Below are 63,782 nucleotides of genomic sequence, written 5' to 3' on the forward strand. Positions count from 1 at the left end.
ACGCGTCTATGTATGTTTTCCTTACATGGTAATATATGCAGCGCGTATTTCAAAAAAAAAACAAATCCAATGCATCAACAGTTCAACGTTCGTGGCTCTGACATCTCGAAAACACTCGGGCTTGTCTGCGTGGTCGGCACTTTCATCAGTCCACCATCATGCACCGTGCGTGTCGTGACGGATTGGTGGTGACGACCTCACCAGTCACCACCAAGACCCAGCAGGACGACACGGACAGGACAGCACTGACGAGCCGCCGGCAACGTTGCCGCACGCACAACAAGTAGCCCACGCACGTCCTGCCGCTGCTCCGCCGGTGGACGGCTTGCTGCCCTCCCGGCCGGGCGCCGCGCGCCACGGATGGCACGGCACGGCCCCGAGCGAGCGACGACGGCGCAAGAGCTTCTAGCTTTTCTGACGCTGCCTGCAGGTTATTAGCTACTGCATGATTGCAGGCACGCACGCACACGGTTCTCCCCTGCCGGCGCGCGGCTGCTGAGCGATTTTCAGGGGAGACGTGGACGAGGCGGCTCTGAGCAGACACGCACACGCAAAGACCCCCCCCCCCCCCCCGCCCCATCATGCACCCGCACTGTCGTCCTCGACTCCCACCAGTGCGGTCGCGGCGTGCTCCGGCCCATAATTGAGCCAACATGCTGATCGAACCGCCAGTTCCGTGGAGCGACGACGGCTGTTCTCGCCAAGCCAAGTGGCCGCCGCGCGCGGCAAGGGAGGCACAGCAGCGCGACACGGCTGCCTGGAACACCCGGCCGCCGGCCGCCGGCTCCCGTGCCACCTGTGCCGGGCGACAAGCCCGGCCGGCCGGAGCCACACGCCAGCAGGAGCAGCAGCATACAAGTTCCCAGCTCCTCCCGCGGCTTGCCCACAAGTGTCCGTGTCGCGTCGCTCTCCACCACCGGTTCGTTCTCACTCGAGCCCGGAAATACATCTGCTGGATCTCCCCCAACAAAAAACTTTGGACTCGTGGTGGTGCTCTTTGAGCCGTCTGAACGTACGGACGCATGGTCGATGCGTGCGTGCCTCTCTCTTTCTCGGCGCGCGCTTGGCCAACACCTTTCGGTTGTCGCCGCCCATCTCCGGGCGAAACCAACATGTGCGCATACCAGTCCGCCATCTACTGCTGGGGAAGCTGATCGAGGACGCGCCCGGTCGTCACATCACCGGCGTCGCCGTCATCGCGCGTCCACAAACGGCCTGCGCCTCGCAACTTGCCCGGCGATCCATGCCGGCCGAGCCTCATCGGTCATCAGTTTTCCCACTCCCCAGCGTCGCCGGCGGCCATCGCCATCGGGGATCTGTCTGCCGGCCCGACCGAGCGCCGTCTCGACGCCCCCTGCCTGGCCTGCTACCTCCCTCCCTCGCCCGCGCAGGCAATTTGGCCCGACAGCGCTACGACCGCGTGGTGCTAGTAGCTGCTCGCCGCTCTAGCTCGTTGCATGCCAACAAGGGCGCCCTTTCAGCCCGGAAAAGGGGACGGACCATGCCCAGAACGAAAACCGCACAGCCGAGCCGGGACCGAGAGCTCGCGCCGGACAAGTGTTCGGAGGCGTCGCCGTTCCCGTGATGTCGGCCGGGCAGCCTCAAATTCGATCCGATCCCAGGTTGCTTGATATTTTTCGGATCGGTCATAGGCTCCTAGCCTCACATGAATGGGCTGCCCCATCGCGCGGTCACTAGCACATTGACTGTCACGAGAACTGGATGACCTCTCGATTGATGCGCGTGGTGCTGACCTGACCACCACGGTAGCAGTGGTGCCCCAAGCTACACGTCCAGGAGCTCAGAAGCCGAGATTCTGCCTGCGCCACAGCGCCAGACAGAAGCCGTTCAACACCTCCACCGAACACCCAGGTGGCCAGGTCATACTACAACGGACAGGATCAACATTCAACCACCCAAAGCGGACAGATCACAGCCAGACACGTAACATTTTACAAGTGGAACTCAAAATGTCCTTTCATTCTCACAAAATTTTCTGAGAATTTACAAGTACAACCACATGCATCCACTGTCCAGTACAACACCACCGTGTTTTCCCCGCGATCCCGCCCTAGGAATGTACATCTAACCCTCCCTGTCCTCCCTCCGCCACCAGAACGCAAATCGACCTGGAAATAAACAGATAATGCATGGGTGGATGGATGAAAACCTCTGCCGTCGTCTTCTCTCTCCTTTAATCTTGCACCCTAGCTGTTCCTGGTTGGCGAATCCAGGCTCCCCTGCCCATTCTCCGCTCGCCGCTTGTCACGCCAGTTCTCGCCCCACATCTTCGCCTCGGCCACCATGCGCTCGCGGTCGCCCCACATCTTCGCCTCCGCTACCATGCGCTCACGGTCACCCCACATCTTGGCCTCTGCCACCATGCGCTCCCGGTCAAAGTCCTTGTTCAGTATACCTGGGAGGTCCCGGGGTGAGTCCTCCCTGTCCTTGCCCGGCGACTTGTGGCCGGAGCTGCTGGTCTCGTCGTTCCTGGAAACCACCCTGCCGTTCTCCCCAGGCTTGCTTCGCTGGTCGCCACCAGGCTTCCTTGAAGCAAGGGCCGCATTGGAATCATATGACTGAGATGCCAAGTAGGACAGAGCAGTCACAACATCTGCAATCAGTGGGCGGGAAGCAGCCTCCGACTGAATGCACATGGATGCTACCGCGAGGGCTTGGTAAAGCCCGCGCATGGGATATCGCCCTTCCAGCCTAGGGTCAGCCATTTTAGGGAGTTTTCTTCTGTCATTGAAAAGAGGCCGTGCCTGCCAATTGACAAGGAACAATGTGAGTGCAAGCAGTTTATCCTTCTGGTCCACAACAACCAATCTGTTCTAACTAATCATGCAAGTCAATATAAGAATGGAGCTTAGTAAATGACAAATTCAATTACTCAGTTCACAATGTCATTGTCATGAATCCCTTACAGTATATGCTAGCACTTTCAGTTCCTCTACCCTGCCAGTGACCAATCAACAGTTGTACCCTAAGTCAAAATCATTTTTTCAACATAGTTTGATGTAGAACCATTACCATTTGCTTGTAAATTACCTATGGACTGCGTTCCTGTTGGATGTAGAGGATGCTAGGTCTAAAGCCTGATTACTCGTGGAATCTATTTAAAATCATATTTGACTGACAATTCAACGTTTCTAGCAACACACGCTTCACCAGCATCCAGACAGCAGTTAGTATATGATATGCGAACAGATACCATGATGCGAAAGATATGAGAAAATAGGTACATGTGGTACATTTACAAATAAACAGTGCTGTGCTTACCCATGAGACAAGATTTTGTTCTCCATGTGGTCTAGTGCTGTCGATAGCCCTACGACCAGTAATCAACTCAAGCAGGACAACTCCAAAGCTATACACATCAGACTTCACTGTCAGTTGTCCTGTCATAGCATACTCCGGTGCACAATAACCATATGTACCCATCACACGTGTTGAGACATGAGATTTATCACCAACAGGACCCAACTTAGCAAGGCCAAAGTCAGAGAGCTTTGGGTGGAAACCTTCATCCAATAGAATGTTTGATGACTTAAAATCCCTATAAATAACTGGAGGATTAGCTTTGTCATGTAGGTACTCCAGTCCTTTGGCAGCACCTGCTGCAATTTTCATCCTGGTGTTCCAGTCCAAGGCCTCCTTATCAAGAGGTAGATCTACATCAAGTAAACCATTCAGGTGAAATGAGAAAGTCCTGAATTAAGCGAAGTGGACACACTGTTTGTAGGAATATCTTAAATATGTATTCCCTTAAAAGAAGGCTAAAGGCATTATAGTAGAACTACCACATGCACAAGAACAACCGTACAGACATGTATTGCTCATAAAGAACCACTGGTTCGAATTCCAAATTCTAACAGATCAGTTAATGGAGCTACGGAGAATTAGTTCAAAAGAATGTAAAACTATTGCATAGTCACACATTAAACTTTGAAAAGGATCAAATGGTATAATTTCTGAGCATAATAAAATCTAAAAGGTAACAAGGCCTTAAGAATATGCGTGAACAGTAGAAACTGAGCAGTGTGGTGTACCCCCACCACCTTGGTTTGTGTCCTCTTCAACTCAAATCTGAGTGTCTATTTATTTATTTATTCTTATTTACAATCCCAACTCAGCTCCTCCAGGTTGATATAGTTTTTTTAAGCATGTGTAAACATGTTCACTGATCACAAATAAGGGATCCAAATCGGATCATTTTAAAAATTAAATATGCCCTGTAACTTTAAGGTCAACTTTGATGGAATGCACACAAACATAATGCAATACTGTTTCAATCTCATGGCATAAAACAATAGAAAAGAACTCTAACATAGGTATCATAAGTTCATAACCAATCTCCTGACTATACAACATGAAGGTCTGAAAAAAACTATACCACATGAACAGTTGAACGTGTTTGTGTTTGATGACAGAAGCCAAAGATAAAATGTGCTGTGGTACAAACATGGTGCATTGTTAACATCGTATGCTGCTCTACATCACCTATGCGCCATGAATAACTTTCAAAAGCAAAATAGTAGTGTTATTAGCAGTACGTGAAGAGCTAAGGAATAAGCTAAACTACAATAACCATTTGCCAGTAATAAAGATGGATGCATACAAATAAAGAGCTGAAGACAGGAGAACAAAGACAGGACTGCAGAATGACAATTGTAGACAAGCAAGCATGTGACAGACAGGCAGACAGACACTAGTCACTAGGCCACGCATGCAGCTACACACAGAGAGCATTGATTGAAATATTGACAGGTGGCGGTCATATGAGATCAGTTTCAATACAGGAAAGAACAGCATTTATACCGTGTAAATGATCTTCCAATGATCCGAATGGCATATACTCATAAACAAGAAGGCGCTGATCGCCATCAGCACAATAGCCAATCAAATTAACCAGGTTTTGATGATGCAATAAACTGAGCATGAGGACTTCTACTAGAAATTCTCTGTTTCCTTGAAGCCCATCCCTATTAAGCTGCTTTATAGCAACAACCTGCAGCAAAAAACCACACTTAAATCATCTGTGTGTGTTTTTAAAATCTCACCTAGTCACCTCATTGCTCTATTTGCATATACTAACTGTACATCATCTTTTTAAAGTAAACTAGGAAAAGATAAAAACAGGTCTGCAGTCTAAGAAAGTAAGCCCCATTGAACAGCTACTATTTCTGTATTTCATAACATTCACTATTTTCAACATCTGGACTGAAACAAACAGTGCCAATTCTTCAAGTCTACTGTCAAAAGACAAGAATTAAGAAAATCAGCTCTCTAGTCTACTGAACACTGAACAGCTTCGGATTCACAACATGGACCTATTTCAATGTCTGGTTAAATGAACAGTACCAATTGTTCTAGTCTACCGTCAAAAGGTAAGAATTAATAAGCAAATCAGCTCGCCACCGAACAGCTACTATTTCACACAAGGACTGTATATGGAATCCGTGGATTAAACAAACAGTACCAATTCTACAACAGTGTGATTTGCTACTAGTTCGATTCTTTCACAGCAGATAGCAAGAAAAGAGCAAGCTCGCATTCGGTGAAATCAAAGTTACCTGGCCTGTGCTCTCGAGACGGCCTTTGTAAACGCGCCCAAACCCTCCTTCTCCCAGGAAGCACTCGGGCCTGAAGTTCCTGGTGGCTGTGGCAAGCTCGCGGAAGGTGAAAGTTTGCGCAGAGATAACATTGCCATTGGCATCCTTTGGCACCGAAGCCTCTCTCGCGAGCGCATTACTCTTGACCCTCGCTTTCTCAGCCGCTGCACAACACAGACCAGCACAAGGGGTAGAAATAGTAAGCTAATCAGCAATCTGACTCAGACAAAGAGAATTACTATTTAAAACTAGTATATGCTGATCACATCAGTCCATGACCTTTACATCTGTGTGCAAGATCCAAAGGCCGTGAATGAACCTAACTACTAGCAACTACCAATCTATCCAACAACTAAAAAGATGGTTCTTGCCCACTTCTACACCTTTTCAATCGAGAATTTCGCAACTACTGCCGCTAATCGAACACGCAAAGATGGCCATAAGCTACACGAGGCGGGTACTAAACCAGATCACGAAGGTGCATAGCATAGTAGCTGGTGAACCACCACGCGGGGAAATCAACCACCGCGCCCCCGATCCGATCCCACCCACCAACCACCGCGCGCCCGGGATCCAGTCCGCCCGCCCGCCCGCCCACCTAGCCCACGGAACACGTAGCGCGGCGAAGAGCGCGTCACGCACCTGCGGAGAGCTTCTCGACGCGCGGGGCCGCCATGGGCGCCTGCTGCAGGTCCGGATACCCCCTGTCCCCGTGCCGGCCGGCGCCGGAGCCGGCGCCGTACGCTGCGGCGGCCGAGGACGCGCCGCCGTACCCTCCGGCGCCGCCGAGCTTGGGGTTGAGCTGCTCATCGGCGGGCGAGTCGAAGCAGGAGAAGCAGCCCATCGCCGCGGGCCAGGAGAAGCACCACCGGGAGGCCGCGTCGATCAAAGGCGCAACATTTCCTTCCGCCTCCGCCCTGCTCTGCTCCGCCGCCGAGTGGGGGGCTCTGATTGAGCCGGGAGGTGGATGGGATCGGATCTTCCCGGCGAGGGGATCGAGGGAGGGAGGGAGGGAGGTGGGGGGAAAGCGAGGCGAAGGAGAGGAGGGGAAGGAAAGGTACGTTTTTTATTGGGTTTTTGGAGGGGACGCGGAGGGAGGGAGCGAGCAGCAAGGAGAGTCTGCAGTGGTGGTGGTGGTGGACTCGGCTGGCTCCCTTCCTTCTCGAGTCTATCGCGGCGCGGCAGGGGCAGCCGCCCAGCTAATACGCGGTTTTGCCCATGTTCACACCCACCCATTGCTCCGGCTACGAGGTTGGTAGTCCACCTACGCTACTGTGGTGCGGCCCGGGTCTTGCCTAAGCAAACCAAGCGTGGGGGTCGGTTTGTTGAACCGTATTTAGTTTTTGGAAGCTTAAAAATGGATAGTTTTATGCTTAGTTATTTTTTAGAAAAAAACATTGGCAGGTTTGTAGAAAAATTTAGAGATTCATGTCACTAATACTACATCTATTCCAAATTGTAGTTTGTTTGACTTTTTTACTCTAAGTTTGACCAATCGTTTTATTAAAAAAAATGTGCAAATATTATCAAATTTAAGTCATTCTTGAAGTTTTTTATTGATAAAACAACCCACAACAAAAGAAGTAATATTTTGCATAAATTTTTGATTAAGACGAGTGGTCAAAATTGAGATAAAAAGTCGAACGACCTATAATTTGAAACGGATGGAGTAGTTGATTTGATTGAAGTTTTTTTCATTGCTTTTATTTTTTTCTAATGTTGGTGATCATAAATCGGTTTTATCCCATAAGCACTTCACAGCTAAGGATTTTACAACCTTACTTTTAACTTCTTTGTTAAGTTTACATCCCAAACGACAGCGTCACATAATAATGTGTGCTCATGGATACGACTGTATCATCTATGTCACTCGAGTGCCTATAACCGTGGTGATCACGGTGGACTTTATCACCACCAGCACAGGCTGCTGCTGCCACCCATCGAGCCATTTTCAGCCACGTGAGGCTGACTCCAGCAGGCCATGCAAAGCCCCATGCAAATGCAAAATGCCTCGCGAATCTTCACTGTAGCGCCTTGGTCCGGTCTCCAACAGGTCATCCATTCGGTAGAGGCATCTTGCATGCGAGGAGAGAGAGAGAGTGGAAAATGGCGAGCCCCGACGGGAGAGCCATCACGTTGGCAAACAACAGTCATTCTCGTCGTGCGAAGGTGGTAAAGCAAGGTCGAAGCCGCAGTTTCGGGGGGCTCGTGCGCAGGTCGACGCGAAGGGCAGCGGCGGCGGCGGCAGCTTGCGCGGCGTCTCCGGCGACAAGGTTAGTGTGAATCCATGGATCCCCTAGGTGTCACACCCCTGCTTCTGCGGATCTAGCCCCTTTTGCTGCTCCTTCGGTTTGGGCTCAGATCCGCCCGTGTTTTGGTAGCACGACTTTCGAATGGAATGAATGTACGAGTGTCTCATAGTGTAGCTGTTTATTTCGATTGATTTATGCTATTTCTTCACGATTTGTCACCAGCATAGGATCTGTGAGCTACCCCGCTTTCTGATTTGGGCGTAATCTCTATCTGTAGCTCAGATTGTTGAAGAAGGTGACCCTAGACTAGTGTTTGTTGAACATAATTGTTGCATTTCATGGATTGTGCACAGGATGGATCCAAGATTCCCTCAATTCTGCACTCAAGGGCAAGGGTCTCAACAACATTCTGATTGTCAAGATTGGCAATTTCAGGGTACCTACCAGGATGCTGTTCAGGTAAAATATTTTGCAATACCACTCCTGGTTTTAAATAGGTATATACTAATTATGGATTTATGCAGTTGGACATAGATGAGGACTTTGTCACACCAATTTCCAATACCGGGGCTGAGATTGAACATTTGTTCCCAAGCTCGGGTGATAGTAGAGCTCAACAGGAAATACCTGCTCACCAAGAAGAGACTGAGGTTGAAGAAATAACACAATCCCAGGTACAAAATGCAAGGGAGAAGAGAAAGGGGGTCATCAGCAGAGGAAAATCATTTTCAACTGAAGAAGACAAGATTCTTTGCTTTGGAACCTCGATTTCTATTGTATGTTGAACATGGTTTAAATGATGATAAACTTAGATGCTGATACACAATCGCGGTTCATACATATATATCTGACATATATATTGGTTCATAGATACATATAGCTTGAGCATATTTAATGGTTCATACATCCATAGTTGTCCATTCAATAGCTGATCATGTATACACTGCACGACCACTAGCTACTAAACTAATTAACATGTAGTTGTGATCAACAGGCAACTAAACTAATGAACCTGAATCCGTGAGGTCCAACAAAATAAACTCAGGAGCAGCACCCACCATAAGAGATGATTACAAGGCAACTAAACTAATGAACCTGAAGTTGTGAGCTCCAGCAAAATAGCCTGACATCACTAGCACGTACTGACAAAATAGCCTGACATCTCCAGCAAAATAGCCTAACATTCTACTAGTTAACGATGATTGGCATAAGGACCTTGACGCAAACCATGAAGATTCCAGTGGTGCTCCACTAGGGCTTGTTGCAAACTGTTTGAAGTGCCCCTATCTGTAATCTTCCTGTAAGCTTGCATGAGCTCCTCAATTGGTGGCACTTCTCTATTCGTGTTAACTGGGGGGGTCCGTTGCCTCCTCGAACTCACGCACATCAGTGGGCATTTCCCTCTCATCTTCCACAATCATGTTGTGGAGAATAATACAAGCATACATTATAGCATTGATGTCCTGAGGACTCCAAAACCTGGATGGGTTTTGAATAATCCGAAATTTGGATCTGAGCACCCCAAATGTTCGTTCCACATCTTTCCTAGCCGCCTCCTGAGCCTTCGCAAAGTTTGAATCCTTCAAGTTTCTTGGCTCACTAATTGTCTTCACCAAGGTTGACCAGTCCGAGTATATCTTATCTGCAAGATAGTATCCCATTGTATATTGCTGTCCATTGACCATGAATTGAACAGTGGGTGCCCTTCCATTGGCTAAATCATCGAACACAGGAGATCAATGCAACACATTTATATCATTGTGTGACCCTGGCAGTCCAAAGAAAGCATGCCATATTCGGAGATCTTTTGATGCCACAGCCTCTAGGATAACAGTTGGTTTTCCTTTGTGGCCTCTGTAGATGCCGTGATGTGCAGTTGGGCATGCTGACCACTCCCAGTGCATGCAGTCTATACTCCCAATCATTCCTGGGAAACCTCTTGCAGCTGGCGCGAAACGGGATGGCTGCTGCCTATACCATGCATTTTGCATTGCCTGTTGGAGACAAAGCCATGGAAAGAAGCGATGCAAAATACAACAGCACTGCAAATCGTCTTTTGCATTGCGGGAATACATTACACCTACTGGAGTCAGCCTGAGGGGTGGTAAAGAGCCTTAAAATTTAGCTTAGATAATTTAAGAGTCGTACTTTAATCTTATATAATTTTGAGCTAAAATTATATAAGGGTCAAGTTGGATTGGGAACAAATCCACCCCCAAGTAGAGTTGATGTTGTGCACCGTCTACTTGTGTTGATGCCTTGGATCTGTAATTTCGTCCTCTATGATCCAATCGCAGCTTACGCTTTGCTCACCTAAGATTTGTGCCGGGATGGTGTTTGAGTGTATATGACAAGGATCCGGAATGATCCGCTTAGAGGATGTCCAAGAGCTCATATATTTTGTTTTCTAAATATGGAGTTTGTAGACTCTTAGTAAAAATAGAAAAGCACCTAATTCTATGGGGTGGTCCAAAAAACTAGGTAAAGTGGGATAGTTATATTCAAAATTGAGTTCACATCATCCAATTTCGTTGGTCCTTCTGATTTCACCGCGATTGATCCGTTCGTGATGTGCTGCACATGAGCGCCGCCGCCCCTTGACTCGCGTCGTCGCCCTTGGACGACGTAGCGCCGCCGCCCCTGGACGTGCGTGAGTGCCGCTGACTGCCCCTGAAGTCGCACTGTGTGGACGTGGAGGCCAAGACCATCGGCAATGGTGCCTGGCCGGACGTGGATGCTCGGCAAGACAACATTGAAAGTTGGATCAAATTGATGTGAGGTATTGTGCCGTGCTCATTGCCCTTTTCATTCTTTACTGGAAGTTGGATCAAATCGATCTGTTCGCGCGCACGGAAGGGGGTAGCACGCGCGGGAGCAGCGAAATCTGCGCGAGAATGGCGCGGGAGGGCCAGATGCAGAGCGCCGACGGCATCTTTGCCCAGCGATGCCCCTAGGATACAAAATCAGGATAGAAGATGGGAAAAATATAATATCTGTTGGATGGGGTTGTTTTGAGTCCTTTTTCTTTATTTAGCTAATTTACTCAAGATACAAGAGTTCTTGGAGATGTTTTTATTATGATATGAGTAGGGTACGAGCTATATTTAGCTCAGGAGAGATCCGGCTACCATGTGGTATTTATTGTGTGTACTATTGCTATATATATACACAGTCCGCGAGGCTCGATATAGATCAATCGAATATTTGTAAATACATTTTCCCCAAAAAAGAATATTCTTAAATACATTTATCTCCTCGCACTCTTCAAGTCTGAAGGAGGAAGATTTTGTCTTTGCTGAAAATTGTTTCATAACATATCTCCTTGTGGTTTGATTTTTCTTTTCTTTTCTTTGTTCCAAACGTAGAGCACTGGAGTCTTGTGGGACGAGGAACAAAGGATTTTCAAGATCAATTGGTTAAACATGCTTTAATAATGTCAGCCACACAGGGACGAAAGCTACAATATAGCTAGCAGGTGCTGACGCACTCACTGAAAAAAGTAATAACAATGATAAAGTCTAATTTTTCACTATATGTGCACCCCTACATCTTAACTCGATGCCTTCACAAGCCAAGCACACCCCTCTTCAATTTGCTCTAATTTCGCCACTGGCCACAAATAATTGGATCTCGAAAGTTGGTCATTGGAGACTTTGAGATCATGACCCTGTTTGGATCCGGAGGGCTAATAATTAGCCCTCCGAAATTTTGGTATTTAGGAGTATTAAACGTAGATTACTAACAAAATCTATTCTAAAAATATCTAGACTAATTTGCGAGACGAATCTAATGAGCTTAATTATTTACTATAGTCATACTACAGTAATCATCCGCTAATCAGGGTTCTGCAAGTAGTTCTATACATAGCCTTTATTAAACACTCCTAAACAGTAATATTCTCTATGGCTAATTTTTAGCCCCTTGGATCCAAATGAGGCCCGCGAATAATAGGGTTATCTTGTTTGGTCAAAACTGGGGCGTATTGTTTATTTAATACCCTTCTTTTTACAACAAATTGGTTTAATTTTCCCATAAAACGATTAAAAAAGAAGCCAGTGGAACACAAATGTCCCTTTCCATGTTTCAATTTAAGCAAGAAAACTTGCTGTTTGATGGTTGATCCCAAAATAAAGAAAGTTGTTTTCTCCACTTTATGTAAAGCTGATTTAGCGAAAACCAGAGTAGAAGCGCGGGACAAATTTTATAGCAGCTAATTTTTTTTTAGATTAATTGTATAAAACAATAATAATTCGAGAAGTGCCAGCCTGTCCGTGGGATTTCAACCGTAACTTGCTATTATTAGTCGCAAGATATATTACCTTGGCTGTATTAAGGAGTTTTAGTCCCTTCGCAGCAAAAAGAGAGAGAGAGAGAGAGAGAAAAAAGACGTTTTAGTCCCGTGGGAGACGATTTAGACGCTTCTGTCAGTGGGCCCTTTGGGTATGAAAATGAAGGGTTGGTCTAGCCTGTCCTTTCTCTAGTCGAAGAAAGGTATGCGTGAAGCTATTGTGGGGGGAGATCTAAGCGCATATTCCTCGGACGCATACGTGCAACTAGAACCAGTGGCAGCAATCTGATTGGCTGTGATGTGCCACGGCATTGAGATATTCCTTTTGGTTTCTGGATCGATCTCTAGGAAGAATCATAGCAGAGCAGCCACTCACCCTGTTTATTTGTTTGCAGATAAGAGTGCACCGGCCCTGTCCTGGTTTCTGACTAAAACCTTGTAATCCCTGCTGCTCGACAAGATATTTTCACATAGCAAAAGAGACTCACGGCACGCAGTCGGCAGCGGACCGAGCTGGTCATCGCAGCGCAGCAATAGAGAAATGAGTAACCAGATGGTTCAGCTCTGATTGGCACATTGAGCCTGAAGAAACGCTGACAATCTTCAGAAACATAACTACCGATCTTCACCCAAAAACGTTGTTTTCGTAGTACCTGATCAATTATCCAGTTATATGATGGAGGTGTCAAAGACTGGGATTGCACGATTAATGAGGACGAGCTGGTGTTCGAGGCCATGCACTAATCAAGCCTTAATTCGGCCGGCGCATCAGCTACCAGCGGGTTAACCGCAGCCAATCAGGCGACTGATCTTTAGTCTGCTGGCCGCGCATTATCCACACGTACGCTCTGCGTTCTACATCCAACCTGTTCGCCGTCAGATGTTTCGCATGGGGCTTCCGAGAAGAAACCAATTCGCATCGGCAGTGGGCAAGTTTTATAGTGATTGTTTTATCCAGGTCCGATCCTATGGTGATCGTGCTGCACCATGTCCTGATGTGGACACCCCTTTTCGACAGGACAACTTTGTTTTTCTGACATTTCTGTATATATGTGGATCACACTGAGCTCACTAGTTTCCTGCTACAAAATAGAGAATTTCCTAACCACCGAATTTATCTAGCGCTAGGGATAATTTCAAAATGACAGTTCCTACCGAGACGATCAAAAACTTATAGTAGAGATTATTGAGAGGTAGGAACCGGTTCAGAACCATAAAAAAAATAAAAAAAATCCAATTTACACCTTTGAACTATCACAAAAATCTGATTTTCAACCTTCAACTATAAAACTGGATAACAAAGGTCGTCCAATTGTTGAAACTGGAAAAATTTAGCCCCTTAGGTGGTTTTCCATTTTGTGAGAATTAAAATATTCAATTTTAAACTAAAAAATTATAAGTAATTCATTTTAAATAAAAAATGAAATGCGTATAATTTTTTTAAAAAAAATATAACCTATCTATTGGCACGATACTTTTCAGTTATTCAGATCTATTTTTTATTTTTTATAATATTTGGTTGCTCATAGTTATGTCTATTATTTTTGAATAACCAAGATTCAAATAGAGCAATAATAGATAAGTTACATTTTTAGAAGAAAAAAATTGGTACCAGCTTCAAATTTTTCAAATTTAAAACGAATGAGTTTTGATTTTTTTTAGATCTACCTAAAATTTCTTTAATTTTTTAAAAATAGAAAACCACATTGGAAACCACCCCAAAGGCAAAATTTGCCCGGTTTCGACATTTGGATGTCCTATGTTATTAGGTTTTGTAGTTGAAGGTTGAAAATCGGACTTCTGCGATAGTTCGAGAGTGTAATTCGGACTTTCTAAAAAAAATATAACTACGACCTGCGCAGATAATAACATTGTTATTAATATTTAAACATATACCTGTTAAATATATATACAAGCAGTGCCGGGAGCTATTGTTTCTCTAGAAAAAAAACTACGAAAAACAAAAAGTAGTAGACAAGCAGGAAAAAAGGCTGGCATTTTCAGCACGCGGTTGTCTGGCTACAAGTAGCAGTAAAGTCGGGCTGCTGTTTCTTGACCAGGCCAGGAGGAAAAGAACAGTTTTTGCTTAATATAGGGAGAAATTGAAACGGATGGAAATAAAAAAAAGGGAGATGGGAAGGATCATGACGAGGAAAGCATCAGGAACAGCTAGAAAGCAGAGGAGGAAAGCCATGTCCTTATGGTTGTTGCATGTGTTTGGCTCCCTCGATCTTACAAGGGGCGACATGATTGCGAAAGCAAGGAATTATGAAGCAAAAGCCTGGGGAATATTCCAACTAATTACTTGACTCGTGCAGTCATGTGACCTGTTTGGCAGTTGAATGACACCGGTACCATTGGCACGAAACACGTTGCCCGTAAATCACTGTGCCTTGGCTACTGGAATTGGACCCAAAGCGCAAGTTGAAAAACACACGCATATGCACTGGATCTACACCAGGACCTCTCGAAAGTAGTAAGCAATTAAAAAGACTGACCAGTGCAGGTCATTAATTTGTATCCGAAGAAAACTGTGCGCGCGAGTCAAAAGTTGTGGCGGTCGTTTTCAAAAAAACAAAAACAAAAAAACAAAAAAAAGTTGTGGCATTTTGCCGGGACCTCGATTGGTTCACATTTGAGAGGTGCGTCAATTTCTTTACAGGGGTAGTTTAGGCATATGTGCTATCAAGGCAAACATGCATAAAGAAAAAGGCGGTAAATAAAAGAATGCTCTGTACCCAAAAGCAAGAGATCCGTTGTTTTGCACGTTGTTGAATCTACCTGCCTACCAACAATTAGTCACGATGCATGCACGCAGCAGTGAAATCATGTAAGAAAGGCGCTGTATGTAACAATTCAATAATATTCACCGACAAAGTTGTTCATGGTTTCTTCCTCCCAGGAGTGAAGCCAGAAAAAAAAGCCACCGGGTCGGATGCATTAAACGCCGGGGTCAGCTACATAGTGGAACAATGCTAAACAGTGATTTTTCATCGACTTTAGCAAATTTTATTGGGGTCTGGTGATCCCGATGGCTCCATTGAGCTCCGTCTCTTCCTCCCAATTTCTTGGGTATTACTATTGCATTGGAAGGTCTTCCCGGGAGGAAAAAAAGGGAGCATGTGTGTTCATTATTCGAGCAAGCTAAGTGGCTTTTATGGAGGGCCGGTTATGGGTTTTCTCTGTCGGTTTTCGTTACCACCATGGATGCTCATAGCCTCATATTATAGTTAAAATAGCCATGACACAAAGAGTATGCACCCGGTCTTACACTGAACATTAGGTCAAAAGCTTTTTTTTTCCTTCTTGGTTTATTTCATGAACCATACGGCTCACTGATGATTCTAACACTGGAATCAAGCATCTTGTTTGCTATCTTCAGGAAACAAGTCCAATACCAATAGCACCGGGTTGTAGTCCTAATAGATACTATCTCCATCCCAAATTACAATTCGTTTTGATTTTTCTAGTTACATATATTTTGCTATGCATCTAGATGTACACTATGTCATGTCTAGATGTGTATAGCAAAAACTAGTATATTAGAAAAGCCAAAATGAATAGTAATTTGGGATAGAGGGAGGAGTAGTTTAATTTTTCAGCATTGCCCTCCTCTGCTTAAAAAGTTTAACCTGACATGCATACTCCATCATACCAAGTTAACAGAGATACACACGTACCCTAAATGAATCATCGATCAGCAATTCAGCATATAGACATTTCAATGTTGCAATGCGCACCACTTGCTGGTAGGCGCAACTGTAGCATCATCCAAGTCAATTTTCTGATAATATAAAAAGCCACACCAAACGAGTAAGCGACATGCCAACGACAGATAGATGATGCATCGTCGACGAGAAAGCCTTGGGTGGATATGCAACCAATGCAAAAAAGAAAATAAGTATTTATTTATGTGCAAAGTCAGCTGGGTATCTCGAGCACGTCACATGTTCGCTTGACCAAATTGTAATTCAAAGGCATGTATGTGTCCACACATGATCCTAAAACTGTGTTCTTTTCTAAGCCAGGACCGGACTCCCGGTTCCTTTATGAAGCAACGTTTTATTAGCGTTATTTCTTAAGATACAGGACCTAATGCAATTAAATGGTTAATGTCTTGTACTATTATGTGGTACAATAGATCCAGACAGTGGTGGATACGGAACAAGAATGAAGGCAGGCTGATCTCTTCTTCTTTCACTATCTCTCCATTTTTCTTCAATCCTCCACCTCTTCTTCTCCCTCACTCTCCCCATATTTCCATTGATGCACGAGCTGTAGGGGAGGGATGGAGCCCCCCCCCCCACCCCGATCTGCCCCTACACCCAGATTAAGTAGACCGTACGTTTATATAGTCTTGGACATCAAGCCCAAGCTATATATCTCGATGAAGATACTCCCTCCAATTTAATATACTTATTGTTTTAGTCTTCTTTGCAATATTATTCAAAATATTCATTATTCTAGAACTTCTAGGCAACTTTTAGCATACCTTTTACAGTCCTACCGTTCCCTTAATTCTGTAAATAACTAGCTTTTTTCCCCCTCATGAATACATCTACCTCTTTAATTCATGTGCTCAGTGCTCAGGTATATTATTGTGAATCATAGTTAGTGCTTCTAACTTGCCCTCTAAAAAGGTAGTGCTTCTAACTCAACAATAAAATCCTAGCGAACTCTGCCTAGCTTGGCTGATGAAACTCCTTGCAGTGGAACATGTCTATCTGGGTTTGAGTTCTCGACTCTGTATAGATGCGACAAACATATAGTCTAACACTAAAAGAATAGCTAAAACTAAAAAAGTATGAGTACCTGTGCTTAACGAGGACTCAAATCTAGGTAGGTAGGTTCCACACAAGTGTACCAGCTGAGATATGCTCAGTTGGCATATAACGGCTAGATTTATGTACTCCTACATAGTTATGTATATTTAAGATAGTACATTTATTTTGTACATATTGCAAGTCAAAGCATATCAGACACCGTGTCAATATCGCACTGTACTTATATTTATTATTTGTTATAGAGCTTGTGTAATATAATAAGATGCTACACCACGGCTGATGACGAGTATGAACATCCATCCATGCAACGTAAAGTAGTCGATCGGCCCGTCGCTTGATTTGGTCCATTGTTCGTGAGCCCTGACGTGTCTCTCGATTGACAAGGACAAGGGGCCAAATGTCGCCAAGTTCTTCGTTCATTTCTTTTCAAAATTTTCTGCGAGCTATACAAAATGGCTTTGACCTTTGAGTATTGATATAGCTAACATAAGTGGGTTTGACCAAAATACGATTTTATATGATCTTAGAGTGAGATCACCAAAAATCTTGAAGTGATTGTCTGTACACATGTAATATTTGGATATAATTACTAGCAAGATGCATGTGCGTTGCCACGGGTAATATAGATTTTGCACGAACATATATGAGACCATCAACTTTGTGCTGTGACAGCATGACACATTGATTGTTCGGGTTCCGATTAGAATTCTGATTTTTCTGTTCGGAATTTGAGAAGGAATCCGATTGATTTATCCGTGTTCCGATTAGAATTCCAAGTTATTTTGGCCACACGAAGAATTTGTTGTTTGCTTTAGAATTAGGAATGATAAGCAATACTTATGGGTTGCAGATAAACCTAACTGACCATAAGTTCATGTGGCCAAAATTTAATTTTGGGATGAAATATTATTTTTATCATTTTATTTTTCTAACTCTTCAAGACAAGCAAGAAATTTATAGTAGTCTTTCAGAAAATATATTAACTGTGGTAACGCATGAGCACTATGCTAGTATACATTAGAAATTATATATGGTATTACTCATCAAGCACTAATTGTACATGGTATTACACATGATGGACCAAAAGTCAATGTACCACATAAACGGTCCACTCTTTAATCTTTATAAATAGATAAAGATAAAGATAACGGAAATGCTAGGGAATAGACATCCGGGCGGCGAAGAAAAATCGGACGCTCCGATGTATGTTTCAACAGTTGATCTTCGATGTTGCAACTATTATTTTCCGCATGTTTCAGGGTGAATGTTGCATGAAACATGGTGTTCATGTTGCTGCAGGAATTTTCGTATCCGAGAATCAAACGACTTAATTAATGTTTTCATATATTTTTCGATGTTGCACCTATATAGTTTCATTGTTGCAGATATCTTGTTTCGATGTTGCATCAGAGCGTCCGATGGAAAATTTCCATCGAATGTCCAGACCCTAGCAAGCCTGTAAAGATAAAGATTATGTTTCTTTGTAGAAACCGGAAAAGGTGCCTGTGTATTTTTCCGACGAAAGAATGCATTTGTGGTTTGTTAGGCCTCCTCAGGGAGCGCGACAATGATCACCTCTAATCCATACGCTTGTATTGGGAGAAAATGAGTTTATCTAATTTGGATCCATGTTATTGGTTGCTGTGATACTATTATAGGCGCGAGGCCGACGAGTCTAGTGGGCTAAAATGGTTGGGATTCGATGATGTGGTACCCTTGTCTTGAACAAGGAATGCAAAACTGCTGATGCATCGGCTGCCCTGATATGTTTGGTTGTTACTGACCAACGACCAATCGCTTCCACGTTGATTACAACGAACTATACTGCAACATGCAGTATCAACTTGATGTTTTAGCAATAGTTATATAGTTTGACGATACGGCTTAGGTTGGTAGCATCCGGGTGAGGTAGGAAGGGGCAAGCTGCTGTGGATGTGCATTGAGAGAGAGAACGTTTTTAAGGGTCAGTGCAACCGGTTCTTAGCCGCAACAGTATTTATTTTACACCGACTCGCAAGGCCTATGGATCTTTTTTTATTTGAAATATGAAAAAAAATTATTTTAAGAACAATAGGGATTTATGAAACTACTAGTAAAAATGAAAATTTATGACCTACCATGACCGGGCCGGGCCGCCTTATAACTTCATTCATCTGCTTGTATTTCGTTACTGGGCTATAATGTCATGTGGATTCATTGATGGGTGGGTCCTTAGCACGAGTTTATGGGCTACCACTGTAAATGGGCCGAAATTTAATTTGCCATATTTATCAAAGGACCTTAGCAACGTTTTCAGAGGCTACTGCAATGTCAAGAACCGGTGTCTAGACATCCCAATCATGTTTCTGTCATGTCGCTACTTCCCATTTTTTTGACCAAAATGATAACACTTCCTTACAGTTACAGCAAGCAACAATTTTCCTTACAGCTGAAGTCATGTACGTAAGCATACTAAAATGGCCTTAGACATGATCAGGACGCTGCGTTTGGTTGGCTGGGCCTTAGATTAAAATTAGAGAGGTGCTATTTGTTTTCCCTCCGACTACAGATACCACAAGGTTACTATGAGGACTACTTTTGATAAATAAAACTGTTATGTGTTAAAAATATGCCCTAGAGGTATTCGTGAAGATGATCATATTTCTATGTATTCATGTTGTATTATGTGTTCATTGAATAAATCCATGAAAGACAACTTGTATTGATTAACAATTATGTGAATTGTTTGTAAAACTCTTTACTTGTGTGGTTATTCTATAGATGTTTCTAGTCGGAATTCATGTTTGGACACACATGAATATTAGACTAATATATGTACTAGTTGATGACTATGTTTCACAAGTCATGGACATGAGGATGTCAAACTAATAATGTGGGCGTATGTATGACATCAGGCTGAATCGACCCACGCGAGAAATAGTGTTCTCTTATTACACAATATGTACGATGTATCCTTAGATCTGAGATTGTTGTATGTACTTATGATGTGAACCGACCTACTTAGGAGCCATCAAACGCTGCTTCGTAACTGGATAGTCATAAAGTTGGTTCTCGGGTTTGTCAAGAAGCATGCTGTAAAGACATAGCCAGTCAAGATGGAATTTGCCCCTCTCTACTTGAGAGAGATATCTCTGGGCCCCTCGAGTGATCGGATCAAGAAATGCATTGGCCATGCTAGGGTTAAGTGTTAACCAAGGTATCGCAAGGCAAAGGGAATAGTGTGTATATGATATTATGATGGCTCGTCTAATATGACATGTGCGTGCGCATAGGAGTTGACACGTCTTGCTATAGACCACTATCAACTATTGGGCCGAGTAAGAATACTTGAATCATATCTATTCGCACATGAGCCCTTAGGATGACACACTTAAGTGGATGGAAGCCCAATAAGGATGAGATCCGAATTGGACTGAGCTTAGGTGCACTAATGGACCTCATCTGTGGAGCTCATTAGGGGGGTAGGGGGCGCCCAAGGTGCTTATAAATACAAGGGGGGCATGGACTTTAACCCTAATTCTCCCACACCCACGCCTGCCGCCTGCTCATGCGCCCAAGGCCTAGGTCATCCCTGCGGACCTAGCAGTTCAGAACGCGACGCTTCCTTTACCGTACGCTGTGGATACCTTGGAGGTGCTGCATCTACTGCACAAGGACGAGCCGCACGTGAGGAGATCTCACAACTGCACTACCGGCGACCATTTGCACGACACCGATATGCTCTAGAAGTTCTGCACCCGCGCTTCTAGTGGTAATCTTGTGATCTATAACAACAATTTTCTTGGTTTATGTGGTGAAATTTTTGTTTTTCGCTACGTAGCCTACCTCATAGCCCTACATTATGAAGGTTCTACATTGATATGTAAACAATAAAATTTAATGGATATCACATTAAAAGATTATTCTAAAATAATATATGCATAATCAATGTGAGATCTGCGGATCACATATATACAATTTCTGCGGTAATCGTGGCATCCATATTACATTGGTGCTTAGAATCCGAACCTGATGGTTTGGATATCTATTTACAATAATTATGCAAATCCAAAATAGTCTAGGGACTAAAACAGAACAATCTAGAGCCTCAAATACAAATATACAGAACTAAATAATCTAAAATGTAAATAGATAAAGTTCTGGGGGGTCTTATTGCAATTTTGCAGAGGAAAGAAGGGCTCAACTCGGCTTGGGTCACCTGCAGGCGGGCTAAGCTCGACATGTTGGCCTCCGGCGGCTTGGCTTGGTCTGTGGGCCAATCTGGCCCATTATGGCGGCCCGTAAATGGGCAGGGAGGGGGAGGGGGGGACTGTTTGGGGGTAAACCCTAACCGTCTCCTCCCTTTGAGCCGCCGCCGCCGAGCCATGGAGCGTCGTCACCGCCGCTTTTGCCATGCGCTGCCTTCAGCCCCTAGCGTCGCCAATTTCTGGCTTGTGCGCCTCCTTCTCCTCTTCTTTCTTCGCGCCACGCCCGCCCCCTTGTGTGCCGACCTGCCGTCAGCCACCGCCGTCATCAGTGGACGCCGCCTGGTGCTGCAACGCTACGCCCAACACCCCTCCTCCTGTTCTCCCAGGGCCCGCCGACCATGGGGTGGGTGGCCGGAGCAAATCAGCCCCAGCCGTTCCTCAATGTGGTGCTCAGAGGCGGGGAAACAGCCCTCCTCATAGGAGACAAATCCATCCCCAAGAGCACTCCTGGACGGGAGTGTGTTGCGGGCTTGCGGCGATTGAAGACGATGTCGGCGTAGGGGCGCGGGACGAAGATTCTGCAGTGGTGGAGGTGGAGGCACGGCAGTGATGTCGTAGGTGAAGCCCGGTGGCCATTTCTCGGCAGCGGCCTCTCGATTGGGGAGCGGAGGTGCCCCACGATGTGCAGCCATAGTGCCACTACCTCCATTCCATGGAGGCAGGAGTGGCTTGGCGCCACTAGTGGTGGTGGCGCCATCCTAGTGATCCTGGAGAGGGGGACAGAACCTGGTGCGGTCTGCAGCACCGGTGAACGACGCTCATGATGGCCATTCGATTGCTGGATAGGGATCCGCTAGTGGTGGATGTCGCGTAGGGCACGACGAACAACACCCTGCACCATGAAGCGACGGACTCCCCGGACTGGTTTCCATGGATGATGGCGTTCTACATTGTGTCTGTGATGGAATCGACCATGGCGTTCATGGAAGATATGTTGAGATTCACCATCTTTTTCGTTACCTTGCAGGAACTCCGGCGAGTTATCCGGTGAGGTCTCCCTGGTGAAGTCCCTTTGTTCTCTTTCTTGTTGTGCGCTCCGTATAGAGTCGAAGCGTGTCTGATAAGGTGTTGCGAGTGAAAGTAGAAGAGTGAATGAATTGATGTAATGATTGTACCGATTAAGCACAAGGACCACATCTTTTATACATGCCCAAAAGGGCCAAAGGGTGTCTGTTCTCGAAGAGACATGCCCTTTCAGAAATGACCCCTTCATGAAATTAACAATTGCCTAATGACATTCTAATGATGTCATTAATCTAACTAATGAATTATAGAAATTGATCACTAATCCTAGGCCCCATTTGGTTGTTTTGTGCTATGAACAGTACTTGATGAATCTTTCATGTATGGAGCTCTAAACAAGGTCTATTTGCAAAACCTTTTCATAGATGATTGCAACTTTGTGTAACGAATCTAATGAGCAAAAAAAATCTGTGATGGGCTATAATAATGCTATAATAATCATTCTCTAATCGTGCGGTCAAAGACCTCATAGATTCGTCTTGTGAAGTAACGCAAGGGTTGTGGAGTTAGTTCTGCAAACTGCCTTTATTTAATACTAATAATTAACGGTCAAAGTTTCCTAATTTAATACCAAACAGGGCCCTAATTTCTTCATAACACTAAACATGCTGCCATGTGTTCTCTTGTTTCGGAGATAAATCTTAAAGTAAAAATACAATTAATATTTCCACATGCTTCATAGACACAGGGCTAGGGCGCAGCGCAGCAACTAGCTGCGGTTCTATGACAGGACCGCACAAAGTCACGCTCTAACAATAACAGCCCCTAAAACAGCCCAGACGGCTGTGCTTGCATTAATAGAGTCCCTTTCAATCTAATTTAGCTATTTTCTTTGGAAAATATAGTGGCGATTTTTGGCTCAGAACAACTTATTAGTTGTTTAAGACTTATTAGTTGTTTAAGTCATGGTTAATATATAGTAGGCCCTCAATCTAATAATCAAAGTTCAAATTAGAGTAATTTTTGTACTATAAACTAGGGGTGGCAATGAGTGATCTTTAGGAGCACATCCAATCCTCTTTAGTTCAAAATATTATACTAATAGATGGTTGGAGGTGCATTTAAGGGTTATCCAATTGCACCCCTACTATAAAACCATTGTATATATATAACTGCTTCAGATACTTATACATGTTGCTCGAATACATTTCTTCAAACACATTTCTGAAGTCTAGTTAGCTCATCTGTTCCTTTTTTTTTCATGATTTTTTCATATCCAGAGTCGTACTTTCTATTTCAATTTTCAGAAGACGTGACTTAAAATATTGATGCACAAATGGAAAAAAATGAATTACCAGGGCCACAAATTCAAGAAGAAAAATGCAGGTTGTTGTTGTAGAAGTACTGGCATGATTAGTACCCCGACCCAACAAGAAGCGGCTTCTAATGGTCGAGCAGAGCCAACTAATCCCAATTGATTAATTGATGCTGATACTAGGATTAGGTGGAAGGACATAAAAAGAAGTTGAGGAGAAGAAATTGAAATATGCCCGCAAAGAAATAGATATGAATATGAGATTGGTATTTGAAATAGAAAGAAACAGAGATATGAAAAACTTCATGCAAAATATTGTGTTCGCTTCTACATTTTGGGATGTATTGGCTGTATATTTAATTTAAGTTTTTTTTAAGAAAAACAGACATACTTGTCGTCCACCCTTAAGTCGCCATCCAAATGATCCAATGATATAATATGTGCCAATACACGATCGAGCAGCAACCATGCGTTAAGCAATGTAGTATGTTGTTATATGTTTTTCCTTAACTTCTTTTTAGATTAGAAAAGCACCACAACAGATGAGTCATAGTTCCATCGGGAAAAAAAAAGATGAGTCAGCGCTGCATCATTTCCCAGTATCCCATGACAAGTCAACGCCTGCAGGCGAGGTACCGGACGCTACGCCCACGAGAGGATTGTGCGGAGACTAGGTGTGATTCGTGGCTGAAAATATCTACCAAGTCCATGATTCGTGGCTGCTGAGTCAGTGCACCATCAGAGGCAGAAGCTAGCTAACACGCCCCGGCCGCCCGGGGGCTACCAAACCAAGCAAGGATAAGGCGTGCACCTCAGCCTGACTTGCATCGCGGACCTTGCCGCCAGCATGTGACTCGATCCACCAGCTACTTGCTCGATCAGGCGCTGGCTGATCTGAATTATCTGATCGCCACAGCGGGTGCGCTAATTTACGGTCGCCCGTAAATTGGGCTCCGTACGGTCGATTCCGACCGCACTGTCCGGCCCCTTTCTACATGTTGAGCTGATGTACTCGGTCCCATTGTCACATCACGTCATCTCATCTCATCTCGTTCCTAGCTGTGGTGAAACAAACTGCCGTGACAAATCAAGATTTCACAAAAAGACGAACTTCCGCATGGAGTACTAAATGTAGTCTATTTACAAAATCTAAAAGGACATATGTAACTTTTTGAGACGAATCTAATGACGGAAATTAATTGATGATCTGCTACAGTGGTGCTACAGTACCATCCTCTAATCACGCGTCCACAGCCTCATTAGATTCGTCTCGCGATTTGCACAGTGGGTTGTGGAGGTGGCTTTGTAATTAGACTTTATTTGATACTCTAAATTAGTGGTCAAAGGTGCAAAAAGTTTTCGCGAAATATTTTTCAGCCTTAACCAAACACGGCTACTAACTTATACAAATAAAAAATTAACCAAACTTATACAAACAATTTTTAACAAAGTTTTGAGAAAAAAATGAAAGAAAAAATTTCTGAACAGAAAATTTTGTAAAATTTGGATTAGAATATTTTGAGATCGATAAATTTTGGAAAGAAAAGTTGGGGTGCAAAATTTTTTCTGCAAGCAAAAATTTAGGAGCCAAAAAAGTCCATCAAAAGATTCTGAGATAGAAAACTTGGAGAAATATTTTGACACAAAATTTTAGGATAAAAAAAGATTAAAGGCAAAAAATAAAACACATGAAAGTTAGTAAAAGATAAGGTGAAGTGGAGCCGGAAGAGCGTGCGCAGCCCACTAGCCCCACGTGCATCGGCGCGTCGACCGCGGCGAGCGGTCGACCGCAAAACCAGTATTGCGGCAATAATGCATGGATATTGAAACCAATAATGCAGGGAGTAAACAAACTGAAACCGCGTGGTCAGTGCATGGGGCCCGCTCAATCATGGAGCCTGATGCGTCCCCGACTACAATTGCAGAAGAAAGGTGTTGCAGGTGTCGTGAGAAATAACGTTGTCGTTGGGTGGGCCGATATGGAAGCCAATATAATCCAAGTAGTAAATCCTTTTAATTTGGTAGTTTAGCGGCGTTTGAATTAGTCTTTACCCATGCTTTCCCGGCTGGTAAATTTACCAATATAGGAGTACTAGACTATATAATCTTCTCTTGCAAAGTTGCAATTTCTACTGCTTCGTTAGAACCGTCAAAGAAAAATAATGATCCTCTATCTTTTTCCTCCAACCAAGTCCTAAAATAAGTCTCGATCAGGAAAACTCTCCCCCCTTCAAGTCTGAAAAACCTCTCATTTCTTAAGTAACTTATTTAGTTACCAGAGTGGTTGGACATAGTTTATTTCTCGACTATGTTTCGCCAGCATTATTCAGATAAGTACGGTTAGGGCAACGTATCTAGTAACAAAATCAATCAAAGGTACAAAGTGTACGCCACCACATGAGCAACTTAAGTACTTAACCAACTACTGCGGTCATGCTATGCGGTATTTGGTCGCAAACACAAAGGGAGATGCTCTTATTAGCAGCAACTTGCTCACGCCTTTTCTTCCTTTCGTTTCGTTTCGTGACTTGCTATGCTTCCGCAACGTATGCCATCAACACTGGCGTTATATAATCCAAGTTGCCTTACTAATAATTCTTCTTCCACAAAAGAAAACGATTCAGCAGTTATGACTGGGTGGTGCCATGCCTCATCGAGGGCTGAATCAATCCCCGGCCTAATGAGAAAAAAGCCGTCTGAAACTCTGAAGACTAGCTAGCCACCCTGCTGGGAGGCAGACGAGACGAGCGCCCATACCATCTGTGAGCTGGTTTGGAGCTGTGACTTCCGGCACTTGGATTGTGTTGAGGTATTCACATGCCGTGCGTGTTATGAGGGCGATTTTTTCGCGTGAGAAACTGAAGTGTAAACGAATAATGCTTAAACTTGGTCCTGAATTGCCATGCTACTAAACACCAAAGGACCCTAAAAAGAAAACGATTCAGCAGCAACCAACAAAAAAAGATTGTGAAATACGGCAATGTTAATTAATACATCTAGAAGTCAAGAACGAGCCAGCCTGACGGGGACGACGACACGAGCTGTAGCCTGTAGGCGTACGAGGACTAGCCACCTATATCTATCAGTCTTGTAGCACCTTCCTGCTCGTCTCGTGAACCTTGTGCGTCTACAAACTCTCCAGCAACGAATCTGCTATCCTTTCCAACGAAGCTGACAAATCCGAGCAACCAAAAGTGACGTTGATGACACACTGCCAACAGCCCGCAATCAGTGATGCGTACGAACGCCAGAGACACGCTCGGCGGTCGGCCTCGTACGCATCTAGATCGAAGTGGAGTCTAGACAAGATCGAGCATCGCGCCACCACCGGCCGGGAAGAATTGGACTCGATGCGGCTGTTGGAATAGTGGACGAATCCATTCCTGCTTGATCTATCTGCGACAATACATACGAAGAGATAAAGTCAGTGAATCAAGCTCGCAGGAACTGACGACAGAGCAGCCTCTAGCTAGAACTGTGTAAACCCTTTATTCCAAACAGGCCAGAGCTGGAAAGCGCATGCATGAGATGCAACATGGACATTTGTCTGCGTACTTTTCCATCTCAGATAGGAAAGCATCTTGGATTCATGGTGCAGAGACATCTGGTTTTGAGATGGGCGCACACGGGAAAATCTCATGAGAGATCCCACAAGTTTGTCTTTAGCTAGTGCAGGTGCAGGAGTACAGCATGTAGTGATACAGTACTATTAGTATATATGCGATGGGTTATTCCTTCGAGTAAGTGCCCTGGAATGGATTCCCACTAGGCACTAGCAGCAACGAGATGACACTTGAGGAGAAAAAAACCTTTTGTTTAAGCATCCAAGAGTCACTTGACAAAACGGCAGCTGTGTTCTCTTTCTAAAATTCTCCGGAGTACTTAATGGATGTACAATTTCATTTTGCCTACTGCCTTTTACCACTTGCTTTGGATGTCATTCAAGTTGCAGATATATACTCCCTCCATTCTAAAATAAATTCCTTCAAATTTTATCCTACAAATAGTGTTCTTTTAGATTGTAGTAAAGCCCATCTAATTAAAATAATATCAAATACTAAAAAAATTGTATAGACAAGGGCATGAAGTCAATCAAATGCTTAAGTAGATGTTACTTTTATAGTTCCAATGCATTTGCATTTATTAGGATCTAGTGAAATAAATAAACAGCATGGTTTTCAATCACAACAGTAGTTAATTTAAGGGTAGCATGATCACTCTCTGCTACTAGTAATATAATGTGTCTGAAATTTTCTAAACAAACACTTATTTTTGGACCGAGGGAGTAGTTGACATCCAAAACTTTTGTTTAACAGTGCAAAAAATTATTTAAGTTTCTCATGTGTTAATATATAACTCAACTGCATCATTTATATCCCTTGTTTTGTATACTTTTTCATGTACAATTATCAATTTTATGATAAAAAAACATCATAAAGTGCCAATTTGGGTTGTCTTCGTAATGTTCAATCATTGACCACTGATGTATTTTGACTGTTTGATTGACCATATGTAATGATGTATATGGATTGTTTCCAAACTAGTTTCAAAATATTACAACATAGTTAAATCTTGCGGACATTTTAAACTAGTTATTAGTGGTAAAAATAGTTTATTTGTGAGTCTGATGATGTCTAAACAACATATTTTTATAATCAGAAGGGCGATATATACATAGAAATATTTGGATAATTGGCTTGTGCTTGTGCAAATGGCATACATATAATATATATCCCGTTTCCAAAATGTTAAACAATATAAGTACCAGAGAACATGTGAGGGCAAACAAGTAGCTACCATATATTCTGCAATTAAATATTATGTATACTTTTGTAAGCCCCCCTATAATATGCAAAATAAATGGACCTTTTTTTTCCCAAACACGTTACAAACACAAATGCAAACGCCCATAAACACCATCCCTTTAAGCGCACGCATACGACCTAACCCTCAATGTACACCTATAGTATACCGGGGCGAGATGTATCCTAAAATAAACTATTTTCTGTGACACTACATTCCACATGCTAATGAGATCATAGGGTTAATAACATACTATATGGTGATGGATTATTGGAATCTGCTTGTTGATAATAAGCTATTATAGATACCTGCCATTTGGTACCCTTAGGGGATCCCATGTCATGTGTAAATGTTTGCCACTTATTCTCAATCAAGTTGTAGTCACAACGTACACATAGTCACTTCTATGAATGCACGTACGCAGACTCTACACCTCTATAATTATCTTCGAAGATTGAGCCGGCAAATTCTTGAAATTGATGAAGTCACCACAAACACCTCGCTGTCGACGGGAACATCGCATATCGTTGAAAGCACAACAACGTTAATGTAGATATTGTTAGCACCATTGAAAGTTAAAACGATAGAGTACTGTTTTTACTATACTGCTATATCAGGGAGGAAAAAATTTCAAAAACAAAAATTCAGGCTGGACTTGAGGTGGGTGTTTGTTTGGCCGTGAGTGCTTTGGTTTGGTAATAAAAAGGGACAGGGAAACGGAAACCTGGGCAAGACTATCCGAATATCCCGGAGGATAAACCCAAGATGGCACCCGGAATATTCCCGCCACCCCGCGGGCGCTTCGATTTCCACCGTCGCCTGCCTTATAAAGACGGCCGGCCTTCCCGTCTCCTTCCTCGCCGCGACCTCGCCACCCAATTCAATTCGATTCGACGCCGCCGTGCCTCCTCGCTCGCCCGGCGATCCTCCAGGCGGCACGCACCCCGGCCAAATTAAATCCTCCTCCTCTCTAGCTAGCACATTAATTAGTATCCACAATGGCCCAGCTCAAGGCCGCGCGCGTCGCCGACGTGCCCACCCTGGACGTGGTGGCCCCCGGCCTGGTGGTGGCCGCCGGCGGGGCGGACGCGGCCGCCGCGGCGCGCGCGCTGGGCGGGCGGTTCTCGGTGGTCGGGCACCGCGGGAAGGGGATGAACGCGCTGGCGTCGCCGGACCGGCGCCTGCAGGAGGTCCGCGAGAACACCGTCCGCTCCTTCAACGCCGCCGCGCGCTTCCCCGTCGACTACGTCGAGTTCGACGTCCAGGTAGAGACGCTCGCTCGCTTCCCACCATTGGTTGCTCTTTTTTCTTTTTTCTTCATCCTCGCGCACACCCAAAAAAAGAGAGAGACAGCGCGCGCTACGTTAATTAGTTTTAGGGTCGCGCGATTAACGAGGCAACAGAGAAATAGCATTATTACCGGCGCGGGTGCCGGGGTTGCTCGCCGGCGCGGTGGCGTTGGGCTGGTTCTGGCTGGTCTGGCTCCTGCTTGACGGACGGGGACGGCAGATCCGCCGATGCTCGCTCGGTGAGAAGGGCTGGGTTTGGTTTGGTGTGGAAAAATTTTTATGGAATTTTTTTGTCATTTTGATCATTGATTAGGAGTATTAAATGAAATCTAATTATAAAACTATCTCCACAATCTCCCGTATAAATCGCGAGACGAATCTAATGAGGTTTTTGACTGCGTGTTTAAAACATAGTTACTGTAGTATTACTGCAGCAAATCAATATTTAATTATCATTAGATTCGTCTCGAAAAATTATATATATTTCTGAAAAAATTTTACAAATAGATTTTATTAGTATTCTATATAGATATTTATCTTTTCGTGTAATTTTAATTTGACCGGTAACCCAACACGGCCAGCGGCCCTCGCCAGCCTCAGCTCTGACTCTGAATCCTGATCCGATTCCGAACCCCCTCGCCAGCCTTGCGTGGCGTGGCGTGCTAGCTAGCGGCGCGCCCCATGTGCCGCGTCCCGGCCCGGTCTGGCTCTGGCACCGGGGCCATCGCCTGATCGCCAGCTGCAGCTAGCAACAGGCGCCCTGTTACCGCGTCGGAGGTGCCGCGAGCAGCAATAAAAGATTGCTGCAGATTGCGGTGCCCTACCGAATGTTACCCTTCTTCAAGTAAGTACTCCCTCCGTTCGGAAATGATCTACATATTTTGACTAGAGAAAGTCATTCGAAATAAAGTTTGACTTATTAATCACTCTTAGAATATAATGTCAATTACGAATAACTCAATGTCATCTCAAAACCTCTTTGAATACATATGTATTGACATAAATTTTATAAACTAATTATACATATAATTTAACTAATTATTAGTCAAAGTTTATAAAGTTTGACTTTCTCTAGTCAAAATATGTAGATCATTTCCGAACGGAGGGAGTACTGTTTAGTTCTCACCTCATAAATCCGTAAACACAAAAAAACATCACATCGAATGTTTCGACATATGCATAAAATACTAAATGAAGTCTATTTATAAAATTTTTTGCATGGATGGGTTGTAAATCGCGAGACGAATCTAATGAGCCTACTTAATCTATGATTTGCAAAAGTGATGCTACAGTAACTAGCCGCTAATCATGGATGAATTAGCATCATTAGATTTGTCTCGCGATTTACAACCCATCTGTACAAAAAGTTTTGTAAATAGACTTCATTTAGTACTTCAAATTAGCAAAATTCTTTCGAATTTTTTTTTTCGTTTCAACTAAACTGGACCTAAATATATTCCAACAAAGGTACAGAGGAAAGAGAAATTTTTTCGAAGGCATCTCAAAACAAGGGTTTCAATAGTTGGTATGAAGTATGAACCATATTTTCCGTCACGGTTCCTTACAAGATGGCATATGCATATTCTCCCGTTTCGTCAACAACCTGAGTTTCCCACCTCCCTAATCTGTCCATCCTAAAAATATTGCAACTCTCGCTTTCCGAGTAGTTAAATAATTTTAAGTTTAATTAAATTTATAAAAATAATAACATTATATCTCCAAATAGATTTAATATAAAAATATATTACATGATTAATATAATAATATTTATTTTAAATAAAAAAATTAATAATATGTGTTGTATAAATTTGGTCAAATTTGCAAATATTTGATTCCTCGAGAAGTAAGAGTTGCATTCTTTACGAGATAGAGGAAGTAAAAAAGAGTGAAATGTAAATTGTCTTTGCCTAGATTAGCGGCGCATTTGGATAGGTGCTGCTGGCTGCTGGGCCAAAAATTGGCCTTTGACCGTACCTAGCTACTTTGTTTGGATGCCGGCCAAAATTAGACATGCCCTGAATTTAGTTCATTTTTGTGCCCTGCCCCGGCCAAATCGTGGGCGGCCAAATCGGCGACCAAAGTTTGGCCAGCTGATGCTTTGGCATGGCAGACTAAGGCCGACATCCAAACAGACCCTAAGAGCTAGTTGACGATGCTTTGTTTTTTTCGAAGGAGTTGACGATGCTTTACATCGTAGGGTTTAAATATTTAAAGTACTAGCTCGCTTGATATTTGTGAGGCGGAATCTGCTCACATGCCTGATTGATTCTAGATTCCTAGCCACCGTAGCATCTGCTCCCTCCATCCCAAAAATTTATATAAAAATTCTAACATTTGTGTCTCCAAATAGATTTATTAGAAAATATATTACATGATTAATCTAATGATACTTATTTTACAACACAAATGTTAATACTATTTTATATAAATTTGATTAAATTTAAAATTGTTTGTCTCCTCAGAAAATGAGAGTTGCATTCTTGTTAGGACGGAGTAGATGGGGAGTTTTGTGGCGTTTGCACCCCACCTTGCATTGCCCATTTTCCATTTTGAGCTGTAATGCGAATATGGACCACGGTCACGATGAGCATGGTGGCCACACTTTTGTGAGGGAAGAGACAGCGATGGTACGGGGTCCCCTCTTCCTATTATCATAGACGTCTGACCGAAGCCGACGCATGTAGCCGAGCTCGTTTACAAGTTTTGCCTGAAACTGATGAGTTTTTTCCTTCCGCTTCCAGTCTGCTTAAATATTGCAAAGAAACATACTGATTCATTTTACTCTGCTTCTTGTCCCTCCTCTCTCCGTCTCCTCAATAATTCGGTGTGCAAAGATGTATGAGAAGAGAACCGTGAATATCGAATTTTGCAGGTCACCAAGGATGGGTGCCCAATCATCTTCCATGACAACTTCATCTACACCGAAGAAGATGTAAGCTCGTACTTCATGCATAGCATATGTTACATTATTTGGTCAACTGAATGCCAAACTATACGTAGGTCTTACACTCATCTTTTTCTGTTTTTCCAGGGTAAAATTTCACAGAAGCGTGTCACTGATCTTCAGCTGGAAGACTTCGTCCAGTATGGACCGCAAAATGAGCAGGGGAAGGTAATAAATAGCAGAGCACCATCTCGCCCTTATGAGGATATAAGCAATTTGGGCTAAGTAGCATCTGATTATGTTTTTCTTGCTTACGAATGCAGATCGGGAAGCCCCTGGTTCGCAAAATGAAGGATGGCAGAATGCTTAACTGGAATGTGCAGTCAGAGGATGCTCTTTGCACGCTTCAAGAAGCATTCGAGAAGGTCAACCCGAGATTGGGCTTCAACGTTGAGCTGAAATTCGATGACGATCTTGAATACAAGGAGGAGGAGCTCACTCGCATCCTCCAGGCCATCCTGAAGGCATGTGGAACACAACAAACTGTTCGTGCTTCTTTCTCTAGTTTTCTGAGAAGTTCCTGTTTAACAGTGTCGAGCATTTGATTTGCAGGTGATCTTTGAGTACGCCAAGGATAGGCCTATACTTTTCTCTAGCTTCCAGCCTGATGCTGCGCAGCTCATGCGGAAATTGCAGAGCAAATACCCTGTACGTACGCTGAATAAATTGCAAGCAGGAAACATCATAGCATTGGTTTTCAGTTATGAACATACAGTACTGATCGCATAATCCATTTTATGCTTTTCGTTCAGGTATACTTCTTGACAAACGGAGGGACAGAGATTTACACTGACGTGAGGAGGAACTCGTTGGAAGAGGCCATCAAGCTATGCCTTGGCAGCGGCCTGCAAGGGATAGTTTCCGAGGCCCGTGGGATATTCAGGCACCCTGCTGCCATACCAAAGATCAAAGAGACTAATCTCTCCCTGCTGACCTACGGAACATTGAAGTAAGACAGTTCGTACAAATTTTGTAGCATTTCCGTACTACCACACAATCTCAATGTCCATGCTCAAATTTATCATCCTTTTTGCAGTAACGTGCCGGAGGCGGTGTACATGCAGCACCTGATGGGGGTGAATGGGGTGATCGTGGACCTGGTGCCGGAGATCACCGAGGCTGTCTCCGAGCTCATCGCCTTGCCAGAGCCTGACCCTGAAGTTGAGAACTTGAACAACAACCGGGCTGCTAAAGGTGCTGCAACACCGAATTTCTCGCAACGCGAGATCTCGTTCCTGTTGAGGCTCATACCTGAGCTTGTCCAATAATGCCTCGCCTTCCAGATGTCTATCATGAATGATCTGATGTATTACTGATTTAGTGACCCGCATACAAGGAAAAAAAAGCCCTTGCGCAGGGCTATTTGTTTATGTAGGTTGATGATACGTCTATCCTGTTCTTAAGCTTGTCCTGGTCCAGTTTTATTTTTGCTGGGAGGGTTAGGGATTTGATCAATGTTGTAGGCAGGGCAAGTGGTGGAGTGAGGTCTGACAGAAACAAGCGAAAGTGTTTGGACCCCTGAAAGGAGTCTTGAGTGTAATTTCTGTAACACAATACTGAGCTGTTTGAGTTAAATCATAATGTATTGCTGAAAGTTGTTATGAACAGTGTATTTCAAGATAGATGGAGCTGGCCTGCCATAGTATTGACAGGTTAAAACTTGTGCTTGATGGGAAGGATGTGATGAAGACAAATTATCATGATTCAGGCTTTTCAGAACAAGGATTTCATCTTTTGACTTCTCTGCGCCTGGATTGCAGTTTCAGAACAGAGATTGCAGTTTCAGAACAAGTTATTTTTTGGTGCCGCGGTCGCTGGCTGGGCTCGCCACACCGTCCTTCTCTGCGCCGCCGCCGGACCCGTGCCGCCCCTGCTCCTCAGTGCCGCCGTCGGACCACCGCCTTCGAGTTGAATCCACCCTGCTCCTCTGCACCGCCACCGGACCACTACAGTCGAGCCGAATCCACCCTGCTCCTCCACGCCGCCGCCGAACCAGCACCACTCTTGCACCTCCGCGTAGCCACCGGACCAACGCCGTCGAGCCGAATCAGCCCCTGTTCCTCCGCCCCTCCCCTTTGAATGTTGATCCAGTGGCCCAGATTGAAGTTTGCACGGTTTGTACGGAGAGGTTGGTTTGCACCCGATATATTCCCTTAAGAAATGGGGTTTCAACTTTCAAGAACTTATAGTTTTAGAAACTAGGGACTTCCAAATCACACTTTTAAAAAAGTACTCCCCTATTCCAAATTGTAAATCATTTTGACTTTTCAAGATACATAATATTTATTATGCACTTCGACGTACGTTGTTTTTAGATACATAGTAAAAATTATGGATATAGAAAAAGCCAAAACCATATGTAATTTGAAATAGAGAGAGTAGTCTAGAGTGAAGTTTCTAAAACTCCAGAAAGACACGGTTTCAAAGCTTCAAGGTTTGGTGCATCAAAATATCTACTTTTCTTAAATATATTCCTCCAGTTACTATTATACAGTTAGTCATTTGTTAGTTGCTAAGTTAAAAAGTGTAATCAGCAAAAACCGAAGGAAAAAATTCACTCCCCTAACATTCAAGTCGGCTAGTCCACGATCAGCCACTTTAACAGCCCAGCTCCTACATCTGTCTTTGCAGCGTGGGCTTTAGCATCCAAAATGGAAAGCCCAGCCTAGGTAGCATGTTAAGTCCATGTCCTTAGTCTGGCAGCCCCCCGCCACCGCCACCGCCACCGCCACTGAGGCGCCACCTCTTGTGAGACCGAGTCCCCCAAGGCCCCAACCCCTCCCGCCTTCGTGTGTCTCTCCACTACCTGTCAGCCTTCTACCGTCCTTTGTGTCGCGGCCTCACAATGGCGCCGGCGTGGGTGAATGCCGGCAGGGTAATTTTGCTTGTTCCAAGAGATTAGCTTTTTTTTCCCGCATCGATGGCGCTAGCAGGATGCTAAGGACAAGCTGGAGATGAAGGCGGCGAAGTATTCTCGGGGAAGGGTGTTGACTTGAAGGTAATCCATTATTGCACTCTTACAAGTAAGGTGCTTGTGGTGCTACTTTAGTATGAATTTGTTGGTCAGCTCTACTACTATTCTTCCTCTTGAAGTTGCGCATTGACTTGTTTGGTTTCGGAATGGCTCCATAGGCTTAAGAGGGACAAGAAGTTGAAATGCAAGCTCGCTTTTAAGGGAGAAGCTCATGAATAGTCTGCATAAGCTGCTACAAAGGATGATCAAGTTGCCCTTTTTTATTGTATTATTATGAATTTCTGCAAATGTCTATAAATTAAATTTATACTAGGATTGCAAAATATGCAAGTTGGTGTCTGGAAATCTTTGGTGTAATTGTGAACATTAGGCGGATGTGATAAGTAAATATGATATTGAAAACATGTGAGTCATTATATATGGTATATTTGTACCAGTGTACTATCACCCAAGTGATGGTTAGCTGTTTCAAGTCTTAAAGGAAATCCAGTTTGGATGAACTGACAAGGGGATTGTCTGCACATAGGGTTAGCGTTCTAGGTATTGTATGAGTCGATGTAACACTACTAATAAAAAGGACAAAGCCTTAGGCAGTCCTATCTTTGAGTGCATTAGAGAAACAAGAAAGAATACATACGCAAATGATATAAGATTACAAAATTTGGTTTAACTCTCAAGAGTTGGAGTTCAAAATCATTGTGGTTAGTTAGACTAAAAAATATACTATGATGAAGTTCTCTACCCGAAGCTAGAAAATATCCCAATTCTTACTAGTGGCGGTGGAGAAGTGTTTATAAGCCTGTGGAGGGTAGATCGTATTTGGTAGGGATTAGTTTCTCGAAGAACAATTTGTGAAGAAACTAGAAATGGCTAAACATACTTTTCTGGTTTCTGATCTATAATAGAAACTAATAAATGTCTCTGGTTTGTCTGTAAAACCTCGAGCCATTTGGTATAGTTTATTCGATTTCTTTTTTAAAATTTCTCTACATGCATAGGGTAGATCGTATTTAGTAGGGATTTCAAAGACAAACTCCGTCTACTAGGAAACAAGAGTAAATTACACTGGCGGTCCTTAAACTTGTCGTGAGTTTTCATCCCGATCCTCGTACTCTTAAGATACACATGATAGTCCTTAAACTTGTCCCACCCCTTCATCTCAGTTCATAAACTTGTTTTGAGTTCTCATCCCGGTCCTCATACTCACAAAATGCAAGTAATGGTCCGTAAACTTATCCCATGCTCTCAAATAAGTCCATACACTTGATAATTTCAAGAGTTGTTATTTTAATACATTTGTTGTTATTTTAATACATTTTTTGATAGTTGATTTTATTTTAGAGATTAAAATAATATTAAAATCATTTATCCTTTTCTTAAAAATCATGAGGAAATCAAAAAAATATTTCAAATCTAGGTTATTTAGAGATTTTGATATTTCGCATTCAATTCGTGATAGTTTATCCATAAATTTTGAATCACTTTGAGTGGGAAACGAACTTGATTTGTAATCCAAAAAATTGAAACAATTCCCAAAAGTTTTTAGAAGCATATGGATCTGGATGAGAGTGTAGGACAAGTTTAAGGACTCAGATAAGAACATAGGACAAGTTTATGGACCATTATGTGCATTTTGGAGAGTATAAGGACTGGGAGAGAACTCGGTACCGGGATGAGAGCATGAGACATGTTTAAGGACTATTATGTGCATTTTAAGAGTACCGGGAACGGGGTGAGAACTCGAAACAAGTTTAAGGACCGCTTGCTTAGGAAACAATACATTAAATTTCCATAACCGAGATTTAACAAATGTTGTTTTGTCATCTACCTATCTTTATCTATTGCTAAACCTCCACCAAGCTTGACGAAGATGTCCATTATTATCCTATCTCAGGTAAGCCTATTTCATCTCCACCTTCTACAGCAGTGATTGACACTATATACTACAGAATGTATTGTGGTGTATAAAAAATCACATCATGCTGACTTGATGATGTTGATGGTGTGGGATGGTTTGTTGTTGTCACTACTACTGGAAAATGTTTTTTAGGGGAAGGTGAAACAATATTTGTAGGGGTGGGTGCGGTACCCGCCCTATCTCTCGCAGCTAAAAATTAAATAAAAATCAATTTCCAAGGACTAGTCACGCCCTCACCCTCTCGTGGAAATTGATTTTTAGAGACGGCTCACCTCTCACCTGCCCCTACAATGCATTTTCAAGGCAGGCCACCCACCCCTAAAAATCCATTTGTTAGGGCGGGTGGGTGCCCCTGAAAAAATATCACGCATTTTTTGTATAAACATACAAAAATAAATAAATCAAAATTTTTTTCTCAAAGGAAATGGAGCCCTAAATGGTCATTAATATATATTTCTATATATGCGTAAATATTGAAAAATATTAATTTCACTAGTACTGAATAAATAAATCAAAACCCAACCTATTACCATACCACTAAATCTTGGAAAAAAATCTAACATTCATGTTTGTAAAGATAGAAGAAAAAAACAAATCTTCTTCTCTCTCCTCCATGGATCTAGGTATTTATTTACCGAGGAATAAGGTTAAAATTTATAGTTTGAGTCCAAAGGATTACATAATCTTGTTTTACTACTAAAATAGCACAACTTCATCCAAAAGTTTGAGGAAAATCGTTCTTCAAATGGCAAATCTACACCATGAAGATCTAGATCTAACTAGAGGCAAAGAGAACTTAGAAATAATATGGAAAATAGCATCAACTTACCTCCTAGAGCCTCCAAATCGAAGGCAATCAAGTTTAAAACCTTCACCCCCCCTTTTTCTTTTTTTTTCTTTTTGGATTCTTGGGGAGCTCCTCCCCCGAGCAAACAATAACTTGTCGGGAGGAGGAGAAAAGGAGTTTGTAGCTTTTGACGGCCATTTTTAGGGGGGGGATTGATCATCCCCTTGAAATTCATTTGTAGGGGCGGATCACCCCATCACCCGCTCGTGAAAATGACACCCATTCTTACAGGTGGGTGTGGGGGTGACCTGCCCTACAAATAGATTTTCAGGGGCGAGTTGTTTGATACAGTAACCCCTGCCCCATTTGTAGCAATGGGTTACATTTTGATCCGCCCCTGAAAAAAATTGGGGTGTTACTACAAATTATTTTTATAGTAGTGTGCAGTGGTGTCTGTTGAAACAAAGTTGCAGACGCCCTATACTCTCCTAACTTCCTAGGCTTTAAATCATCACAAAAAGAATCACCAGCAATAATATAATGCCCACATGTAAAGTCAGAACACAATAACAGGTTAATTTGAATTTAAATTCAACCGAACCACAAAAATTAAAACGAATGCAACATCATGAATGCTCAAAATGTAATAAAACTCATATATATATTTATGTCTTAAATAATTATTTTAATTCCTCTATAAATGTTCTAAAATAAGAGAAAATTAAATAAAACCTTATCGCCCTACATAAAATCTAATAAATTTTATTAGGACTTCTTGAAATTAAAACTAGGGGTGTTACACTGTAATGTGTCTTACACTGTGGAACTCAACTCAAGAGATTACTTGCTTTATATCCGCCGAAGCCGAATGGGTGTACGCGAGCTTCCGCGGGTTTTTCTAGTACAAATACAAATCTTTCTTGTTGTCTTTGCATGAACACACCACATATATCACTATCTCCAGCAACAATAATGCCTTCAAGACAGCTACCACTTGAAGAAAACGATGGATGGACACAGGTGGTGGCAGTGCGAGATACATTATATACTATACACCCAATCTACGAATCAGTTATATGTAGCCTGGTATTTTTTTTAACGAGGAAATAAGAGTGAGGGCCTTCCATGGGCGACAAGAGCTACTCCGAGTAGCCAAGGAAGACATGCCTATACTCATCAGCATAGCTCACCAAGAGACAGCAGCAATCGACACAGGCAAGTCATCCTTGGCTACCGAATCAGCTCTGGTCCTCATGCAAGGCCCTCCTCTTCTGATCAGTTTGCGTGTGTATGGATGCACCGTGTGTCCTCAAGTACTTATAGGGTTGAAAAGCACGAAGAAATATGGACCACAATGTTTGACCGCTGCATGTGCCGCCTCCACAACCTTTTGCTGGTTTGATGCCACGCTTGACATTGTAATGATTGTATAACTTGCGTGTACCATCAGAATCTGTTCTCTTCTCGATCTGTTGTAGTAGTTCGCAGTAGGCTATGGTTGGTATATAATCCTCCATTTATTCCAAATTATAGGTGGTTTTGACAAATCTAAATACATATATTTTGTATACATCTAGTCATCTAGATATTTGATTATGTTTAGATACATAGAAAAAAATGTATTTAGATCATCTAGATATTTGATTATGGTTAGATACATACAAAATATATGTATTTAGATTTGCCAAAGCAACTAATAATTTGGAACGGAGGGAGTATAATATAATACACACTTAGCTTATTATCAAATCAAGGGGCTAGTTCACTGCCAGAAAAACGGCTCATTCGTTCACGACAGTTAGTACCAGGCAGAAGTAGTTGTAATATTTCAAGTGTATATAAATATAATATAATATAATATAGTTCCTTTTATTGGCTCGATATAAATGCGAATGCTAGATACGAGTACGAATACACAAACGGCTATGAATACGAATAATAATACTAATTAATTCAAATTGAAAAAAAGAGAAAAGAAACCAAATATAAATAAAACATAAACGGCTCGATATAAATAAAGCTGCCTGGCCTGACTCCCTACGTGGCAAGCAGTTAAGTACTAAATTGCGAGTGACCGGTACTAAGTGCACGCGCACTTAGTACCGAATGAGAGGTACCAGGCGGGGAACCACTACAAACCAGGAGTTCCCGTCCCAATACTAATGATAGTTTTTCTAGCAGTGGTTATAGTAGGGCTCAAACCGTGGTATTGCCTCGCAGTGCAAATACCGTACCCATTGGACTACCGATGGATATATTTGGTTGTAGTTGCAACTTTGAGCAAAATAGTACTCCCTTGATTATTAAATATATAAACGATCTTTGAACAAGGAAGTTTTTAGTTTATTTTGAACTAATCCTCTTACCCCAAACGTCAACTGAAGTAGTATATACTCTCTCCATTTACTTTTGATAGCTATATTCCAAAAACTTAAATGTTCAAAAATGATAGATATATTTACTATTGACATAGGATGTGGCAATAAATAGCACTAGTTATAAAGAGTTACAAGTTAAAACATTGGAGGACCAACAAAAAAGTATGTTGCATTTATTAGATTGATAAGCACACTTGTGGTGCCCTTGATCATTGTACCATATGAAAATATATCAATCAAAACTGAATGGAGGGAGTATGTGTTTGTCACAAAAAGTTTGAATCATGCCACATGCACATAGCATAATCATCCCACATATCAATCTGGAATGAATTAACCACAAAGCTTCTGCTTTTAATGAACTACCGTTCGTTCAAAGCGCAATCATGGTTTCTGACCATCCACTTGTTCGGCATTTTTCAAATCCTAGGTCCTTTTGACATGTTGCCGGTCCTTTGACATTCTTCCAAAATCATCAATATGCGTGATATATCAACACTGGCTGGCAACTTTCCATCTGTATGTCAGTTTATGCGTCGATCATAACAAGTGATCGGGTTTATATTCCACCACTGTGCATCATGTGCAAACCAAATGCTGCTGAAATGGGAATCTAGCTGACCTGATAGACTTGTTTAACTGATCACTTGTCTTCATGAAGCAAAAGCAGGGGTATCTGGCTTTCCTTCTCTGATATTTTGGATGCGGTACGGTAAGGTGACAAGTGTACAACGGCAATCAAAAAACTTGGGTCTATTTAGTTTCTAGACTAGATTGGCACTTGATGTTGGAAAGGCCGCCGTGTCTCTCCAACTAAAAGATGCTCCGGAACTTTCCTCCTTTCAGATTGATCATCACTCTTCTATCTTTTCAATTGTATGAGTCAAAGGGTCCTAATTAAGTCATAACTAGTCTATCGACCCGTACTCCCGCACAGACTCACTTGATGTTGGAAAGGCCGCCGTGTCTCTCCAACTAAAAGATGCTCCGGAACTTTCCTCCTTTCAGATTGATCATCACTCTTCTATCTTTTCAATTGTATGAGTCAAAGGGTCCTAATTAAGTCATAACTAGTCTATCGACCCGTACTCCCGCACAGACTAGTTAGAGATATCTAATAATTATCTATCTCACACTTTTTTTAACCAATTAAATATTCTAATTCAATACTGCAAAGATATATATTTATCATTATGTAACTGTAATAAATGTGATAGGTTTAGTTACTAATAATTTTTTCTCACTTCACATCACACCTCCATATATATTTGATATGTGTTTAATTGAACACTTTGTTTGAGCTATGTGAACAACATAAAAATTGGTATTCTTATCTCTTTTCTTATACATGAATATATGGTGACAAGTACATTATGGTTAGTATGTTTATATAAATAATATATTAATAATGATAGGAATAGTAATTTAGAATTTTATATTGATGCGCTTTAAAATTTTATTATAATAACATAATTTTGATTCAGATTTGGGGTTCATTCTAACATTTTATTATGTTATCATTGGATAATATATATATATATATAAATTTAGGGGATTATTTGATATTATTTTATAATGGCATAAGTGGGTAATTTACATGAAGATTAGGGGGTTACTTTAGATTAGTTCTTTATAATGGCAGAGGTGGGTAATTTAGATACATGTTTAGGGGGTTACTTTAGTCTATTTTTATAATGGCAAAGATGGATAATTTATTAAAAAAGATAACAGATCCAATGACTATTATGATTAGAGTTGCCCAATTGATGGCCGGATGTTTCTGATTTTTGTGAGAATTTGTAGAATTTCTCTATTTTTTTAGACTATCCACCTAGGATCCTAGGTGGCTTCACCTGGAGGCATCAAAAGGAGCCTCCAATTAGTAATAATAAGATAAACAAAGAAAAAATTTGATAGTTTACTTATATGAAAAAATTCTTATGCACAGAACTTAAGGGAGGGAGAAAACGAGAGCTTCTAAACTTCCTGCGTAATTGCTTGTTCCACTGTAAAATTGTAGATATTCTTGCAGTCGTATGAACTGGAATGACGAGCAAACAATCAATTGTAAAACACATCTGCCTATATCTATCAGTTGAACCATTAAATGACGGAATAACTATCAGTTCAAAATAGCTATCACCGCGGGTTTTTTTTAGGTGGGTGGGTGGGGGGGGGGGGGTTGGTTGGATTTAAGTCGATGGTGATGGGATAGTCCATCACCGCCGGTTCTAGAACTGTTTTGAACTGGCGGTGATAGTCCGTTTGCGATGACCCTATCTATAGTTGTGTGAAATGGCTGAATAGAAAGTTTAAAAAAAGGCTGCATAATATATGCTATCACAACATTCTAAGGAAAAATTATTTTGTAAAGTGTATTGAATTTAAAGCCGTGGTGAACATACGAAGAAACAAAAAACAAAATAGGATAGAGCCCTGGCAAACACCGTTGCCATATGTATACTACAATCCTTGAGTCAAATCCAAACAGACAAACCCTATAAAACATTAGACATGTCGCAAGATACGACATTTGGGCACCACACCACTGTGCATGTACAAATGTACAACAGAGGAATCAATCAAGTTGGATATCTGTGTGGCCATCGACAGTGAGGCCAATGACCTGGAATTACTACTGCATGGGAAGTGCCAAGAGCACCCATACCGGCCCAGCATATCCCTTCGTAGATACAGAGACTAGAAGCTGACCTTCCGCCCATGCAACGACCAAAGTCATAATACATGGGTAATTCAGCTCCAGGACGAACTCATAGATGACTCTGGAGCCAGGCGGTAGGTTTATTTGCATTAAAATTAAAATATAAATGACTGCTAGATATATATTTGGCTAAAGCGGAAGGACTCTGTGCAAGTCACATTCATGTATTTTGTCTTCTTCGTTTCTTCTAATGTCTTGTTCTGAAATTTTCATGACGTTACAGCTATATTGACATGAGCGTCCACTAGCTAGCTATAATGTCTTGTTCTGAATTGTTGTGGACATTTATGTCTGTATCTCATAACCTAATAAACATACAAAACGATAAGGCTAAATGTGCAGATATGCTTCTATTTTCAGTTTCACTTGCTGGAAAATAGGCTCATGAATATTTTAGAAATTTCAAAGCAAGAGTGCATGGCATCAAATATTTCCATACTGCTAGTTTAAGATGGGGCAAGTTAACTCAAATATGAGAGCTCTTCCCTATGGTTAAACATACAACAAAGATAAGGATGGAGCTCGCACAAATTTTCGCGTGATGAACTGTGTGACTTGTGACTTGCACCGCTTTTATCATCTGCATATTAATTTTTACAATAGTCATTAGACGTTATTAATATGCAGTCATTGCCATAATTCCGAGTTGAATGAGCAGTATTAATCCGAGTTATTTGAGCGTACTACTACTAATTAATGGGTGAATTTATAGCGAAAACAGTCAGCAATGGGCCTTGCCTATACAAAAGTCCTGGAGATGTCCAGTAAGAGTGTGTGAAATACCCACAAACTCATCTTTCTCTTTTCCATCCAGCGAAGATTCCAAGGTGAGCGATACCTTCGAGTCGTTACCATTATGAAGCCCGAGGAACGACAGTAAGGTTTCTGGACAGCGCAACTACGCGACCACTCGAGGCCCATCGACTACTTTCCTACCTCAACCATGATTTGCAGTGCGCCGCGTCTACATAAGGTGTGATGATTTTATATGTCGATTTATTTCAGTTCCTTTTTTATCTATTTGGTTTTAGTTCTGAAATGCATAGCGATGGCATTATTTTATATAATTTGGCACTGTATGTTATGAAAATCAAGACTCCTGTGGAAACAACTATAGAAACTCCAATCAAGATCACATGATCCTCATCCAAGGGCTATGAGCAAAGGTGGTTTCTATAGGATATGGTGCCATATAATTTGCCTCAAATTAAAATCTGATATATTTAAATGCAGCACCTCTTCATCAAATTAAATCTGCTTCTTACATCTGTGTCTTATCATCCATCATCGATACCATATATGATTCTTTTTCGAAAACAGTAAGCTCATATACAGGAAGCCTATTTAATTTCTGTCTGCTATCAAGTCACTATGTCGTGACCTTAAGAATGCAATAATTTTTTTTCTCTTCTAATATATCTGCAGTAGTGTAACACCCGAGTGTTTAAAATTGGGCTTAACTGATTAATTAGTGACCTAAGTTAATCCGTCGCAAATCAAGTCGAAAACTCTGCTCAAACTCAGTTTCATTTTCTGGAGTCTGGGAAACCGGAACCTCCGGAATTTGTACCCGGAACTTCCGGAAATATCCAGATACTCCGGGTATTAAACCGGAAACTCCGGATTAACCCGGATACTCTGGGTATTCATCCAGATACTCCGGACCTGAAGCTCCATATCACGTGTTTTTAGCCTTCTAACTGTTTCCATATGTTAAAACACCGTTCACTTCAGCTCTTTCTCTCCCTCACGAGCCCTCCTTCAACTCTCTCTCTCTCCCTCACTAGTCCTCCTTTCTCCCTAAGCCCTAGACCCCAAGATCTTCCATTTCAAGTTGATTCCAAGGCAAAGGGAACCTCTATCGGCGTGGAGAATCATCCTTTCCATTCATTCCTCCTTAGGGTGACTTCATTTCAACTTGAGAAGGTACCCAAGCTAGGACTAAATGGAATGATCGTTCTAGGATGTTTTAAGTGATTCCGTTTGGGTCAATCATCTTCTTATGAATAACTCTACTAGGGTCTAGGAGGGTTTCGATTTTTGTGAGTTGGTTTTGCCTCAATCAAAACATCAATTTTGGGGGCAAAAGCTGTGTGAAATCCGGAAACTCCGGGTGTAAGTCCGGATACTCCGGAAATTTCACACCCGGAAACTCCGAGTATTAATCCGGATATTCCGGGTTTTGCAGGATTTTGGACGTCGGGTTGTCTCGGGTAGTGGTGTGCAGCTACGGGTTAGGATTATTGCAAAGTTACAATCATACTGCATGCATTCTTATGTCATATGCATACGTGTAGACGCCGCCGCTGAAGGAATCGTGTACGAGGTGGTTGCGGAGCCACAGGAGCCGCAGGGGCACGCCCCGCAGCAGGAGGATCGTGGGGAGCAGGCCCAATGCTCATCTCACCCTAGCACTGAGCAGCAGACGCAAGGCAAGCCCCAATGCACATCCTACTATTTCAAATTATAACACCTATTTATGTTGCTATTACTTGTGCATTAGGTTTAGGAATTTGTTGGAACCCTAGTTGCATGATCCCTAGGTTCCCTCGAGTTGTACTAGTATGTAGAGGACGATAGAAATGCTATGCTTAATAAAACTCGGTAGAAGACGAGTGATTTCGGGTCACTCGCGAGATATAGGGTATTTAGTTATTTTGAATATATGGAATATTGAATTAGGTAAGAAAGGAAAAGAATTTGGAGACCGGGCGGGGAAAAGTTAGCCCCGTCTGTGTCGGTTAAGGACCGTTCGTTGTCTGGCCCTGTGATTGAGTTTGAACAGTACTAACCGCATACCGGGAGTAGGAGGTAGTCAAAACCGGTAAGCCGAGTACTGCTTTGTTTCAAAAGTATAGGAACCCGCACCCAACTCCTGGGGCGAGTCGAATAGTCGCGGAGAATTGGGATGCATATGTTTATTTTTGGTGGTCTCACGTTGAGCTCGGCTGACCATATGTCGTTGGGCTGGTTCCTGTAGTTCGAGGCGAGGAGGGGAAAGATTGGTGCGTGGGGTCCGACGGGACTTTTGCGTGCCGTGTTGGTTAGGTCCACCTTGCAAGGTTAAATCGGATCGATTCGCCGTCAGTCGCTCTCAGATATGAGCACCTTGATCGCAGCACCGCATCGTAGTAATGCTATATGGAATTTTAAGTGATGTTTGGAAATGACCATCATGAATTATTATCCCATGTTTGACATGATTTGCTTAGCAGGTGCAAATACTAGTTAATGACTTTTGTATATTAAATTTGGAGCTAAAAGTGAAAAAAATAAGGACTTATGTTAGAAGTTTTTTATGCAAATTAACCACCAGCCAGAAAGCTTTGCATGTCTAGATATGTGGGCTAAGTTATACCCACTGGTCGGGTAAGCCTTGCTGAGTATTAGTATACTCAGGGTTTGTTGCCATAATTATTATTTCAGGACACTCGGACGTCGATTTCTGCCCTTGCTACATTAAATTCATCCGCAGAGATGCAGAGGGGTGGGAAGTGGTGGAGAGAGACCCTTAGGCTAGGGATTTGTCAAGTTGTACCCTTGGGGCTGAGTGTGCAGCCTTTCTGTTTTGCGCAGACCGGTCTGACCGGTCTTGATAGATCAGAGCTGGTGAAAGCTAGAGCAGTTGTAGGATCCTTTGTATTCAAACTTCAGTCGTATATATTGTAAAGTTAGTCTTGTAAATTACTTATGTAGTTGAACTCGGCCTGTAAAACTTAATGTTTCGAGTCGTGATCGCTCTCGTATTTTTAAGTATTATGCCGTGCTTGTACCATCTGTGCCCACCTTCGCGTGGGACTATCGGTGTTGTTTCGATCGGGCCGTGGGTTGAGAAAGGATCGCCAAATTAAGCCGTTAAGCTAATGCGCCCGATGTGTACAAATAACAGCCATTACGCTTAATTAGAGTTTTAATTTGGCGGTTCCGTCACAGCTGGTATCAGAGCCGAAACACACTGGGGGTGGTACGAGCATGACTAAGTTTGAGGTTTTTACGACTTAAAAACGAATTTCAACTTAAGACAAATGTTATTTAGTAGCGTGGGCGGGGGTTAATTGTAATAGCCCTATATAGTTAATGTTAGAGTCGCAGCTAGATTATTGGGATGGAGATGAGAGGTCACCGTGGGACGGTCATGCATTGTGCATCATGTCATTCATTGATTTAAAAAGATTCTTGAATTTTGAGGGTGGGGACGAACTGAAACACCACGAGTGTATCCAGAGACTCCGGACATAGGTCCGGATAGTCCGGGTGGGGATATCCGGATATTCCGGGTGAGAATCCGGATACTCCGGATTTGGTTGCAAAAAGAGTCCCGGCGTTTTGATTTAATTTACGCTTTCTGCATTCTTCCATGGTTGATTGTTTGTAATCAAAATTATGGGACTAATCCAACCATGGCTGAATGCAGAATGGGGGAACCACCGAACCCTCTGGATTTAGCTCAGGCCATTGCGGCCATGCTCACCGGATGCGATGAGCAGACGGCACTCCTCCGGGAGATTGTGGTGCAGGGCAGGGCACAGCGGCACGAACATCATCCCCAGCCCCCAGCTCCTGGATATCCGGAGTTTCTGGCTACTCAGCCACCACTCTTCCATAAGGCTGTTATCGCCACAAATTAACAGGATTAATTTGTGGGCCGAAAGCAAAATGGGCTTGAAGCAGAAGATTAAGAAGGCTTATAAATTGGCTCCTGCGTGAGCATCTGGGCCACATGGGCCATGTATCTTAGATTTAGTTCAAGATTAGAGATAGAGTCCGATCGGGACAAGATTAGTTTAGATTGTTTCTCAAGTCTCCGGACTATAAATATATACCCTATGTTATTCATGAAAAAAAACGTCATCACGTCTCACAAACAACAATCTCGGCGCATCACCACACCTAATCCTAGGGTTTCATCCAAGTAAGCGCCATGCTGCCCTGATCGCTTCTCGCGATCAGGGCAGCGTTGTTCTTGCTTTTACCTTGGTATTACTCATATTGAAGCGTTTTTTATGGCGAGTAATGTTAGTTATCTTGATGTTCGTAGCATGGCTTTTAATAGATCTGTTGTGCTTCGTTCCTTATCATCTACGAATATCATGTTGTCTCTGTGCAGTCACGTTTCAATCTTATGCTAGTTCTCGTCGCATAGAATTAGTTGCACAACGACAACACCCTGCTTCTTTTATGTCTAGTTGATCTAATATGTTATGGTTTGCTCTCATCTCTAAGAGTTGGCGTAATATATGTTAGATTAGGCCTTGCAAACGGGTTGGATGATCTGGTGGTGTACCAGATGCTTTATCTTAGCCTTAATAGGGATTGTTCCGGGAATCGGCTCTTGCTCGTTCTTAGGCCTCTGTTTTGGGTTTTGGTTTAGTTATCTGTTACGTTCATTAGGCCCAGTCACGTGTAGGATGTTCCGATCTAGCAGTGAAGCTTTTACCATCGTGGATTTGATTGACTAGATTTAATTGAAGCAGCTTTACAGTTATTTGCTTTATTCATCAATATCTGGATAGATGCAGATCCATCTGACACCGGGACTCGATCGTCTCTTTAAAGCCGATGCAAGAGTCGTCCCAGGGAGCCGACCACGACTCGGACTTATGATTCCACGTGTTTGTGTATGCAGGCAAACCATTGCAAGCACGTCCGCATCTTCCTGATCGGGTATAGGTCAGGTGGCACGCCCTGCGTCTTCACAAGCCGCGGCGTGTGCTGGACTTGCGGGCCGTCGACGAGGGAGCAGTGCCTGCCAGCGCTCCGGCAACCTCCCGGCTCTTCGTGTTGCCTGTCGCTGCTCGCCGGTGGGTTTCGACCGACAACACATTCTGGCACACCCGGTGGGACCTTCATCAACAACAACGCCCACCGCAGAGATGACAGGAGCTCAAGATCAAAAACCCGCTCCCAAGCCGATCACGTATGAAGAGCTGACTTCAGAACACAAGCTAAAATATGATGAGAACAAAGCTCAGTTCGAAGCCGATCTCAACGGCTCTTTTGAGAGGACCCGCAACCATGACATCAGGTGGAAGGGGTTCTCACCAGAAGGCGCTCTCGACAACGTCGATCTGTCTGTGCCGTCAGAGGAGCGTACCAGGGCCCTACGCCAGGAGATGAACTACATGGTGGCTCACACGCTCCATCGGCACTCGCAAAGCCTGGTGAACGAGCTTGAGCGCGTGGCCCATCGCGTTGTCCAGGAGGTAATCAAGAACCAGTACTCCCCATCAGGACCAACTCTGGGGAGTCACAGAGGGGAAGCTGCCTTGCAAACCAAGCCGCCAGTGTCCTACTCGCTCGCGGCAGCAATACAGCAGAATTCGCCGATCTACGTCGTCCACAAGATCGGCGGTGATCCTGGAGAAGGCCAGCTCTTGAATGAGCCACCCAAGGAGATCCCGCACGGCTACATGTGCGCATACATCCCTGACAGCGCCAACCCAACACGCTTGGTGCAGATGGTAAACCCAGGAGCTTCTGGAGCAGACGTGAAAAAACAAGCATGGTTGGCAAAGTACGCTACCGGGCCGAATGCTGAACCATCGGCCCTAGGAGTTCTTAGTGTGGAGCAGGTCAGTGCAATACTGAGACATTGATCAACCTAGCTGCCAGCCACAAAATGATGAGTTTTATGGATGGTAATGCCGGCTACAACCAGATCTTCATGGCCCCAGAAGACGTGAACAAGACCGCGTTCAGAGTACCAGGCGCGGTCGGCTTGTTCGAGTACTTGGTTATGACCTTTGGACTGAAAAATGCAGGTGCAACGTACCAACATGCCATGAATTACATTTTCCATGATTTCATCGGCAAACTGGTAGAAATTTATATTGATGATGTCGTGGTCAAATCCAAATCAGCTGGTGGGCACCTAGAAGATCTGCTTCAAGTTTTGGAGCGGACTCGAAGGTTTGGGCTCAAAATGAACCCAAAGAAGTGTGCCTTTGGCGTGTCGGCCGGTCAATTTTTGGGGTTCCTGGTGCATGAGCGGGGAATCCAGATCGGCCTGAAGAGTCAAGAAGCTGTGAAGACGATGAAGCCACCTACTACAAAGAAAGAGTTGCAGAAGCTCATTGGTAAAATTAATTTTGTCAGACGATTTATTTCTAATCTGTCTGGGCGCATCGAACCGTTTATGGGTTTAGTGAAGATCAAATCCGATGATGAGTTTCGCTGGAGGGCAGAACAGCAGCAAGCTTTCGATGAAATTAAAGAATATTTATCAAAGCCTCCAGTGTTGGTTCCTCCTCAGCAAGATAGGCCATTCTACGTGTACATATCTGTGGGTGACACTTCCATTGCTTCAGTGTTAGTCCAGAACCACGACGGCCAGAAGAGGGTGGTTTTCTACCTCAGCAGGCGCATGTTAGACGCCGAGACCAGGTACCCTAAAATCGAGAAGCTTTGCCTTTGCTTATTCTTTACATGTACAAAGCTTCGTTATATTTTGCTCTCCTCGGAAATAATTGTCATATGCAAATCGGATGTCATAAAGCATATGCTGTCGGCTCCTGTCCTGAAAGGCCGGCTTGGAAAATGAATGTTTGCATTGTCAGAGTTTGATATTCGATACCAGCCTGCGAAAGCAGTCAAAGGACAGGCACTGGCGGATCTTGTTGCAGATAGGATCAGCACTGATATTGCTGCACTATTTATTTGTGTTTGGGCTATGTTTTTTGACGGATCGGCTTGTGATGGTGGGTGTGGTGTGAGAATTCTGCTGGTGTCGCCTCGAGGGGCGACTTACTCTTTTTCCATCAGGATGACTGCCCCGTGCACCAATAATTTGGTGGAGTATGAAGCCGTTCGCAAAGGGATGGAACTGCTCCTCGAAGCTGGGGCAGAAGCGGTGGAAATTTTTGGAGATTCAAAGCTGGTGATTTCTCAGCTCACGGAAGAATATAGATGTGAGAGCGAGGCTCTTTTCCCAATATGGATGCAATGCCGTGAGTTGATGTCACAATTCAGGTACATTAATTTCCACTGGATACGCATAACTCTGAATAATGAAGCCAATGATTTGGCACAAATGGCTTCTGGCTACTAGGAGACAGCCGACGGAGTTGATGTAGAGATTCAGTTTCTAGAACCCGGAGACTGGAGAGCCGATATCTTCAATTATTTGAAGGATTCGGCTCGGGGGGCACCCAGAAGGATAAGACTTAAGGCCATGAAGTATGTTCTGATTGGGGATCACATGTTTTACAGGACCTTGGAAGGACTACTGCTTAAATGTCTGGGACCTTCAGAGTCAAATCGGCTCTTGCATGAGGTTCATGAAGGAGCCTGTGGTACTCATCAATCGGCTCATAAGATGAAGTGGCTGATTAGGTGATCGGGTTATTACTGGCCCACTATGCTTGAAGATTGCTTCAAATATTACAAAGGGTGTCAGGCATGTCAGAGGTTTGGCAAGATTCAGATCGTGCCGACATCAGTAATGAATCCTATCATCAAACCGTGGCCATTCAGAGGTTGGGCCATGGACATGATTGGTCAGATCAACCCGTCGTCTAGCAAGAGTCACCAATGGGTCTTAGCTGCTACAGATTATTTCACAAAGTGGGTAGAGGCAATGCCCATGAGGACAGTAGTGTCAAGAGATGTGATCAGCTTTGTCAAAGAGCACATCATTCACAGATTTGGGATCCCTCAGACCATTACGACCGATGGAGGATCAGTCTTTATATCGGAAGAATTCAGGAAGTTTGCCGATGACATGGGGATTAAGCTGATCATATCATCTCCATATTATGCCCAGGCCAATGGACAAGATGAAGCATCCAACGAGAGCCTCATCAAGCTCATAAAGAGAAAGATCGATGAATATCTTAGGCGCTGGCATGATGTGTTGTCAGAAGCTTTGTGGGCATATCGTATTTCATGTCACGGGTCCACCAAGACATCGCTGTATCATTTAGTCTATGGCCAAGACGCTGTGTTACCATGGGAAATCACGGCCGGTTCAAGGCATGTTGAGTTTCAGAATGATCTATATGCTGAACAGTATGCAGCCTTGATGAATGACAATGTGGAGGACCTGACAGAGCTAAGGCTTTGGTCGCTGGAGAAGATCAAGGAAAATAAGGCTAGAGTTGCTTGCGCGTATAACAAGAAAGTCAAGTCAAAGAATTTCCAAGTTGGAGACTTGGTCTGGGAGGCAGTATTGCCATTGGACGGCGTCAAGTTTCCTGTTGCTGTCAATGGTCAACACCTCAAGAAGTATTTCCCGAGCATGTGGGAAGGCGAGTGACAAGAGCCGATGAGATCCATCCGGCTGTACTGAGATAGGCCAACATGTTGAGTTGGCCAAGAAGAAAAAAATTTATGAACGGCCAACACGTTGAGTTGGCCAGCAAAAAAAGGGAGAAAGGCCAACACGTTGAGTTGGCCGGTAAAAAAAGAGAGAAAGGCCAACACGTTGAGTTGGCCGGTAAAAAAAGAGAGAAAGGCCAACACGTTGAGTTGGCCGGTAAAAAGAAAAAAAATGAATGAGAAGGCCAACACGTTGAGTTGGCTAGTAAAAAAAATACATATGAGAAGCAAGATAGCCGATGTGCGACCATCGACTTAAGATGTTTTAAACAGTTACAAGTTTCAGGATTAACAGGCAGTACTAGTTGTTTCTGGAGCCTATCTATTGGTTCAGGAATTCTTCTATGGCGTGGATGGCTTTTGTGCGGACGGCGTCGGCTCTTGCTATGATTGCTTCGTCATCCTTGTCATCGCCTGTAACTATCTGCCGGCTCAAGGTGCTTATCTCTGCAAACTCTGCTTGTATCTGCTCGGCTATTTCCTGGGTTTCTTGTTCGGAGTTTGCGATGGAAGTTTCCTCGGCCTGGATGAGTCTTGGTGGTACGAACCTTTTCTTCGAGTTCTACCAGTTCTTTCTTTAGGAGGTCGAGTCGTTTCTTGTTGGCAGACACGTCAGCTTTGGTATCTAGAGTTGCCTTTTTCTGGTTGAGGGCCTTGCACTTTTGAGCAATGTTAGCTTTCAGAGAAGCTTGAGAGCAACGTGCTTCTATTCTTTGTTGTGCTTTGTTCACTTCTACCCGGAAGAATGGAAGATTGCTAGCTGGCCAAAGCTTGATTTGCAGTGGCTCCGAGAGTTGGGATTCTATTTGCTCGAAGATGTTCTTTATTTCACTGGAATCGCCAACTAGAGCAGTGAGTGGAGCAGATAGTAGATCCTTGATGAGATGAAGCTGATGTGCCAAATTAGCCGATTGCTGCAAAGATGGTGTTTTTGCTCCAGGGGCAGTCAGACCCATTGATACCGGGTCAAAGGAAAGAAAATTTGAAATGTCAAAGCCCTGTGGACATATCTGAAGTTAATAGCAAGATACATTTATGAAGCTATCGGCTGGTTCAGGATTGGTTCTTGTAATGTTACCTGTTCTGAAGAAGAAGCGTTGGGCGGTTCAAGAGCGATCGTCCTAATAGAGCTTGTGTCGTCATCAAGAACATTGACTGCGTCAGCTTGCCCTTCGTTTGCTTCTATCAGTATATTGGGATTTGCAGTCATCTCATGTTGTACTGGGCTTTCTGCGTTGGAGATGTCTTCAGCCATGTCCTGAAAATAGAATTACAGTCAACCAGAGTACATGTGTGTGCAATAAAGAAGAAGTTTTAGAAGATGAGTTACCTGGTTGGTGTTGGACTCTGATGGACTCGGGGAAGCTGGTGCTGGTTTCTTGATGACTCGTCTAGTGATCATCTTCCTTTTCTTGGTCAAGACTTGGGGGGCAACGCTTGCAGAAGTTTGTCTTCGTTTGGAAGCCGGCTGAAGTAAGTCTGGCTGAATAGTCATTATCACTTTCTTCATTGATGGTGATCCTTTGCAGAAAAGTACATCAGGAGTAGTTGGAAGAAGGTGGAATGGGTCCCCGTTGCTGGTCATAGGTTCTGGACCATCTTGTTGCTGCCAGCAGGGTGAGCAAGGATTAGTCAGGTTTAGGAATGGATGATCTAGAAAGAGCAAAATGCATAAATTCAGTACCTCTTCCTCGGGGATTACATATTCAGGATCAATTTGCTGCAGTCGAGGACCTAGAGCTTTTCTGAAAACATGGGTTTTCCACATTCCCCACCATGTGCTAAAATCGATCGATGAAGGATCAAAGGATAGATCGGCTGGTATTGGAATGTGGAGGTCATCGAACATGCTGTAGCATCTTGAGCTGGTGAGACCGTCAGGCAGATCGGCTCTGCTCTCCACCAAGTGGTGGATATGGAAGTGGGGAGGGACCTGTCCTAGGCCATATTGCCGAGCTGCTATGGCTGGTCGGTAAGATTCATAACCTGGCTTGATAATTCTATTAGAGGTGCTGATGCCAATAGGAAGGAAGCCGGGTCGAATCATCAGGGAATATAGATGCCGAGTGCTGTCATCATCGGCAAAATTATCTAGTCTGAAGGCAGTTGGGTTCTCGAAAGATTCAAATTCAGTAAATGGAAAGTAAAGGGGATTCTCTAAGCCTTTATAGAAGACTCTGAACCAATTTGCTGCATCTGTTTAATTCAGTTTACTGCCAGGAAGGCTAAATAAAGCTTGGTCATAGCTAGTACATCTAATTGGTTTGCCTCTCTCAACAGGAAAAGAGTTCTTGGTCAGGCCTTGGAAGTTGGGGATATGATGCTGAAAGTACAGGTGTGCCCACAACTGAATAAACCACCAAGGGCCTCCAGTTCTCAGTTTCTTTTGGTTAAGCAAGTTAGATGTCATCAAATGGAGATATCTATAGGTTTCTCCAAGAAAAAGTTTGCCTAGGCCGATGTGATTACCATGGGCCAGGTGGTAAGCCAAGGGAAGATAGTTCTTAGTTGGAGCTAAAGAAAGGCCACAGAAGATGAAGTGCTCTAGCCAAAGATTTAAGAAGGCTGTGTGTTCTTTTTCAGTTACTGGACCTTTTGTTTTCATGTGCTGATTCATGTAAGTGCCCTAGTTTGTGCAGTTTGCCTTGGAAGAACGTTTGAAGGGGACGTCTGGCATTTTATGGGTAGCTGGATTAGGAGATCCAATGTCTAGGCTAGTGATCATGGTGACATCTAGCAGAGTGGGAGTCATGGGTCCATGACCAAAGAGGAAACAGTTCAGAGCATCAGACCAGAAATAGCTGATGGTTTTCAGAAGATTCTCATCTTTGTCAAGGAGTGATAATGATAAGCTAAGTGCATCGGCTATGTTCAAATCTTGCCACAAGGGCATATAAGTTTTTGCTACTCTGTGGTACCATGTAATCCAGCTCTCAGGAGGGTTGGGCCAGGCTCTTAAACAGTCGGCCCAGAGGTTCAAATCGATGTTTTGACTCACGAAAGGGGTCCTATTTGCTTCACAAGAGATCAAATCTATGGGATTTTCATAGGTTCGTGGGCCGAGACAAAAACATTTTGGATTGAAGGGATGCGGCAGAAGGATGTCTGACACCCGAAGTTCAGAAATTCAGAAGTATGCATACGGTGTCAGGTTTTAGGATTTAAAGTTTCATAGGCTTGCTAAGTTGAAGAAAACTAAAAGGATTAGGCCGAATATTACCTTCATGCCGCAGATTGCCGCATCGTCAATTGCAGAGTTTGTCGTCTGAGCTGCAGAATCTGCCATGGTTCAGATCCGTTGACTTGGGGTTTCGTTGCTGTGGGTTCTGATTCGAATTCCGGGTGCTTGGAGAGTTCTTGCTTGAGTTTGTAGAACTGGGTTTTCGAATTATGCTCGGATTCAAGAGTTTGGTTCAAGGTGGAAGTGTTACTCTACTCTTGTGCGGGTTGCTTCTAGTTTGAATTCTGTCGGCTCTTGGATATTTATAGAAGCTTGATGCATTGCCATCGGCTTTTTGGAAAGTAATCGGACACACATAATTAAAAGAAATTGATTTCATTAGAGGAACGTTATTACAAGGAAAAGCCGATTGTTACAAAGGAATTAATCCTTCGGCTTTGTGATCCTACCCCTACGATGCTACTACTACTGCTCGTAGGTACCTAGTACCTACGGCGCTTGGGGCTTCGGGCCGGCGCTTCCCCGCTACCGTCGTCGTCGTCGTCGTCGTCATCATCGCTGCTGAAGGCGCTGCTGCCGCCTTCAGACCCGAAGTCGCTCCAGCCGTCGCCGCCGCCGCTGTTCTCTTCCTCGCTGTCCTCCTCAGAGGACCCGAGGAACCGGAAGGGCTTTCTGCCCATCGGCTCGTCGTCATCGAAGGAGGAGTCGATCTCCTCTTTCGAGGAGGAGTCGGCTCCCTCCCAGGAGAAGACGTCGTCTTCGCTGCTCTCCAGTTCCTCTTGGAACAGGAACTGGAGGTCTTCCTCTCCTTCAGTTTCGGGCTCGTCTTCCTCGGAGACGACCCTGAAATCGAACTCCTCTGCATCCCAATGCAGAGGAGCCAGCGCTTCATGCGCTGCAATTGGGTCCCACTCCGACGTCGGCTCCCGACTCACCGGGATGGAGTCGATGGAGGAGGCGGAAAGAGAAGAAGAAGAAGAGGAAGAAGAGGAGGAAGAGGAATCTCCGAAAGAGTTGGAGCCAGAGGAAGAAGAGATCGCCATGGCTGGCAGAGGAGTGGGGTTTTTTGCGCTAATTGGCTCTGGGAGGAAGAAGGAGTTCGCTGTGAAGAAGAGCCGATTTGGGGTGAGATTAAATAGTGAAAAGATGGAAGACGGATCGGCAGTTTCACGGTCTACGAGGAGCCAGTTGCAGAGATGTTGCGTCTTCCTTGGTGGTTGCAGTGTGTTTAATGAGCATTAACGGGAAGATGAAGCGACAGATTGGTTTTGGAACTATCATTGCCAAAACCAGGGGGCATGTGTTATCACCATAAATTAACAGGATTAATTTATGGGCCGAAAGCAAGATGGGCTTGAAGCAGGAGATTAAGAAGGCTTATAAATTGGCTCATGCGTGAGCATCTGGGCCACATGGGCCATGTATCTTAGATTTAGTTCAAGATTAGAGATAGAGTCCGATCGGGACAAGATTAGTTTAGATTGTTTCTCAAGTCTCCGGACTATAAATATATACCCTATGTTATTCATGAAAAAAAACGTCATCACGTCTCACAAACAACAATCTCGGCGCATCACCACACCTAATCCTAGGGTTTCATCCAAGTAAGCGCCATGCTGCCCTGATCGCTTCTCGCGATCAGGGCAGCGTTGTTCTTGCTTTTACCTTGGTATTACTCATACTGAAGCGTTTTTGATGGCGAGTAATGTTAGTTATCTTGATGTTCGTAGCATGGCTTTTAATAGATCTGTTGTGCTTCGTTCCTTATCATCTACGAATATCATGTTGTCTCTGTGCAGTCACGTTTCAATCTTATGCTAGTTCTCGTCGCATAGAATTAGTTGCACAACGACAACACCCTGCTTCTTTTATGTCTAGTTGATCTAATATGTTATGGTTTGCTCTCATCTCTAAGAGTTGGCGTAATATATGTTAGATTAGGCCTTGCAAACGGGTTGGATGATCTGGTGGTGTACCAGATGCTTTATCTTAGCCTTAATAGGGATTGTTCCGGGAATCGGCTCTTGCTCGTTCTTAGGCCTCTGTTTTGGGTTTTGGTTTAGTTATCTGTTACGTTCATTAGGCCCAGTCACGTGTAGGATGTTCCGATCTAGCAGTGAAGCTTTTACCATCGTGGATTTGATTGACTAGATTTAATTGAAGCAGCTTTACAGTTATTTGCTTTATTCATCAATATCTGGATAGATGCAGATCCATCTGACACCGGGACTCGATCGTCTCTTTAAAGCCGATGCAAGAGTCGTCCCAGGGAGCCGACCACGACTCGGACTTATGATTCCACGTGTTTGTGTATGCAGGCAAATCATTGCAAGCACGTCCGCATCTTCCTGATCGGGTATAGGTCAGGTGGCACGCCCTGCGTCTTCACAAGCCGCGGCGTGTGCTGGACTTGCGGGCCGTCGACGAGGGAGCAGTGCCTGCCAGCGCTCCGGCAACCTCCCGGCTCTTCGTGTTGCCTGTCGCTGCTCGCCGGTGGGTTTCGACCGACAACAAAGGCGGATGAACCATTGGAGGCGGACATATGGCTTCGGACTATTGAGTCCAAGTTCACCCTGCACCCCTACAATGACAACGATAAAGCAGGATTGGCAGCCCAGCAGCTGAGGGGTCCCGCGCGCACATGGTGGGAGAATCAGGTGGCAATGTTCCCCGCGGACACCCGGTTCACTTGGGCTCAGTTCAAGGAGGCCTTCAGGGCACATCACATTCCAGCGGGGGTGATTAGAAGGAAACTCACAGAGTTCTTGGCCCTGAAGCAGGGCAATAATAGTGTGCTATAGTATTCCCAGGCCTTCAACACTCTATCACAGTATGCCGGGTACCATGTGGACACCGATGAGAAGAAGCAGGCCTGTTTCAGGCAGGGGCTCAGTAGCAAGCTCCAGGATCGCTTGGCAATAGTCAGGTTCGACAGTTTCAGTGAGCTAGTCAACAGGGCTATCATTGAGAAGGACGCCCATCTAGCTCACATGGCAGAGAAAAAGAGAAAAGCTCCGGCAGCAGGATCTTCGAGCAGCACCCCCACAGCGGTTTCGCTTTGTCCAGTCAGGCTCACAGAGAGCCCCCTTTCAGCACCAGCCACAGCAGCAGTGGGGGTATCGGCCACCCCAGTACACACAGCCTCAGGGGACGATCAGGCCTCCTGTTCCTCAGCAGAGCGAGTTGAAGGTCTGGGTGCAGCAGCTGGGGGTACGCCCCAATTTGTTTCCGTGTTACAACTGTGGGCAGCCGGGGCACTTTGCACGGAACTGCCCGATGCCACCAAAATAGGGCCAACAGTCCGGTCAGCAGAGCCAGAAGCAGCACGTGGCTCATTTCAAGCCGGGACAGGTGCACTACACCACCCTCGAGGGTATTCCTGAGGGTGCTCTAGTGATGGCGGGTACGTTCACAGTAAACGATCGACCCGTTACAGTATTATTTGATTCAGGGGCATCCCATACTTTTATTAGCAAAGAATGTGCGGTTAGATTAGGGCTGGAGATAGAGAGCATGCCCAAACCGTATCATATTTACTCACCTGGGGGAAAGTTAATCACTAATTAGTTTGTCAAGCAAGTACCCCTGCAATTGCATGGAAATTTTTTTCCTACAGCCCTGATAATGTTACCAACACAAAGGATAGATATTATATTGGGCATGAACTTGATGAAGGGTCAGGGAGTTACTCTGGACACGGCCTCACAATCTGTGCACATCAAATCCTCTATTCATGGTAGTATGACTTTGAATTTGAGGGATCACGTGTCTTTGACTCATATGGTGAACCACGCCGAGGACAAGAAGCTAGCAGATATACCAGTGGTGTGTGAATATCCGGACGTCTTTCCGGATGATTTGCCTGGAATGCCGCCTGATCGTGACGTGGAGTTTACAATTGAATTGCAACCGGGTACGGCACCGATTTCTAGGAGGCCTTACCGGATGCCACCCAATGAGCTGGCGGAGTTAAAGAAACAATTGCAGGAATTGCTTGATAAGGGTTATATCCGTCCTAGCACGTTACCTTGGGGCTGTCCTGCACTCTTTGTGAAAAAGAAAGATGAAAGCCTCAGGTTGTGTGTGGACTATAGACTTCTGAATGCCGTCACAATAAAAAATAAATATCCCCTTCCCCGGATTGATATTATGTTTGATAAGCTATTTGGGGTCAAAGTATTTTCCAAGATTGATCTCCGCTCTGGCTATTATCAGATAAAGATTAGAGCAGAGGATATTCTTAAGACGGTTTTTTCCACCAGGTACAGACTTTTCGAATATCTGGTCATGTCTTTCGGGCTAACGAATGCCCCTGCTCATTTCATGTATCTCATGAACTCGGTATTCATGCCCGAGCTAGATAAGTTCGTCATGATTTTCATTGACGACATCCTGATATTTTCCAAGAATAAAGAAGAACATGCAGAGCATCTCCGCATTGTGCTTCAGCGCATGCGGGAGCACAAGCTGTACGCCAAATTTAGCAAATGTGATTTCTGGCTCAAGGAAGTCCAGTTCTTGAGCCACATCATCTCAGACAAGGGGATTTCTATTGATCCTAGCAAGATTCAGGATGTCCTGAATTGAAAGACTCCAGAGTCTGTCTCAGAGATCTGGAGTTTCCTTGGGCTAGCAGGCTATTATCACCGGTTTATACCAGAGTTCTCTAAAATTGCTAGGCCCATGACTGAGTTACTCAAGAAAGGGGTGAGATTTAGTTGGGACGACAAATGTGAGCAGGCCTTTCAGACTTTGAGAAGGCTTCTGACATCTGCCCCTGTACTCGCTCAGCTAGATATCACCCGGCCTTTTGATGTGTATTGTGATGCATCAGGTACGGATCTCGGCTGCATTCTCATTCATATTTGACTTCGCCGGATATTATTCGGCCATTAATATTTGTTGTGATGCGTCAGGTACGGGCCTAGGCTGCGTCCTTATGCAGGATCAGCGAGTGATTGCTTATGCCTCCAGAGCCCTCAGACGGCATGAAGAGAATTATGCTACTCATGATCTGGAGCTGGCAGCGGTCGTGCATGCATTAAAGATCTTGCGCCATTATCTTCTGGGTAATCCTGTTCACATATACTCGGACCACAAGAGTCTTAAGTATATTTTCACCCAGAGCGAGCTGAATTTGCGCCAGAGACGGTGGTTAGAACTCATCAAGGATTATGACCTGGAAATTCATTATCATCCAGGCACGGCTAATGTTGTGGCCGATGCATTGAGTCGCAAAGCCAGTTGCAGTTGTATCTCAGCCATAGTGGTGCATGCAACCTTATGCCAAGAAATGGAGAAATTAAATCTGGCCATTGTATCTGAAGGCACACTTGCTAATATTACCCTCACACCTACACTTCGAGATCAGATTATTGCTGCTCAGAAGAATAATGTGGGCATGGATAAGAACAGGCAACGGCTCAGATTTTTATAAGGTTCAGTGGAGTAATCATTCCGAGCGGGAAACCACTTGGGAAACAGAAGAATTTCTTCGGTCCAAATATCCTGAGTTGCTACAAACTCATCGAGGTATTTAACCATTCCCTCTTTGTTCTAAATCCTTGCACCTTCACTAAATCTCGGGGCGAGATTTCTTTTTGGGGGGAAGATTATAACACCCGAGTGTTAAAAACTGGGCTTAACTGATTAATTAGTGACCTGAGTTAATCCGTCGCAAATCAAGTCGAAAACTCTGCTCAAACTCAGTTTCATTTTCTGGAGTCTGGGAAACCGGAACCTCCGGAATTTGTACCCGGAACTTACGGAAATATCCAGATACTCCGGGTATTAAACCAGAAACTCCGAATTAACCCGGATACTCCGGGTATCCTTTCGGATACTCCGGACCTGAAGCTCCATATCACGTGTTTTTAGCCTTCTAACTGTTTCCATATGTTAAAACACCGTTCACTTCAGCTCTTTCTCTCCCTCACGAGCCATCGTTCAGCTCTCTCTCTCCCTCACTAGTCCTCCTTTCTCCCTAAGCCCTAGACCCCAAGATTTTCCATTTCAAGTTGATTCCAAGGCAAAGGGAACCTCTATCGGCGTGGAGAATCATCCTTTCCATTCATTCCTCCATGGGGTGGCTTCATTTCAACTTGAGAAGGTACCCAAGCTAGGGCTAAATGGAATGATCATTCTAGGATGTTTTAAGTGATTCCGTTTGGGTCAATCATCTTCTTATGAATCACTCTACTAGGGTCTAGGAGGGTTTCGATTTTTGTGGGTTGGTTTTGCCTCAATTAAAACTTCAATTTTGGGGGCGAAAGCTGTGTGAAATCCGAAAACTCCGGGTGTAAGTCCGGATACTCCGGAAATTTCACACCCGGAAACTCCGGGTATTAATCCAGATATTCCGGGTTTTGTAGGATTTTGGACGTCGGGTTGTCTCGGGTAGTGGTGTGTAGCTACGGGTTAGGATTATTGCAAAGTTACAATCATACTGCATGCATTCTTATGTCATATGCATACGTGTAGACGCCGCCGCTGAAGGAATCGTGTACGAGATGGTTGCGGAGCCGCAGGGGCACGCCCTGCAGCAGGAGGATCGTGGGGAGCAGGCCCAAGGCTCATCTCACCCTAGCACTGAGCAGCAGACACAAGGCAAGCCCCGGTGCACATCCTACTATTTCAAATTATAACACCTATTTATGTTGCTATTACTTGTGCATTAGGTTTAGGAATTTGTTGGAACCCTAGTTGCATGATCCCTAGGTTCCCTCGAGTTGTACTAGTATGTAGAGGATGATAGAAATGCTATGCTTAATAAAACTCGGTAGAAGACGAGTGATTTCGGGTCACTCGCGAGATATAGGGTATTTAGTTATTTTGAATATATGGAATATTGAATTAGGTAAGAAAGAAAAAAAATTTGGAGACCGGGCGGGGAAAAGTTAGCCCCGTCTGTGTCGGTTAAGGACCGTTCGTTGTCTGGCCATGTGATTGAGTTTGAACAGTACTAACCGCATACCGGGAGTCGGAGGTAGTCGAAACCGGTAAGCCGAGTACTGCTTTGCTTCGAAAGTACAGGAACCCGCACCCAACTCCTGGGGCGAGTCGAGTAGTCGCGGAGAATTAGGATGCATATGTTTATTTTTGGTGGTCTCACGTTGAGCTCGGCTGACCACATGTCGTTGGGCTGGTTTCTGTAGTTCGAGGCGAGGAGTGGACAGGTTGGTGCGTGGGGTCCGACGGGGCTTTTGCGTGCCGTGTTGGTTAGGTCCACCTTGCAAGGTTAAATCGGATCGATTCGCTGTCAGTCGCTCTCGGATATGAGTATCTTGATCGTAGCACCGCATCGTAGTAATGCTATATGGAATTTTAAGTGATGTTTGGAAATGACCATCATGAATTATTATCCCATGTTTGACATGATTTGCTTAGCAGGTGCAAATACTAGTTAATGACTTTTGTATATTAAATTTGGAGCTAAAAGTGAAAAAATAAGGACTTATGTTAGAAGCTTTTTATGCAAATTAACCACCAGCCAGAAAGCTTTGCATGTCTAGATATGTGGGCTAAGTTATACCCACTGGTCGGGTAAGCCTTGCTGAATATTAGTATACTCAGGGTTTGTTGACACAATTATTATTTCAGGACACTCGGGCGTCGGTTTCTGCCCCTACTGCGTTAAATTCATCCGCAGAGATGCAGAGGGGTGGGAAGTGGTGGAGAGAGACCCTTAGACTAGGGATTTGTCGAGTTGTACCCTTGGGGCTGAGTGTGCAGCCTTTCTGTTTTGCGCAGACCGGTCGAACCGGTGGTTTCGGCAGGTAGGGCCGACCGGTCCGACCGGTTGGGAGAATTGGTCTGACCGGTCTTGATAGATCAGAGCTGGTGAAAGCTAGAGTAGTTGTAGGATCCTTTGTATTCAAACTTCAGTCGTATATATTGTAAAGTTAGTCTTGTAAATTACTTATGTAGTTGAACTCGGCCTGTAAAACTTAATGTTTCGAGTCGTGATCGCTCTCTTATTTTTAAGTATTATGCCGTGTTTGTACTATC

The 63,782-nt window shown here is 43.8% G+C and overlaps 3 protein-coding genes and 1 long non-coding RNA gene across 5 annotated transcripts; 3 read left to right on the forward strand and 1 right to left on the reverse strand.

Annotated features, from left to right (window-relative positions):
* Positions 1 to 1,950: 1,950 nt before the first annotated feature.
* On the reverse strand, positions 1,951 to 6,779 carry LOC120702950 (serine/threonine-protein kinase PBS1-like). Of its 2 annotated transcripts, XM_039986951.1 has the most exons (6): positions 6,258 to 6,779; positions 5,577 to 5,779; positions 4,822 to 5,011; positions 3,283 to 3,674; positions 2,373 to 2,765; positions 1,951 to 2,333 (listed from the first exon to the last, which is right to left on the reverse strand). In XM_039986951.1, the coding sequence occupies exons 1-6, from the start codon at positions 6,457 to 6,459 to the stop codon at positions 2,208 to 2,210; spliced, it is 1,506 nt and encodes a 501-aa protein (XP_039842885.1). In that variant the 5' UTR covers positions 6,460 to 6,779; the 3' UTR covers positions 1,951 to 2,207. The 2 variants fall into 2 exon arrangements, with proteins under 2 accessions (XP_039842885.1, XP_039842881.1); XM_039986947.1 differs by having other exon boundaries at positions 1,951 to 2,765.
* Positions 6,780 to 6,967: 188 nt separating this feature from the next.
* Positions 6,968 to 8,693, forward strand: LOC120702958. Its single transcript, XM_039986960.1, has 3 exons — positions 6,968 to 7,888; positions 8,221 to 8,326; positions 8,392 to 8,693. The coding sequence occupies exons 1-3, from the start codon at positions 7,722 to 7,724 to the stop codon at positions 8,650 to 8,652; spliced, it is 534 nt and encodes a 177-aa protein (XP_039842894.1). The 5' UTR covers positions 6,968 to 7,721; the 3' UTR covers positions 8,653 to 8,693.
* Positions 8,694 to 29,115: 20,422 nt separating this feature from the next.
* On the forward strand, positions 29,116 to 34,120 carry LOC120702968 (glycerophosphodiester phosphodiesterase GDPD1, chloroplastic-like). The gene is made up of 7 exons (XM_039986967.1): positions 29,116 to 29,532; positions 32,429 to 32,488; positions 32,588 to 32,668; positions 32,764 to 32,964; positions 33,053 to 33,148; positions 33,253 to 33,449; positions 33,537 to 34,120. The coding sequence occupies exons 1-7, from the start codon at positions 29,266 to 29,268 to the stop codon at positions 33,766 to 33,768; spliced, it is 1,134 nt and encodes a 377-aa protein (XP_039842901.1). The 5' UTR covers positions 29,116 to 29,265; the 3' UTR covers positions 33,769 to 34,120.
* A 1,180-nt stretch (positions 34,121 to 35,300) lies between these two features.
* Positions 35,301 to 35,890, forward strand: LOC120702975. Its single transcript, XR_005686639.1, has 2 exons — positions 35,301 to 35,498; positions 35,633 to 35,890. It is a non-coding gene; the product is annotated as an uncharacterized LOC120702975 (long non-coding RNA).
* The last annotated feature ends 27,892 nt before the right edge of the window (positions 35,891 to 63,782 follow it).

This window comes from Panicum virgatum, chromosome 1K (genome assembly GCF_016808335.1).
Source record: "Panicum virgatum strain AP13 chromosome 1K, P.virgatum_v5, whole genome shotgun sequence".
Classification (NCBI taxonomy): domain Eukaryota; kingdom Viridiplantae; phylum Streptophyta; class Magnoliopsida; order Poales; family Poaceae; genus Panicum; species Panicum virgatum.

Excerpts from the sequence above, each read along its gene's own strand:
- LOC120702950 (XM_039986947.1), bottom strand. The coding sequence starts at position 6,459 with ATGGGCTGCTTCTCCTGCTTCGACTCGCCCGCCGATGAGCAGCTCAAC. Across the intron at positions 3,675-4,821 it reads ATTGGAAGATCATTTACACG|ATCTACCTCTTGATAAGGAG; the intron begins GTATAAATGCTG and ends TACTTGATGTAG. Across the intron at positions 2,766-3,282 it reads AACAAAATCTTGTCTCATGG|GCACGGCCTCTTTTCAATGA; the intron begins GTAAGCACAGCA and ends GTCAATTGGCAG.
- LOC120702958 (XM_039986960.1), top strand. The coding sequence starts at position 7,722 with ATGGCGAGCCCCGACGGGAGAGCCATCACGTTGGCAAACAACAGTCAT. Across the intron at positions 7,889-8,220 it reads GCGGCGTCTCCGGCGACAAG|GATGGATCCAAGATTCCCTC; the intron begins GTTAGTGTGAAT and ends GATTGTGCACAG. Across the intron at positions 8,327-8,391 it reads CCTACCAGGATGCTGTTCAG|TTGGACATAGATGAGGACTT; the intron begins GTAAAATATTTT and ends GGATTTATGCAG.
- LOC120702968 (XM_039986967.1), top strand. The coding sequence starts at position 29,266 with ATGGCCCAGCTCAAGGCCGCGCGCGTCGCCGACGTGCCCACCCTGGAC. Across the intron at positions 33,149-33,252 it reads AATTGCAGAGCAAATACCCT|GTATACTTCTTGACAAACGG; the intron begins GTACGTACGCTG and ends CTTTTCGTTCAG. Across the intron at positions 33,450-33,536 it reads CTGACCTACGGAACATTGAA|TAACGTGCCGGAGGCGGTGT; the intron begins GTAAGACAGTTC and ends TCCTTTTTGCAG.